The sequence below is a fragment of the Rhodamnia argentea genome, chromosome 8 (genome assembly GCF_020921035.1).
Source record: "Rhodamnia argentea isolate NSW1041297 chromosome 8, ASM2092103v1, whole genome shotgun sequence".
NCBI lineage: Eukaryota > Viridiplantae > Streptophyta > Magnoliopsida > Myrtales > Myrtaceae > Rhodamnia > Rhodamnia argentea.
The window spans coordinates 1,357,557-1,428,236 of record NC_063157.1 but is presented as its reverse complement, the minus strand read 5'-3'; the positions used below and the strand labels follow the sequence as shown (position 1 = coordinate 1,428,236).

Here is a 70,680-nt window from a genome sequence, read left to right as displayed (position 1 = left end):
GGTGCTGATGATATTGATCCACAATGAGAATTTCACTGTCCAAATTTGACTTTGACCAGTTGTAGACCGCCCTCTGAATCTTCTTTATGATAGACTGCGTTGACGTAATTCGTTTTGACCGTACAACCTTTGGACTTTGATGTCCACCGTGTATTGTAACACGACACTGGAGATCAACGGTTGAGGAGTCGCGGATGACAGCATAGGAGAGAGGAGCTTTCTTGGCTAAGGAGAGAGTAGAATGGAGTAAACGCGTTCACGTCATTCCCTTGATTAACAATCATTGGACTATGATCACAGCGTCTATTTCGACACGTCAGCTGAATGGACGGCTGTGGAGGCATGGGATGACAACGGCATGCAGAAGAATTTTCTTGGCTACAGAGAGAGGGAGTAAAGTTGCAGGAACATCCTTCATCGACAAGCAACTCTTGGATATAAATATGTCCCAACACACATTAGTTTACATCCAAGATTGCAGCAACACACTTCTAACAATATATCCATTTTGATCATTACACAAGAAAAGAAAATGGTGAGTTATCTATGACCATCATTTTTTTTCCACTCTCGATTTAATAAGAAAAGAAACTTACATCGAAACACAGATTATTGTGTTTATATTTGCGCCCGGATTTTTCATTGTACTGACTTGGCTTTTGTTGTTTGGCATGTATCAGTCTACCGCGTTCAAGTTTGAGGTACACAATCCCTGATCCTCAGTTCTTCTACTTTTCATTTCCCTTTCTGCATTTGCGGATTTGTTTAGCTTTATTACATTACGTGACCATAATAATTGATATCATGTGCACTTCACTGTCTGAGAAACTAATTAATGTCACTCCTGCACCAGAATGAGATCGTTCAACGGTCGGAGCGAGCTAAATCTGTCGAGTTCCATCCGACAGAACCATGGTAATGAGAATTTAGTTGTGCTTCTTTTGTGGATATATTTCATTGCTCTAGTATGGTTATACAGAAAGCTTTAACCATATGTCTATTTTCACAAAACCAAGCTTAAGGATTTTGATTATGAGTGCCTTACCAGAACGTTACTTGTTGCCATGCAGGATTCTTGTAAGCTTGCATTCAGGAACTGTCTACATTTGGAACTACCAATCCCAGGTATATAACAGCCTTCTCTGCTTTTGCAATCTCCGACATTATTTGATGTTTTGTTGACAAGAAGTAATTATCTTCATCTTGTGTTCCTCATTGACATCAACATTGTCTGGTGGAATTTCAGACTACTGAGAAAACATTCAAGGTGGCAGAGTCGCCAGGTAAATATCAGAACACGCCAGATTAAATTGAGACGTGCTCCAATTTCTTTGACAATTCATGATGCCAGACCAGATAATTTTCCATCCTAATCTGTAATACCAATCATATTTGCAGTGAGGTCAGCCAAATTTATCCCGAGCAAGCGCTGGGTAATTGTTGGATCGGATGACGCGTTTATTCGCGTGTACGACTATGGCACGATGGAGAAGATCAAAGAATTCCAAGCGCATAAAGATTACATCAGATGCGTGGGCGTCCACCCTACACTTCCCTATGTGCTATCAGCGTCGGACGATGCGGTTATAAAGCTCTGGGACTGGGAAAAGGACTGGGAGTGTACTCAGACATTTGAAGGACATTCACATTATGTGATGCGAGTTGCGTTTGATCCTCAAGATCCTAATGCTTTTGCGAGTGCATCACTCGATGGAACTATAAAGGTACTCTCTTTGTCGGTCTCGCTCTTCATTGAAAACATATTTCAATTTCCCAGCATGCTGTTTATACTCTTGATACGATTCCCATTTGCTGCAGATTTGGAATGTTCACTCCTCTGCAGCTAAGTTCACTTTGGATGCACATGAGAAAGGGCTGAACTTTGTTGATTACTTCTCTAGGGATGACATGCACTATTTACTGAGCGGTTCTGATGATTACACTGCTAAGGTTCGCAAACTTTATCGTTCTTAATTTAATGCATGGGTGCATTATTAGGAAGAGATCGATCGATATATGATTTGCTAAATAACATGTCCAGGTTTGGGATGATAAAGGCAAAAGCTGTGTACAAACACTTGAGGGACATGAGCACAATGTTACTGCTGTGTGCGTGCATCCTGAGCTGCCTATAGTAATCACTGGTTCAGAGGATGAGACTCTTCGCATCTGGGACGCGAGTAGCTTCGGGTATGCATTGTGGGAGTTTGTACAGTTATAGCATGCTCTAGAATGCATCTTCGATTACAGAAGCCGATTGAAAAATACCACCTCTTATTTTTTTCAGATTTTCCAAGAGTCACCATAGGATATGAATGTTTACTTCCGTGTATGAATGTTTACTTCCCTGGACTCTTTGTTGTTTTGTAAATGACTCTGATGTTATGTCACGTACAGGCTTAAGCATGTACTGAAGTTCGGTCATGGAAGGATTTGGGAAATTGCATATCAGAAAGGATCGCGCCGGTAATATTCATACCTGCTCTAAATGCTTCATTTCCTCGTTATATCCAAGCTGATACAATGATAAGCTATTTTGATGGTCCAAGGTTTTCCACTGCCACTAAAAAGACATTCATGTTGGCTCTGTGGTTTCAGTACAAAGATAAAATCCTCCATATGTATCATCTCACTTTCTATTGTCTTTCGCTCTTCAGGGTTGCAGTTGCTTGCGACGAGGGAATAGCCGTGGTCGAGATAGTCTGCTGAGAGTGAGGAGCCTTAAGCCAAATTCTATGTCGAATGAAATGGATACCGACCTCTACAACTGTTACTTTGAATATGAAGTTCAAATAAAAGTGCATACCCTTCTTCTGTCAAAGGAAGAAAGTGTGGCTTTGTACTAGTTTATGTGTATGCTCTCTGCGCCCTGCCAGTGGCAGGATTTTCCAGTGTAACCCGGTGAAAGTTCGTTGGCGATCTTTGGTGTATTATGCTCCTAGTGGAATAAATGTGTCTCGAAGATTGCTAACATCGCCCAAAAAGAACAAAAGAAAAAAGGAAAATAATGGCAGCTTCAGAACATGAAGCCGAAGATCCAGGAGTCTACATTAGTCATTTATGCTAAGTCAGATCCAAAGTGCAGTGCCATTCTCCCTTCAGATAAAACAAGGAAGATTCATATCAAACAAGTTGATGCTTGTAATCTCTAATGACTTTGAATGCTCTGGCCTAACTCATGTGAACAACCAGGTGATACTTCTAAGACTTTAAGCTATCAGGGATTTGAGGTGTATTACTAACCTTCACAACATTATGTAAACTCATCCAAACCTTTTCCTTTTTGCCTCCGGGTTCTCTGCCTTTGCCTAGAAAGCTTCTTCCCAAACCAATGTAGGGCTCTCGAGGTTGGTCGTGTCCTATAACCACTCCGATGACCAGTCCAATTCCGCAAGCTATCGACACAACTTTTCCAGTCTAGTTCTTTGATCCAGATCCTCAGGTACAATGTTCAGTTGTGACCAAACAAGATATTCTTGTGCCCTTTTGACTTGAACTTAAAAGGGAAACTGAAAAAATTAAAAAACACGGCCTGTCATGCTGATTCCTCCAACACAACTCATTACCTAGTTTGATCGAGATTGGAGAAATGAGGCGAGGGAAACTTCTGCATAATGCTTTATCAGCAATGAACTAAGCTGAGAACTGTTTTTGGCCAACAATAGAAATTGTATCCGCCATAGCTATCAGAAGAGTACATCGAGTTAATTTCATAGGAACTATCGCACATATATTGTTTGCTTGATGAAACGGGAGACACTTCATTCGAAATCTCATATCTAGACCGTAGAGAGTCGGTTGCTATCGCGAAGCACAGAACACATCGAAAAGGTATGCCATGACACGCACCTAGCAATGAGCCATCCAGTCATTGAACTTTCACAGCAGATTGTAAATCACACAAACTGTTACAGAAAAGCCAGCAAAAGCTACCTGTGCTTTGCAAGCACTAAAAGCGCAAGAAAGAGAGTGCACAAAAGTGGAAAATGCTTACTGCATTCATATTTTTTTTGAACTAACAACTTAGCCTCTTTAATTAGGCCATACACCAACTGACAATCCAGAAAAATAGAAACAACTACTGACCCGCTATGCTGAACGTGTGTGCAGCAACATGCTGCAACAGATCCCTATAAACTAGGACAACTAACTAGGCTTTATTGGAAAAATCAAACAAATGCTTTTTGACTAATCCAACACAAACCTTATTTGGTGCATCCGCCTTTGTTGCCTTCCTCTATAGAACCTCAGGAACCAACGCTCGATTCTAGAAGTCGTGTTTAGCCCCATAACGACGCCGATGACCAGCCCGCCTCCAAAACCCATCAAGACAACGTACCAGTTTTCTTCAAACCACGTCCCAAAGTCCTTTTCGGTGAATGCACCAGATGGTGGTGTAGGGGGCGCTTCAACAGGATTTCCGCATTCCAGTGTCAGAGGAACTCCGCACAGTCCTAAGTTCCCTCCATAAGAGTCGTTCGGGAATATAGAGAACTGTCCCGCTTGAGGTATGGGCCCAGAAAGATGGTTGTCCGACACATTGAATAGAGAAAGGAAACTGAGTTGTGTTAGTGCTGGAGGGATCATTCCGGAGAGCTCATTGCTTGAAAGGTCAAGAGATTCTAGTACGGTCAAATTCGCCAGGGACGAAGGAATGGAGCCGGTGAGAGCATTGTTGGAGAGATTGAGCAGATGAAGTTCAGTTAAACTTCCAACTGAATTCGGGATTTCCCCGATAAAGCTGTTGCTCGAAAGATCAATCATGGTGAGGTATGACAATATCATTTGGTACTCCGTTGCAATGCCTTTGTTCATTATTGTCATCGAGTAGTCATACTCCTCTTCAAAATCATAAATTGGGAGGTAGGAGGTAGAATTCCCATAGTAGCGTGCATCATATGCATCATGGACTTTCATGGCACTCCAGATACCAAAGTATTCAGATGGGAGGCTACCCGAGAAGTTGTTCATGGATACATCAACAATTCGTAAGTCAGGAAACTGGTCACGAGCTTCAGGTTCCCGTATGGCTCCATGAAATCTATTGGAACGCAAAATGAGCACCTTCAATTCAGAGAGCGAGCCCATCCATGAGGGAAATGTGTCGAGGATTTGATTATTTCCGAAATTGACAAACTCCAGACTGCTGCAGTTGGTTAATCCCCTTGGCAGTGACCCTTGTAGTTGGTTATCACTCACATCTATCATCTTCAATGCACATACATCATTCTCCAATTGAGGAAATCTTCCATATAAATCATTGCCATCCAAACTCAAGACGGAAAGGGTCTTGCTCAAATTGCTCAGACATGGCGGAATAACACCGGTCAACTTGTTCGTGGACAAATCAAGCATTTTAATAGAGCTTAGCTGGCACATCTCCGACGATATTTCTCCAGATAGCTTGTTATCTGAGACAAGGTAGACTTCAATGGTCTTCGGGGGAAGCGGAAGTAATCCTTGTATATCGTTATACCTTAGGTCTAGTGTCACTAGATCTAGCCATTTAATAGCTGCAAAACTGGTAATTAAGTTTCTGGAAAGATTCAGATATCCCAGTCGCGTCGTACTCACATTTAAGAACCATGAAGGTGTCGGCCCATAAATGCTATTTTGGGATAGGTCCAGCCATTCGAGCCTACTTTGGTATGATAGGAAGATGGGGAGCTCACTCAAGTTGCTAGAAGCCAAGCCGAAAGCGAACAGGTTTGGAAGGCTAGTGCTCATGTGGGGTTCGATAATCGACGAAAATTCGTTGAAGGAGAGCAGCAACAAATTTAAATTTTGAAGTTTGAGTGCCACATCCAGCCGCAAAGTGCCATTTAGGTTGTTTGATTGCAAGTTCAGGACAAAAAGATTCTCCAGGTTAGAGATGTCTTGAGGAATTGGGCCAGTTAATCTGTTGAAGGATAGGTCGAGATAAGTCAACCGGGTGAGGCCAGTGATTCCAGCTGGAATTTGACCGGTTAATTGATTGTGATTGAGGTCTAAGTAAAAGAGGTTGGTGAGGTTGATCAAAGAAGCTGGAATTTCCCCAGAGAGTTGATTCATGCTAAGAATCAAAAGGGGGAGTTGGACGAGCTTCCCAATGGAAGATGGGATTTCGCCTAAGAATTTACTGCCTTGCAAAACCAAAGTGGTAAGTTGAGTCAGGTTACCTATTGAAGATGGAATGTTCCCCGAACAATTGGTCCGCCCAAGAGACAACGACTTCATGGGACTGTGCAAGTGGAACTCTGGCAAATGACCAGACAGCTCTGGATTATAACCCAAATCAAGAAGTTGCAGCCTCGGCAGTTCGAAGATGGTTGTTGGGAATGTCCCTCGCAAATCGCAGTCTCGGAGTACAAGTGATGTTAAGGAAGATAAATTTGCGACGATATCAGGAAACGGAGCCGACACATTCACCGAGCTAAGATCGAGGTGCTCCAATTTGGTCAACCTCTGGACCAGCGTCTCCATGCTGGGATTCCTCAGCTCCAGTGCTGCGTTCTCAGAGAGATCGAGGGAGGACAAGTTAGTCAACTTTAGGACTTGAGACGGGATTTGACCTCCGAAACCGGACATAGAGAGGTTCAGGCTCGTCAACTCCACAAGATCACCTATGGCGGAAGGTATTTGAGAGCGTTCGAAGGAGTTCCAGGCGAGGTTGAGGCTTCGCAGGCGAGTGAGGCGGAAGAGGCTGGCGTTCGAGTCGATAGGACCGGAGAGACAACTCAGGCTGAGGTCGAGGCCGGTCACGTAGCCCGTCCCTACATCACACTCCACGCCTTTCCAGCTACAGCAATCCGCATCTTCCGGCTTCCATGATTCTAGCTTTGACGGGTCCGACCGAGCCCACGACGGACGATTCTCCGGCTCTGGATGGAAGAGAGATTGCTTGAATTCTAACAAGGCAGACCGCTCCTGCTCATGGCACTTGGTTGAAGGCAATGCCTCGGAGGAAGCAAAGTGGAGTGGAATTATTGCGAGGAAAACCCCCGAGAGATCAAATGGTGTTCGTTTCATGATATGTTTACATTGTTCAACGCTCTTCTCTGGGTTTTGGTTTTGCTGGACAGGGGAGGTGAAGGTGGACAAGTGCTGAAATTGCGTTGTCATTTTATAATATGCTTATCCCTCGTGGGCGTTGATCACGGCCGTTGACTTAAAATTTTCAATTCAGATCATTGAATAATCTGCTTGTGGTCTCTTCATTACAGTTAAATACATAGGATTACAAATAATCGGCCGCGCACTTTCTTTTTTCGCCAAGTAATACTTGCATTACAGTAAAATAGAGATTACAAATCATGCTCAGGTAGTTCAATTATTTGACTTGACGACTTTGTGTTTCCAGCCGTACAGGTCAATGATAAATAATATCTCGAGCTATATGACTCGAGCTGCTGGATAGACTTCCCTCTGAACACGGCTACATTTCGACTTTCCCTTACATGGCGACAAGCGATGGCTATTTTCCTTAATAGTCCTGTTTGTTCCCCGTTTTATTAAAGACTTTGCAGTGATCAAGTCTAAATGGTATTAAAGTTAGTGTTGTCTCTTTCGCAATTGTGCGTCCAACCCTCATCAGTCAAATTTCACGTACTGTTTGTAATCCGATTTGCATGTGAGATGAAATGTTTAAGTTGTCCCACATCACTTGACAACGGGCCCTATATACTTTTTATATTCATGTGGTCTTCCTTTACCTATCAGATTAAGTTTTTAGATTGAACTTTCTAATAAAAACCTTCCGCTCATGTAGGCTACAACACCCTTTTTTTTTTTCTTTTCCGCCCGTTACGATGGCTTTGGGTATACCATCGGGGTTAGTCTCGTTGATATGAGAATTTTGGTAGGTCGATCCTCACTGAAGGAAGCCGGACGGAGGTGCACGCTTTCGCCATGCGCCAGAGGAGCCTGGTGCACCTGGGAGTCATACGCCACGTGCATGGCTTGTGCCAGTACCAAGCCAAGCCAAGGGCTCTTGTGGCATCGTCCATCGCCAATTCTTCTTTTTTCCGATGTTGTGGCGTGGAGGGTCAACTGTCATTATAAATGCGTGACAGTTTACTTGAGTGGGTGACTGACCACTTCACGACCAAATCGTCATGCGTGCACATGCGATAGGGCGAAATGAAGAGGAGGACATGGACTCGTATCTACCACTGGTGATGGCCCTTCCCCTACTCGGTTTTCTACCCAATCCACGACCTGACCCATCAATGCTCAATAGTTGACCGTTGACCGGTCAACGAGTAACGGCAAGTCAACATTGACCGGTCAACGATCAAACAATTAACTGTTGCAAAAAAAAAAAAAAAAGAGGCTGCATCTTGTCGGACTCGTTCGGGCGCGTGTGATCTCCGTTTAGGGCGTGGAAGTTACTGTTGTGTCGTGTTCGAATTATCTTCATTTTGATATATGGTTTGTACATGTTTGGAAATCCCCTTCTTCCTTCATGCTTTTCCATTTTTCAGCTTTGGAGTAAAAGAAGGGCACCTTACATTTTCCGTTCTATTTCACTAGAGCCACTTCCCATCATTGGGTTGCCAAAAGGAGTCAAAATGCAGGCCAATGGAAGAGATGTGAGGAAAGCCTTTTGATTCAGTGATCCTGACCCTCACCACACTGCCTTGGACCACACCTCCTTTGAGCCTGTGAAGCCTCTTGTGCCCCACCGCCTCTTGGATCCTGACCACGTTGAATCTGAGCCCTCCGTCCTTCTCCTTCATCTCAATCCAGGGGTCCACCATCGTCTAGTCAACAGTTGACCGTTGAAAAAAAAAAGAGGCTGAATCTTGTCGAGGCTCGTTCGGGCGCATGTGACTAAGTTTGGGGCGTGCGAGGTACGGTTGTGTTCATCTTGAAATTATCTTCATTTTGATATAAGGCAGAAGCTGTGTACAAACACTCGAGGGACACAAGCACAATGTTACCACCGTGTGCCCGCATCCTCAGCGGCCTATGGTAACCACCGGTTTAGAGGATGAGACTCTTCGCATATGGGATGCGAATAGCTTCGGGCATGCATTGTGGGAGTTTGTACTGTTATAGCATGCTCTAGAGTGCAGCTTCAATTGCAGCAGCCGATTGAAAAATACCACCGTTTCCAGATTTTCTAAAAGTTACCATAGGATAAGATTGTTTATGTCCCTGGAATCTTTGTGGGGTAACCACCGGTTTAGAGGATGAGACTCTTCACATATGGGATGCGAATAGCTTCGGGCATGCATTGTGGGAGTTTGTACTATTATAGCATGCTCTAGAGTGCAGCTTCAATTGCAGCAGCCGATTGAAAAATACCACCGTTTCCAGATTTTCTAAAAGTTACCATAGGATAAGATTGTTTATGTCCCTGGAATCTTTGTGGTTTTGTGAAAGACTCCGACATTATGTCACGTACAGGTTTAAGCACGCACTGAAATTCAGTCATGGAAGGGTTAGGGATATTGCATATCAGATAGGATCGCGCCGGTAACATTCATACCTGCTCTAAATGATTCATTTCCTTGTTATATCCATACTTTGACATTAGTAAACTATTATGATGGTCCGAGGTTTTCCATTGCCACTATAAGGACATTCATTCAGGCAGACCGCTCCTGGATGGAAGAGAGATTGCTTGAATTCTAACAACGCAGACCGCTCCTGGCCATGGCACTTCGTTGGCCTCGTTGAAGCCAATGTCTCGGAGGAAGCAAAGTGGAGTGGAATTATCGTGAGGAAAACCACCAAGATATCAAATGGTGTTCGTTTCATGATATGATCAAATTGTTCAACACCCTTCTTTGGGTTTTGGTTTTGGTTTTGGTTTTGCTGGGTAGGGGAGGTGAAGATGGACGAGTGCTGAAATTGCGTCGTCATTGTATAGTTTGCTTATCCCTCGTTGGCGGTGATCATGGCCGGCACAATTGAACAGGATGCATTCCCACTAATACGAGATTTAAAAATTTCAATTCCGTTCAATATATGAACTGCTTGTGTGTTCTATTCAATACATTTGGATACATATTGATGGTTGTCGCCAACTCATTAAAATAGTTCGGGATAAGTTTACTAAAAGTGCCATAACTTTTGTACGACGCTCACTTGACAACAGCCCACGCCCCTACGGTCATCGGTGACCCTCGCCGGCCAAGGAGGAAAAACCAAAAGAGAAAGAAAATTTGCAAAATAAATAAAAAGAAAATTATAACAAAATTCCACGTGTACATTAAAATCTTTAAAAAAAATCGTTTAGGCGATGCCATGTAAGCTTTTTCGGGTCCACATAGGATTTCTGGCTGGTTAAATTGCTAATGGCACTTAGATGATCGATTTTTCAAATTTGTGACATTCAAGTGAGCGGAAAAAAAAATTTATGATGCACAAATGAACGCCTAACAAAAATTACGGTACTTCCGGTATATTTATCCCAAAATCGATATGTTGGTATGACCACGGCAGTACCATGCTTAAGTGGTTTATTTGACTTGAAACCACTGTTGCCGGCCGAACTGGTCAATCATAAAGAACCGGCCGTCCACTTTCCTTTTTGTTTTTTTGCCAAATAGTACTTGCACTATAGTAAAAAAGAGATTACAAAGTCGTGCTTAAGTAATTTATTAGACTTGACTGGTGTCGCCAGCCGGACAGGTCAATGATAAATAGTATCTCAGGCTATGACCTACGTTGCTGCATAGACTTCCCTACAAACAATGTCCACTCTTCTTGACGGATCCTTTTGTTCCCCTTTTTATCGAAGACCTTCTCCTTATTCCAACACCAAGCAAAAAAAAAAAAATCCATATACAGCGGCACCATTCACGATTGAGTATCCAATGCTCAACACATTCAATCTCGAAGCTGACCACACGAGCAGGAGAAACCTGAACTTTTCAGTTTGGACAAACTAGCAGGAGCAGGCACAGCATTTGAGCAAAGTCGCTAGACGAAGTGTCTTTATCTTGGGATAGTCGAACACGTCACACCAACTCCCAAACTTTACCATCAATTGTATGAGAGCTTGAGGGTCTAGGCTTTAGTAAATGTTAGGGGTTATCGCCCCAGTATAGGTGATTCCCAACTTAGAACCGAGAACTGCCAGCTAGGGATGGATTTCGGAAAATGGACATCGTGAACCACTCGCTTGTTTCACGGACCCACACGAAAACTAAATCACCGGTCTGATCTGGTTCCTGGGTGAGTCTATAGAACCGGTCCTACTGAGCACCAACGTCGATTAAAAAAGATTATGTGCGAGTAAACCAATAAAGCCATTCTCAATTCCCACGGGGTAAAGAGACAGACACGGGCGTTGGTGGTGCACTTGATGATTTCTTTAAAAATTCATAGAAAAAAATCAGCGAGTGCACCACTAACGAAGATCAGAGACAGCTTTAACGAGTAATGAGTTTGCTACAAAGTTCCAAAGCTTCATCCATAGTCTTACATCACATATCTCACATGAAAATAAGTTTGCCACAAATTTGCAGGAGTAAGCAAGCAAATGACCGTTCTTGAGTCATGAAAATAAACCAGCTTCTCAAGCTTTGGGGTGAGCTGGGCCTGAGAGTCACGTGTTTGAGAATTTGAGGGAGATAGCTTGAATTAAAAAAAATATTATATATCTATATTATATAAATAGGTTTGGTCTGATTGGTTTGGGTGGGCGGTTCTCACTTGAGACCAGGAACCGGACTGGTAGCCGCCAATTCTAGCAAATTGAAATCGGGAACTGGACCGGTACCTAGTGGGAACCACTCAAAACCAGCCGATTAGGTATGGTCCGGTCCGGTTCCGGTGAATCTCGGTTTTTTTCCTCACCTCTAGTGGACGTTTCTTTCTTTTTTGCATGGTAAAAGACAGACTTTGCTAAGTCTTAACTCTCCTTCACCCATCTATCCTCCCAAACTTTGACTGATTTCCGAAACACTACTCGATCCCCAAGACATTCTGCCATATCCTCCAATTTCCATGAAGCTACGACGGGGAAAGTAGAGTCCTTTAACAATTATTGCTCTTAATTTGGTTCTCTTCTCTTGGTGTTTTCCTTCTTGTTCTGATGTGAGCTTCCAACGGGCTCCTCTATCTATACTCAATCATATTGCTACAAGGAGATGCTCTTAACTAACAGTTTGAATGACCAAAAAACTAATGGATCAATAAAAAATATTTTTTTATGGATAGAAAAACAATAAGCTTAGATTGGAGGAAAACGATTGTCCCTTCTGATTAGAACAAAACCATTTTCCTGAAACCATCAAATTAATGAAAACTTTGTTATTTTCGTCAAAAATGATTTTCATGAAAAATATTTGCATTTGTCATGAAGGTTTCGCACCTAAGTTGTGTTTCTCTCTCATCTATGAGCCCTTCGCTCTCTCTTTCCTGGTGACTTTCTTTTCTAATAGAGTTTCTCCGTGCATCAACACCCTACCAATTTGATGAAGCATCAAAATACACTATCATTGCTTTAGAAACTGTTGAAGGTGTTGTTTCACATCGTTTGATAATGGGTCTGATATACTTTTTATATTTATGTAGTCTTCCTCCACCTATCAGCTTAAGCTTTTGGGTTGGATTTTCTAACATGGTATCAGAGCTAGTGTTATCCCTTTCACGATTATGTCTCCACCCCTTATTAGTCAAATTCTACGTGCCACTTGTAACCGACTTGCACGTGAGAGACGGTGTTGAAGTTGAACTAAACAGATAATTAACAATAGTCACATAAATTCCACAGTACCCACGAATTGGATAGCCTCTTATGGTTTTAATTACTTAGAGTTGATGTGTGAAGGGATGAAACTTTTGTTACTGACCAATAGATACCGCAAAACAGAAATAAGGTTATCCGAGCTAAAGAATCCTAAGAAAATTACAAAGAAGGGAATGACGTGAAAAAATTAAAAATTTGTGGAGATTCAACTAATATAATACTAGTACCGACTAAAATAAAGCGAAGGCTTTTAAGAGTTATTTAAATTTCGTAAAATTGTAAATACTTCTATTAGGGAATAGTAGTTTAGAGGGGATAAATAATAAGGTATGGGCTAACTTATTTTTGGTGTAGTCGTTGATGAAACATTGAAAGAGAAATTGGAAGAAGCTCAACCAATGACATTCTCAAGAGAAGAGGGAAAATGAAAATATAAAGGAGATAAATACAGTGTGATAGAATATCACAAGAAAAAAAGATGAGAAAAATAAAACAATCACACCTTCCTTAATGGGGGTTGAGTTCCAAGTCCTTATCTGACTGAGTCAGATTAGTGGGATGCAGCATCAAGTCTCCAACTCTCCTTCACCCATCTATCCTCTCAAACTTTGGCTGATTTCCATTTAGCAATTTCCAAAACACTACTCCATCCCCATGACATTCTGCCACATCTTCTAATTTCCATGAAGCTCAATGGGGGAAGTAGAGGCCTTTAAGTTTTTGCACCTAGAATTCCGAGGGGATTGCTTTGAATTCTCTAGATAAGCTTGGCAAGGAGGGCTAGTTAAACTGTGACAAACTTCCAAAACCCGAGCCTCATTCTAATTTTTGCTTTAGTAAAGCTTTCCCAATGCTTCCGATGCACTTTCCATTCATTATTCTGCTGACCCACCCAAAAATTGGCTATGCCTGCATCCCTTTCCTCACACCACTTCTTTGGAAACTTGAAACAAGACCTGGAATAAGTTGGTATTGCATGAAAAAATATAATAATTCAGGGTACATTTGTTTGAAGGATAATTGTTTCCAAGAATTTATTTTCTAACTTTTCGGAGTTTATTGTTAAAACGGACCGGATCTTTGCAAATATATCGAGACACGAGAAAATGAAATAATTAGAAAAAATAAAACGATGAACAATAAAGGACATGAAAAACTTAGCGGTTCGGTATGGATGATGGTACCTACGTCCACGGGGGCTATAGATAATCCACTAATCAACTGGAGAATTACATGATCGCAATCCCTCATATACTTGAGTGTTTGTCATCGCTAGATTATACCCAATATCCACAATGTTTACAACACAAATCTCACAATATTCATAGTTCGATCTATCATGTGTCGAACAAAGAGACCCTTCCTAATAGAAGAAAGTATAAAAGGAGACCTATGGATAACTGAATGACACAATGATTGCTCTTAATTCGGCTCTCTTCTCTTGGTGTTTTCCTTCTGGTTCTGATGTGAGCTTCCAACGAGCTCCTCTACCTATGCGCAATCCTGAGCCCCTTCTTTATTATTATTTGGCTAGAAGGAGAGGCTCTTAGCTAACAGTTTGAATGACAGAAAACTATGGATCAATAAAAACTATCTTTCAAGTATCGAGAATAATGAACTTAGATAGGGAGAAAATGACTTGTCCTTCTGATTAAAAGGAAATCGTTTTTCTTAAACCACCAAATTAGTGAAAAATTTATTATTTTCATTGAAAATGATTTCTATGAAAAACGTTTTCATTTATCACAAAGTTTTCGCACCGTAACTTGTGTTTCTCTCTCATCTATGAACCCTTCGCACTCTCTTTCCTTGTGACTTTCTTTTCTCTTAGAGTTTCTGTTGTAATATTTGTTCTAGAATTAGATCCACAATTAGTGGGCTAATTGATGGAATATCATAAATTCCATGATTAGTGGGCTAGTTAATGGGATTTCATATTTTGAGGGATTTGATTGTCACATTGTTACGGATTTTATTGTACGTGATTGATTCTCCTATTAATATAAATACGGGATGATGCTCTAAAAAAGATCATCAATCCATTCCAGAAACTTCTTTCTTTTTGCATAAAATTCTACATGGTATCGTAGCTAGTTTTCTGGTTCCCATCTTAAACTTCTCCGTTGTTGTACCATCACTACCACCACATCTTCCACCACATCTCTTTGCCGAAGCCTACAACTCTCTTAGTTGATCTCGCTTTCTTTTATTTTTTGGCCTAACCTCGGCCTATAGAGGTCACTTTTATGATCTAATCAGATCATAATCTTTTTTTTTTCTTCCATCTCGAGTTATTGTCATTTAGCAGTGATGTCGGAAAATTCTGGTGATAAGGTCGATTCTCTTACTTCTGAAACCGGGCGGAAATATGAAAAAATTCTCTTCCCCGCCGGTTCGGTTCGGTTTGATGGCCTTAATTACCTACTTTGGTCACAATCTATGATGATCAATATTGCATCGGGAGAATGTACTGGTTTTCTCACTGGGGAGAAACCAAGACCTACTACTCCTCCGACGGCCCTCTCGAGATAGTTGGCTGAAGATGCCTCCGTAAAGGCATTTCTTTTGAATCATATGATTGATGGAATTCGTAAACAATATGTTTTTATGCAGACAGCACGGGATATTTGGGTATCGGTTAAGGATACCTATTCCGAGACAGGAAATGATGTTCTGATTTATGAATTGATGAAGAAGATCCAGGAACTTCGACAAGGAGGTATGTCCGTTAGTGTTTATTTTTCAGAACTACGTACTTTGTGTCGGGAGCTGGAGGTTTGTGATGACACTTATGAGGGACTTGCTGCGGACGTCGTTGTTCGACTTCAACAAAAAGAAGATAAGAAACGTGTATATCAATTTCTTATGGGTTTGAATCCGGAATTTGATATCGTGCGTCAAAACATTTTGCAAAAAGATCCTCTTCCTACCCTTCAGCAGGCCTATGCCTTGGTCCATAAGGAAGATAATCGGCAGCGCTTATATTCTATAACTCCTACTCCCGCTCCCGACCATTCGGCTCTTATCATGTCTTCCACGTTGAGATCCTCTCAAGTTCATATCCCAAGATCAACAGATAAGTCTTCTATTCACTGTGATTATTGTTGTAAACCTTATCATATCGTAGAGCAGTGCTGGAAACTTCATGGAAAACCACCAGGAATTGGCAAGAGCAAAGGTGTGAATAAGGGTCGTTCACAAGCTCATGAAGCCGATGTGGTTGGGCCAGCTAGTTCCGAGTCCGCAAGTCCTAGTGATATTGGGAATTTTGTCACCAAAGAGGAGATACATCAAATTATCAAGGATATGATTAATCTGAAGGGTCCTAATTCCTCTCATGTGGCATCTAGTGCATCTGCCATTTTTTCTACTATTCATCCTTTTTCAGGTATATCTTCCCATTCATCTCCTTGGATCATAGATTCGGGAGCTTCTGATCACATGACAGGATGTTCGAGTCGGTTTGAATCATATAAACCATGTCCCGGACGTGACAAAGTTAGGATAGCCAATGGATCTTTTTCTCCTATATCAGGAAAGGGATCAATTTCTTGCACTCCATCCTTGATATTATCTTCGGTTCTTCATGTTCCTAAATTTCCAAATCAATTACTTTCAATTAGTAGTCTTACTCGAGATCTCAATTGCAAAGTAATCTTTTATCCTACATATTGTGTCTTTCAGGACTTGGTGACGGAGGTGAAGATTGGCAGTGGTAGTGTACGTGATGGACTTTACTGGCTAGATGGATCACAAGCAGCACCTATCCAGGCTAGCACCGCAGATTCCAATTCGGCTGCTATTTCTTCTTTGCGACAATGGCATCGACGTTTGGGGCATCCACCACTTCATACTCTCTATTCATGTTTTCCTAGTTTAAAGTATCAAGTTAAAGATCATCGGTTTTTCTGTGATACTTGTGCTTATTCTAAGCGGACTAGAACTATTTATCCAGAGTCAAATAATAGAAGTCTCGTTTCATTTGATTTGGTTCATTCCGATATTTGGGGTCCTTCCCCTGTTAAATCTATTACTGGGTATGATTGGTTTGTGACCTTTATTGATGATTATAGTAGAACAACTTGGATTTTTTTTACTTAGACATAAAAATGATGTTTTCGAGGCCTTCAAAACCTTTTTCAAAATAATTCAAACCCAGTTTAATGCTACCATTAAGGCTCTTCGAACGGATAATGGTAGAGAATATTGTGCCTCTTCCTTTCAATTTTTTTTACGAGAGCATGGTATTCTCCACCAAACTAGTTGTGTGGATACCCCCGCACAAAATGGTGTGGCAGAGCGAAAAAATAGACATCTTCTTGAAGTTGCACGTTCTCTTTTATTTCAAATGCATGTCCCACCATCCTACCGGAGTGAAGTCGTTCTTACAAATGCCTACTTAATTAATCGTATGCCATCCAGGGTTCTGCAAAATAAAAGCCCAATTTATGTGTTGACTGGGAAAAATACATTTATCCTCCCACCAAAAATCTTTGGGTCTGTTTGTTTTGTTAGAGATCATCGGGTGAAGAGTAAATTGTCTCCTAGGAGTCTTAAGTGCATTTTCTTAGGTTATTCCTCTTCCCAAAAAGGCTATAGGTGTTATCATCCATCCACTCGCAAGTTTTATGTCTCCAAAGATGTTATTTTTAATGAGTCTCAAGCTTTTTTCGATAATCCACTCTCCGAGATATCTAGTTCGACATTTATTGAACCATTCCCCGAGCTCTCGGTGCCATTATCAACAAAGCGGACAGAGGAGCCTATTGTGAATCAAAGTGTAACCCCGTAAGAGGTTTCACCTGTTCAAAGAGATTATTCACATGTTTATTCTCGTAAACAGGCTGCTATGCCCGGTAATCCTCCCGGTGAGTCTTCACAGGCAATACCGGAATCCAATACAACACCGCTGGAGCCTAGTCCTATCGATGACAACAATATTGAGGATGAAACAACTCCAATTGCTCTCCGTAAAGGTAAACGGTCTTGTGTTGGTAAGCTTCGGTATCCTATCAATGAATATACTTCCTATTCTGTTCTTTCTCCATCATATTCATCGTTCCTTCTTTAGACTCTGTGTCTATTCCTAATACTTGGCAGATTGCTATTCAACAAAAAAAATGGAAAGATGCCATGTTAGAGGAAATGGAGGCTTTGAAGAAAAATCAAACTTGGAATTTGGTGCCCCTCCCTCTTGGGAAGAAAACAGTGGGGTGCAAATGGGTCTATGCGCTTAAGCAAAATGCTGATGGAACTGTGGATAGGTATAAGGCTCAACTAGTGGCCCGGGGATTCACTCAAACTGCAGGTGTTGATTATCAAGAAACGTTTGCCCCCGTAGCAAAGATGAATACGATAAGGATTCTTATATCATGTGCCGCAAGTTATGGATGGGACCTTCAACAATTAGACGTGAAGAATGCATTTCTTCACGGAGAACTTGATGAGGAGGTGTACATGGACATTCCACCACGTTTTGTAGATAGCACTACCATTGGAAAGGTTTGTCATCTCAAACGTTCTTTATATGGGCTTAAACAATCACCTCGGGCTTGGTTTGGCGGGTTCACCAAAGCTATGCGAGCTCAAGGATACACTCGGAGTAATGCTGATCACACCTTGTTCATTCGTCGTAGTGGTTCTCTCTCAACTTTCTTAATTGTGTATGTGGATGACATTGTGGTGACTGGAAATGATGGTAGTGAAATCATTAGATTGAAGAATGCATTGGGAAAGGAATTTGAGATTAAAGATCTTGGAAAACTGCGATATTTTCTTGGAATTGAAGTAGATCGCTCCTCACATGGGATCTTCCTATGTCGGCGTAAGTACATACTTGATCTTCTATCTCAGACAGGAATGCTTGGATGTAAACCTATAGATACTCCACTTGATTCAAACGCGAAGATTCGGGCCAAGACAGGGGAGCCGATAGATCGCGAAAGATATCAAAGACTTGTTGGAAAGCTCATCTACCTTTCTCATACACATCCCGATATTGCCTATGCGATCGGTCTTGTAAGTCAATTCATGCATGATCCGTATACTACTCATATGGATGTTGTGACTCGAATTCTTCGTTACTTGAAAGGCACACCGGGTAAAGGTATATTGTTTCGGAACCATGGTCATTTGAAGGTTGAGGCATTTACCGATGCAACCTGGGCTAGTAGTGTGGATGACAAGCGATCTACTTCAGGTTATTGTTCTTATGTTGGAGGTAACCTAGTTACTTGGCGAAGCAAAAAGCAAGACGTTGTTGCTAGATCAAGCGTAGAGGCTGAATTCCGCTCTATGGCTCGGGGCATGTGTGAATTATTATGGGTTCAAAAACTTTTGGATGATTTGGGATTCCAATTTCAGAAACCATTAATGATTTACTCCGATAGTAAATCTGCTATCAGTATTTCACATAATCCTATCCAGCATGATAGGACTAAGCATGTGGAAATTGACCGACACTTCATCAAGGAAAAGCTTGATACAGGAGAATTTTGTACTCCATTTGTTCAATCCTCGTAACGGACCGCAGATATATTCACTAAGGCAATGAGCAAGCGAGTATTTGATTATCATGTGTCCAAGTTGGGCATGTGCGACATCCATGCGCCAACTTGAGGGGGGGTGTTGTAATATTTGTTCTAGAATTAGATCCACAATTAGTGGGCTAATTGATGGAATATCATAAATTCCATGATTAGTGGGCTAGTTAATGGGATTTCATATTTTGAGGGATTTGATTGTCACATTGTTAGGGATTTTATTGTATGTGATTGATTCTCCTATTAATATAAATACGGGATGATGCTCTAAAAAAGATCATCAATCCATTCCAAAAACTTCTTTCTTTTTGCATAAAATTCTACGGTTTCTCTGTGCGCCAACACCATGCCAATTTGGTGTGGGATCAAAAGACACTATCATCGCTTTAGAAACAATTTGAGGTAAATCGAACATTAACAAAGCCACATAAATTCCACAGTACACACTAATTGGATTGTGTCATATGGTTTTAATTACTTAGAGTTGATGTGTGAAGGGATGAAACTTTTGTTACTGACCAATAGATACCACAAATCAGAAATAAGGTTATCCGAGCTAAAGAATCCTAAGAAAATGATAAAGAAGGAAATGACATTTGTAAAAGTAAAATTTGTAGAGATTCAGCTTATATAATACTAGTACCAAGTAAAATAAGCGAAGGCTTTTGAGAGTTATTTAAATTTCATAAAATTGTAAGTACTTCTATTAGGGAATAGTAGTTTAGAGGGGATAAATAATACGGTATGGCATAACTTGGGTTAAACTCCGTGAAAAAGGAAAATGCTTTCCGAGAAATCATTCCAGAAAAATTGTTAATTTTTCTATATTTGGTGATATGTGACCAAAGACATTTTCTAATGTTTTGATCTCATTTGCAAAATAATTTCAATCCCATGACTTTATCCCATGCTTAAAAAAAATCAAAATTTTAAATAATTTTTCGTTCTTTTTTTATTTTTTTATTTTTCTTTCTTCGTCCATTGTGACCTACCGGCTGCAGCCACAAGTGAGCTTGAGCTTGCCAGCCTGTACCGGGTCTTGGCCATCGCCGAGGTCCAACGATCGGCGGTGGAAGAAAAAAAAAGGAAAAATAGAGAAAAATTAAAGAAAAATAGGAAATAGAAAATGTAGAATATAAAATATAAAATTAAAAATTAAAAAGAGGTGAGCAATTCCGGATATTTTTTTTGCCTCTTTAGATTTAGGATTTTACTTTCGTAGTTTTACGCATTAATTTACCATTGATCAGAAAGTGTTTTCGGTTCACCGAGTCTTTTGGGGAATCATGCGATTGAAAGTCTAGAAAATCATTTCTTGGAAATGCACTGCTATCTTTATATGCTACATTTCATTGTTATTTCGGTGCTTTGACAATAATAAGGTATTAACTATTAGACCCCTATCTTTATCCATTTGATCTCATTTGCAAAATAATTTCAATCCCATGACTTTATCCCATGCTTAAAAAAAAATCAAAATTTTAAATAATTTTTCGTTCTTTTTTATTTTTTTATTTTTCTTTCTTCGTCCATTGTGACCTCATCGCGGCAGCCACAAGTGAGCTTGAGCTTGCCGGCCTATACCCGGTTGCTGGCCATCGCCGAGGTCCAACAACCGGCAGAGGAAGAAAAAAAAAAAGGAAAAATAGAGAAAAATTAAAGAAAAATAGGAAATAGAAAATGTAGAATATAAAATATAAAATTAAAAATTAAAAAGAGGTGAGCAATTCCGGAAACTTTTTTTGCCTCTTTAGATTTAGGATTTTACTTTCGTAATTTTACACATTAATTTACCATTGATCGGAAAGTGTTTTCAGTTGACCGAGTCTTTTGGGGAATCAAGCGACTGAAAGTCCAGAAAATCATTTCTTGGAAATGCACCGCTATCTTTATAAGCTACATTTCATTGTTATTTCGGTGCTTTGACAATAATAAGGTATTATCAATAAAAACTATCTTTCGAGTATTGAAAATAATAAACTTAGATCGGGAGAAAACGACTTTTCCTTCTGATTAAAAAGAAATTGTTTTGCCTAAACCACCAAATTACTGAAAAATTTATTATTTTCCTTGAAAATGATTTCTATGAAAAATGTTTTCATTTATCATGAAGTTTTCGCACCCTAACTTGTGTTTCTCTCTCATCTGTGAGCCCTTCGCACTCTCTTTCCTTGTGACTTTCTTTTCTCTTAGAGTTTCTCTGTGCGTCAACACCATACCAAATTGGTGTAGCATCAAAAGACACTATCATCACTTTAGAAACAATTTGAGGTAAATCGAACATTAACAAAGTCACATAAAATTCCACAGTAGACACTAATTGGATTGTGTCATATGGTTTTAATTAGTTAGAGTTGATGTGTGAAGGGATGAAACTTTTATTACTGACCAATAGATATCACAAATCAGAAATAAGGTTATCCGAGCTAAAGAATCCAAAGAAAATTATAAAGAAGGAAATGACATCTGTAAAAAGTAAAATTTGCAGAGATTCAGCTAATACAATACTAGTACCAAGTAAAATAAGCGAAGGCTTTTAAGAGTTATTTAAATTTCGTAAAATTGTAAGTACTTCTATTAGGGAATAGTAGTTTAGAGGGGATAAATAATAGGGTATGGCCTAGCTTGGGTATGTTTGTTTGGGGGAAAACTCCGTGAAAAAGGAAAATGCTTTCCGGGAAATCATTCGAGGAAGATTGTTACTTTTTCTATATTTGTTGATATGCGACCAAAAACATTTTCTAATATTTGGATCTCATTTGCAAAATAATTTCAATCTCATGACTTTATCCCATGCTTAAAAAAAATCAAAATTTTAAATAATTTTTCATTCTTTTTTTATTTTTTTATTTTTCTTTCTCCGTCCACTGCCACCGGCCAGCCGTAGCCATGGGCGTGCTTGAGCTCGCCAGCCTGTAGTCGATAGCTGGCTATTGCCTAGGTCCGATGACCGACGGAGGAAGAAAAAAAAATAGAAAAATAGAAAAAAATTAAGGAAAACTAGGAAATAGAAAATGCAGAATATAAAAAATTAAAAATTAAAAATTAAAAATTAAAAAGAGGAGAGCAATTCCGGAAAATGTTTTTGTCTTGTTAGATTTAGGATTTTTACTTTCCTTTTACGCATGAATTTACCATTGATTAGAAAGTGTTTTTAGTTGTCTGAGTCTTGGGAGTCAAACTATTGAAAGTCCGGAAAATCATTTCTCGGAAATGCACCGTTATCTTTATATGCTCCATTTAGTTGTTATTTCGGTGCTTTGACAATAATAAGGTATTATGATGGTCCGAGGTTTTCCATTGCCACTATAAAAGACATTCATGTAGGCTTGGCGGTTTCAATACAAAGATAAAATCTTCCTTGTCTCCCTTTTTCTTGGCTTTCGCTCTGCAGGGTTGCAGTGCAAAGATAAAATCTTCCTTGTCTAAGGATATGAAAGTGGTTCACATCAGGCTAATATTATTGAAAAATCAGATTCATCTTGGTCGCTAACAAAAGCACGGATGGGATTTCGGATAGCATCGGGAACAACTCAAAAGAGTTACTTGACATGTTTGAGGCCATTTAGCTAGATTAATACTGAGATGAAAAGCCTTTTAACAAACTTCATATTCCGTGCCCTATTGATACAATTTTCCAGTCAAGTTCTTTGATCCAAATCTTCTTGTACGATGTACAGTAGTGACCAAACACAATTTTGATTTGAAATTGAAAGGAAACCTGAAAAAACTAATTGCCATGTTTGATCGAGATTGGTGAAATGAGGCGAAGGAAACTTCTGCATGACGGTTTATCACGAATAAATTAAGCAGAGAACCGTTAGAGAAATTCTATTCATAGCTATCAAAGGAACTATCACGCTGTTGATACAAAAATTTTGATTTTCAGATAATCATTTATATGAGCATAAAATGAGGATTAACCATAATTCTCACAAAAATTAAATCTTCATGCATTGCATATTTATTTTCTGTCCTGCAATTAGGTCAGAGGCGAGTGTAGCTCGGCATCAATATCAATTTTTTGACCACCAAGGGGGATTTTTGAATTTTTAATGGATTTGGGCTTAATTCAAAGCTAAATCAGCCCATTTTAGCTCTTTAAACGAAGGGTACTTTAATTAATTACCTGTTTAATTAATTAAAGCCTGATTGGGCCTCAAATTCGTGCATATAAGTCCATTAAATTGAAGAATTCGGCCAAGCCCTATTACCCCCATTAAATTTCGAAATTCTGAAGAATAAGCCCATCAAGGATAGAAATTTCAATCCAACGACCATTATTTCTCAAATCCGACGGTAAAAAATAAACCCTACAACTCAAAGCTCTAATTTTCTCTATAAATACATCTTTATGCCTAGGGTTGAGAGGGGGGAAAATTTTGATTCAGAAAATTCAGATTCATGTGAGATTGAGGGGAGAGAAAAAAAAAGCACCCACAAATGAGAAAGGCAGGCGCGAGAAGAAGAGAGCGAGGCGTGTTCGAAGCTGCTGTCCATAGGTGTTTTTACATCGAATCGGTCCGAGTTTTGTCTCGTGAACTAAGGTAATCCTCGTATACTTTCAACTTTGATTCAAGCATGTTTTTTAAATCTTTTTTTTTGCTGCTGTTTCACACTAAAAACCGTCATTGTTTCATGCTGTTTAATGCTAAATTCGCCATGGTTTGGTGTCCGATTTTTACTGCCATTAATGATACGAAATTGCTGCTGTTTTCGCCTCTGTTCAATGTTGCTATTCGCTTTATTCTCATGCTGGTTCGCTGCTATTTTCCTGCTGAAATCACTGTTGTTTTCATGTTGAAATCACCATTGTTTTAGGACGTTTTTTGCTACTGTTTTAGGGAGGAAATTCCTGTTGTTTAGAATGTTTTTGCATGCTGTTAAGTATCGGAACTTGCTCCAGTTTAATGACGAAAGCTACTACTGTTAAATGTAAAAACTTGTTGCTATTCATGGTCAAAATCAGCCGCTGTTTAGGGTTAAGGTTCGCTGCTGTTTAGCGTTCAATCTGGGCTGTCCCTCATGTCGTTTATTTGCTGATGATCATGCTTTTTTTTGGCACTTGATTTTCTGATGATAGGCGACTTTTTGCTTAATCCGTCAATATGCTGAAGATTGCTTGTTTGATTTGTTTATTTGGCGGGTCTTATCCCTTAACCCTTTTTTTTTGGAAATTGAGAATATATTGAGCATGTTATCTTCGATTGATATATATTTTTGGATTTTGATTATCTTGCGGTTCGAATTTCAAAGGATCTAAACCACGATCTTTATCCTAGGCGTTTGTGCATAATCCGACGATCCTTGTAAAATTCGAAAATTAGAGCATTTAGGGACAAGATCACACTGGATTTTGAGGCAATCATATCTTGTAGAATATTGATATATTTTCGAAATATTCAAATAACTCAAGATTCAATCAGATTTTTTTTTTTAGAGATATTGAATGCATCTTTAAAATTCGAAAAGTTATGTAATATACTTTGAAAAATTTCAGAAGATAGTCTTTCCAATTTTTAAAAGATATTCATCCTTTGTGGATAGGAGCCTATCTTCTTGAAAATTTCGAAATCCCCCAAGGATTTTCAAAAATTCAATAATTATTTGCACATTTTTAAAACAAAACTGCCTATAATGTATTCTCCTGGTGTCTAATCCCGTCGGAAAATTAAATCACACACCACGCCCATGATCTTATGCGATGGGATGGTAATTTAAATATAGAAATTCGTATTCCGCCCTTTGGCGAGAAGGGACGTTGTATTTCTATATATTTATCCTCGTCTTGGCTCGAATTCTCGAGGATTTAGCGGATAAAATTTCGCTCCGGCCCGGATCTTCGGGAATGAGAAGATTTATTGGAAAATTCGGAATTAAAGGTATGTTATGGGCATCTTTGTTTAATTTTGTTCAAATTCATTAAAAAAAATTCGAAAATAAAAAAAGAAAAAGGAAAAAAAAACATCCAATTCATATAAACCAGTTAAAAAGACATTTTTATGAAATTGGTACCGAAAGGCGCTTAATTCTTAATTAACGTAACCAAGTCCCCGAACTCAATTTCTCCGGTTCGTAGAGATAAAATAGTTCTCCCGCTATTTTATATATGTTTCTAATCAATCTACCTTAAATGATTAGTGGCGGCTTCTAAATTGAAAATCAAACCCAAGTTGCGAATTGGTAAGGCTTGGGAGAGTCCGTATTAGGTTAATTAATTCATTTAATTAACTTAATAATCCATTACCTGATTTTTTTAGATCGCGACACACGCGTATGTTGTTTGCTTGATGAAACTGGAGACACTTTACTAGAAATCTCATGTCTACACGGTGGATACTTAAACGCTATCGCGAAGCACAGAACACATGGAAAAGGTATGCCCTGATGCGCACCTGGCAATGAGCAATCCAATCATTGAACTTTCACAACAAACCGTAAATCACGCAAACCTTACTTGGTGCATCTGTCTTCGTGGCTCTCCTCTATAGAGCCTCAGGAACCAACGCTCAATTCCGGAAGTCGTGTTTAGCCCCACAAGCACTCCGACGACCAGCCCGCTTCCCAAACCCATCAGGACGATTTTCCAGTCAAGTCCTTCGAACCACGTCCCCAAGTCCTCTTTGGCAAATGCACCAGATGGTGGTGCCGGGGGTGCTTCAGCAGGATTCCCGCATTTCTTTGTCAGAGGAACTCCGCACAGTCCTAAGTTCCCTCCATAAGAGTCATTCTCGAATGTAGCGAACTGATTCGCCTGAGGTATGGGCCCGGAAAGATGGTTGTCCGACACATTGAAGAAAGCAAGGAAATTGAGTTGGGTTAGTGCTGGAGGGATCATTCCCGAGAGATTATTGCTTGAAAGGTCAAGAGATTCTAGCTCGGTCAAATTCGCTAGGGACAAAGGGATGGAGCCGGTAAGAGCGTTGTTGGAGAGATTGAGCAGATGAAGTTCAGCTAAACTTCCAACAGAATTCGGGATTTCCCCGATAAAGCCGTTGCTCGAAAGATCAATCACGGTGAGGTATGACAATACCCTTTCGTACTCCGTTGCAATGCCTCTGTTCATTATTGTCATTGAGTAGTCGTACTTTCCCTCATTCAGATACAGGAAGTAAAAGGGCAGATAATTCCCATAGTAGTTTTCATCATCTGCATAGTGGACTTTCATGGCACTCCAGATATTAAAGTATTCAGATGGAAGGCAACTCGAGAAGTTGTTCATCGATAGATCAACAATTCGTAGGTTAGGAAACTGGTCACGAGCTTTGGGTTCCCCTATGGCTCCATGAAATCTATTGGAATGCAAAATAAGCACCTTCAAATTGGAAAGTGAGCCCATCCATGAAGGAAAGGTGTCGATGATATGATTATTTCCGAAATTGAGAAACTCCAGATTGGTACAGTTAGCTAATCCCTTTGGCAGCGACCCTTGTAGTTGGTTATCACTCAAATCTATCATATTCAAAGCACATACGTCCTTCAATTCAGGAAATCTTCCATGTAAACCATTGCCATGCAAACTCAAGACTTGAAGGGTCTCGCTCAAATTGCTCAGGCATGGCGGAATATCACCAATCAACTTGTTCTTGGACAAATCAAGGATCATAATAGAGCTTAGCTCACACATTCCCGGTGAAATTTCTCCAGATAGATTGTTATTTGAGACAAAATAGCCCTGAATGGCCTTCGGAGGAATTGGAAGTAATCCTTGTAGATTGTTGTACCTGAGGTCCAATGCCAAAAGATTTGGCCATCTAAAAGCTGCGAAACTGGTAATGAAGTTTCCGGAAAGATTCAAAAACACCAATTGTGCCATACTCACGTTTAAAAACCATGGAGGTGTCGGCCCATAAATGCTATTTTGGGATAGGTCCAACCCTTGCAACCTACTTTGGTATGCTAGGAAGATGGGGAACTCACTCAAGTTGCTAGAAGCCAAGCCAACAATGGACAGGTTTGAAAGGCCAGCGTGCACGTCAGGTTCAATAATCGACGAGAACTTATTGAATGAGAGTAGCAATCTCGTTAAATATTGAAGTTTGAGTACCACATCCAGCCGCAAAGTGCCATTCAGTTTGTTTGATTGCAAGTTCAGGACAGTAAGATTCTCGAGGTTAGAGATGTCTTCTGGAATTGAGCCGATTAATCTGTTGAAGGATAGGTCGAGATAAGTCAACCGGGTGAGGCCAGTGATCTCAGCTGGAATATGACCTGTTAATTGATTGTCCTGGAGGTTTAAAAAAGCGAGGTTGGTGAGGTTGATCAAGGAAGCAGGAATTTCACCAGAGAGCTGATTCATGCTAAGATCCAAAGAGGACAGTTGAATGAGCTTCCCAAGGGAAGATGGGATTTCACCTGAGAGTTTGTTATCTCTAAAGTGTAACGTGGTAAGTTGAGTCAGGTTACCTATAGAAGATGGAATGTTCCCTGAACAATTGGTCCGCCCAAGAAACAACGACTTGATGGGACTGTGCAAGTGGAACTCTGGCAAATGACCTGACAACTCTGGATTGTAACCCAAATCAAGAAGTTGCAGCCTTGGCAGTTCGAAGATGGCTGCTGGGAATGTCCCTCGCAAGTCGCAGCCTGGGAGTACTAGCGATGTCAAGAAAGATAAATTTGCGACAGAATCAGGAATCAGGGCCGACACATTCACTGAGCTAAGATCGAGGTGTTCCAATTTGGTTAAGCTCTGAACCACGGTCTCCATGCTGGGATTCCTCAGCTCCAGTCCTCTGTTCGATGAGAGATCGAGGAAGGACAAGTCAGTCAACTTTAGGACTTGTGACGGGATTTGACCTGCGAAGCTGGTGAAAGAGAGGTCCAGGCTCGTCAACTCCACAAGATCACCTATGGCGGATGGTATTTGAGAGTTATCGAAGTTGTTGATGGCGAGGTTGAGGCTTTGCAAGTGAGTGAGCCGGAAGAGGCTGGTGTTTGAGTTGATAGGACCGAAGAGACAGCTTCGGCTGAGGTCGAGGCCTGTCACGTAGCCCGTCCCTTCATCACACTCCACGCCTTCCCAGCTACAGCAATCCCCATCTTCCAGCTTCCATGATTCTAGCTTCGATGGGTCGGACCAACCCCACAACAGACAATTCTCCGCCTCTGGATGGAAGAGAGATTGCTTGAATTCTAACAAGGCAGACCGCTCCTGCTCATGGCACTTGGTTGGCCTCGTTGAGGGCAATGTCTCGGAGGAAGCAAAGTGGAGTGGAATTATCGCGAGGAAAACCAACAAGAGATCAAATGGCGTTCGTTTCATGATTACTAAACTGCTCAACGCTTCTCTTGGGTTTTGGTTTTGCCGGGTAGGCGAGGTGAAGATGGACAAGTACTGCAATTGCGTCATCCTTATATAATTTGCCGTTCCCTCGTGGTCGTGGATCATGGCCGTCGCACTTGAACAAGATGCATTGCCTCTAATACAAGATTTTAAAATTTTCAATTCCGTTCATTATGTAATATCATTGTCTGTTCTATTCAATAAATTTAGATACGTATGATCCTCCAATTGGCATGTCCACAGCAGAACCATGCTTAAGTAGCTTATTTGGCTTGAAGACTTTGCGTTGCCGGCCGGATTGGTCAATCATAAAAAAAACCGGCTGTCCACTTTCTTGTTTTGGCCAAATAGTTCTCGCATTATACTAAAAGAGAGATTACGAATCATGCCTAAGTAGTTTTATTAGACTTGAAGACTTGTGTCGCCGCTCGCTGGCCGGACAATAGTATCTCCAGTTATTAACAGGTCTGTTTGTTCCCCTTTTGTTAAAAGCTTTGCAGTGATTAAAGTCTATAAGCCATTGATCAAACGTGGAAACCTTCGCCTTATTTCAACCCCAAGCAACAAAAACTAGTAGTAATAATAATAATAAACCATATACATCGACATCATTCCCGATTAAGCTTCAAAGGCTCAACACATTCAATCTCTTCAAAGAGAACGCACGAGCAGGAGAAGTGATGAGCCTTTCCGATCGTTTCAATGATTCGATCGATGTTCACGTTCTTGGGAGAATGCCTTTGTTGAAAATTCATACAAACCTTCTTCTTTGATTGTCTCCGGCCACTCTGCCTTCGCCCAAAAAGGTTCTTCACTAACCAATGTTGAAATCCCGTGCTTGTGTTGGGTCCCAGAACCACTCCGGTGACCAGTCCGATTCCGTGACCCATCGACCCAATGTTCCAGTCTAGTTCTTTGATCCACATCCTTGAGTACAACGTTCAGTTGTGACCATACACAATTTTGGCATGCGCTTTTGATTCGAATTTGACCAGAAAAACTAGAAAATTGATAACAAACAGCGCCTTGTTATGCCGATTCCTCTGAAACATGGAGGCCATGACTCATTACCTTTTGTTTGGTCGAGATTGGAGAAACATGGGGAAGGAAACTTCTGCATAATGGTTTCTCAGAAATGATTTAAGCTGAGAACCTTTTTTGGCCGATACGAGAAATTGTAATCACAGCTATCGAAAGAGCACATCGAGTCAATTTCATGGGAAAGATCGCACATTTATTGTTTTTGCTTGATGAAACTGGAGACACCTTATTCTAAATCTCATATCCAGACGGTAGATAGTTGGATGCTATCGGCAAGCACAGACCACATCGAAAAGGTATGCTGCGGCGTGCACCTAGCAATGAGCAATCCAGTCATTGACCTTTCACAACAGACTGTAAATCACACAAATCTAATTTGGTGCAGTCGTCTTTGTTGCCATCCTCTATACGACCTCAGGAACCAACGCTCAATTTTGGAAGTTGTGTTCATCCCCATAACCACGCCAATGACCAGCCCGCTTCCGAAACCCATCAAGACAATTTTCCAGTCGAGTTCTTTGAACCGTGTCCCCGAATCCTCTTCGGCGAATGCACCAGATGGTGGTGTTGGGGGCGCTTCAGCAGGATTTCCGCATTTGTTTGTCAAAGGAACTCCGCATAGTCCTAAGTTCCCTCCATAAGAGCCATTTTGAAATGTACTGAACTGCTTCGCTTGAGGTATGAGCCCAGAAAGATGGTTGTCCGACACATAGAAGAAAGCAAGGAAATTGAGTTGGGTTAGTGCTGGAGTGATCTTTCCAGAGAGCTTATTGCTTGAAAAGTCAAGAGATTCTAGCTCGGTCATATTCGCTAGGGACGAAGGGACGGAGCCGGAAGAGCATTGTTGGAGAGATTGAGCTGACGAAGTTCAGTTAAACTTCTAACAGAATTCGAGATTCGCCCAGTAAAGTTGTTGCCCGAAAGATCAATCATAGTGAGGTAATCCAATATTTTTTCGTACTCCCTTGCAATGCCTTTGTTCATCATTGTCATTGAGTAGTCATACTTTGCACTACTCTGGGGAGGGAGGTAATAGAACACACAATTCCCATAGTAGTCTGCCCTATCTGCATAATGGACTTTCATAGATCTCCAGGTATCAAAGTATTTAGATTGCAAGCTACCCGAGAAATGGTTCGTGGATAGATCAACAATTCGCAGGTTTGAAAACTGGAACGGATCTTCAGGTTCCCCTATGGCTCCGTGAAATCTATTGGAATGCAAAATGAGCACCTTTGAATAAGAAAGCGAGCCCATCCACGAAGGAAAAGTGTCCATGATTTGATTATTTCCGAAATTGAGAAACTCCAGACTGCTGCAATCAGCTAATCCCATTGGCAGTGACCCTTGTAGTCGGTTATTACTCACATCTATCATATTGAACATGCATATGCCATTCCGCAATTGAAGAAATCTTCCATATAAATTATTGCCATGCAATCGCAAGACAAAAAGGGTCTCGGTCAAATTGCTCAGACATGGTGGGACAGCAGCAGTCAACTTGTTCTTGGACAAATCATGCAAGCTAATAGAGCTTAGTTGGCACATCTCCGGTGAAATTTCTCCTGATAGCTTGTTATTTGAGACAAGATAGGCTTTAATGGCCTTCGGGGGAATCATAAAGAATCCTTGGATATCGTTGTGATTGATGTCCAATGTCAGATGATTTGGCCATTTAAAAGCTGTGAAACTGGTAATGAAATTACTAGAAAGATTCAAAAACTCCAATTGTGTCGAATTCACATTAAAGAGCGACGGAGGTGTCGGCCCATAAATGCAATTCTGGGATAGGTCCAACCATTGCAACCTACTTTCATTTGATAGGAAGATGGGGAGCTCACTTATGTTGCTAGAAGCCAAGCCAAGAGTGGACAGGTTTGAAAGGCTAGCGTTCATGTCAGGTTCGATAACCGACGAGAATTCATTGAATGAGAGTAGCAAAATAGTCGAATGTCGAAGTTTGAGTACCAAATCTAGCCGCAAAGTGCCATTCAGGTTGTTTGATTGCAAGTCCAGGGTAGTAAGATTCTCGAGGTTAGAGATGTCTTCAGAAATTGGGCCAGTTAATCTATTAAAAGATAGGTCGAGATAAGCCAAGTGGGTGAGGCTAGTGATCTCAGCTGGAATTTGACCTGTTAATTGATTGTCATGGAGGTCTAAGAAAGTGAGGTCAGCGAGGTTGATCAGCGAAGTAGGGTTTTCCCCAGAGACTTGATTTACGCTAAGATCCAAAGAAGAGAGATGGACGAGCTTCCGCAGGGAAGATGGGATTTCACCTGGGAGTTTGTTACTATTGAAATTCAACATGATAATTTGAGTCAGGTTTGCCTATTGAAGATGGAATGTTCCCTGAGAAATTGGGGGGACTGATATCGAACTTGCTGAGGAAAGCCAAGTTCCCGAGCGAAGCTGGTACTGGGCCCGAAAAATTTGTCTGCCCAGGAAACAACGACTTGATGGGACTGGGCAAGGGGAAACTCTGGCAAATGACCAGACAGCTCTAGATTGGAACACAAATCAAGAAGTTGTAGCCTCGGCAAGCTCGAAGATGATCGTCGGGAATGTCCCTTGCGAGTCGCAGTCTCGGAGCACAAGACATGTCAAGGAAGACAAATTAGGGACGGCATCAAGAAAGGGAGCCGACCAGTACAAACTGCTAAGATCGAGATGTTGACAACCAAATTTTGGTTAAAAAATAAAAACTAGAGACTAACCTTATTCCCTAGCAAAAATATTTAAATCATTCTCATATAATTTTGATAAAGAATAATGTATAATTTTCCTCATGCATCATTCATTGCTCTTTTCTTCTTGTTCTCGTGTTTGTGGTGCAAGAAGGAAACGAGTATTATATCCCACAAATACAAGGCATGGGAGCATGATTTGCGGATATACAGATGATCTCTCCAAATTAAGAAGGGGAAGAGTATGGATATGATTAGGAGGAATCACCGGACTATTGGCGTGAGATCAATGGTCATTGAACGAGCTGGTTGATGGTGAATGAAAGTGGACAAGATCAAGGCAAAAGGGCAAATTGCAAGATTGCAAAGAAAGATCAATGTTGCAAAGAAAGAGCAATGATCCGTTTGAGTGTCATCAATCATCTACCATGAATCCCGAACTTCCAAAGAGATATGAGAGACTTTCGTTATAAAAGACGGATGACTTTCATTCACCAAAAAAAAAAATAATAATAATAATAAAGGGAGGGAAGCTCAGAAACTCTGAAAATTTTCCAGATCGTATGTGAGAAAAATAAAGTTACAGCCACGTGCTCTTGAGAAGAGAATTTCAATCAAAAGAGACGAGCAAAAGGGATTCTTCTATTTGCTGCCCAACGTCCTTACGAGACCGGCCAACCTCACCATCGTCGCACGTCGACCCCGAGCTGATCACCCATCCGGAAAGTTCGATCTGCAAGCCATCCGGTGTTTGTTCAAACTCCGAAAATTTATCTTCGGATAAGGTAAAATTTCCTATCTCGAACTTTAATATATTCACTTACCTATTTTGTTATATTTTGGATACACTCTGTCATATTGCATAAAAGTAGATATCTTTTCGAAATATAGGTTGATTAGGGAATTTTTCCTTCCTAATCCGTAACTTGCCATATAATCGAGAACGTCCATCTTTAGGTTTATTGATGGAATATTCGATTAGGCAAGGATTTGGGTTCAATCATTAATCGTAGGATTATGAATTACAGATTGACTTAAGTATTCGCGAAATATTTCAAAAAATTGATTGATATATCCACTTTCTTGATTGGCATTGATTGGCATATTCACTTTGAATTGCTTGATTGTGATATTTTTTAGAACATATCCGTCGTATGATATAATCTCGAAAATTCTAAAAAAGATTTGCATTCATTCACTTTCCATATTTGAAAATTACATATTTTTTAAAAATAGCATCATGTAGATAATTGCATATCTAATATTTTTTGTAAAATAGTTAGGTTAGATGGCATTTTATGATAGAAATTGCATGTTTAAATAGAATTTTATGCTTAAAACAACATATCTTTAATATATTAGGGTTTAGGTTAATTTAAACTCTAAAATATGTAAGATAAACATTATTTTGGCTTAGTTCTATTTAAGGGAATAAATTCATCCAAAAAATATGTAATTCTTAATTAATTGATTGTGTATCCGCATGATAACCTTTGTTAGTGACTTAGGTCAAAATCAATTAATGTTGCCCGACGAACATTTTTTCACGAAATAAAATGGTACCGAAAGGGCGTTAGAGTAATCTAGCGTAATCAAGTCCCCGAAATCCTAATCTTTGGTTTGTAGAAGTAATTTAGTTTTCATACTAATTTACTTAGGTTTCTAATCAGACGTACCAAAAACGATTCGTAGCGACTTCAATTTAAAAATCTTTGCTCGTTAACTAATTTGAACCATGAGCTGCAATTTGGTATGTAGTTGGGAGAGTCTGAGTTTGGTTAATTAAATAATTAATCTATAATCCATCAGTTTGGAATTTCTTAATTTTAGGTCGCGACAACCACAACCGCCAATATTCCACGTCTCGATCTCCACGGAAGAGAGATCCCTTTGAACTCTAACAAGACAGACCGCTCCTGCTCATGGCATTTGGTTGGTCTCGTTGAAGGCAATGTCCCGGAGGAAGCAATGTGAAGTGGAGTCATTGCGAGGCAAACCACCAAGAGATCCAAGGCGGTTCATTTCATGATGATTAGATCGTTCAACACTCTTCTTGGGTTTTGGTTTTGCTGGTTTGGCGAGGTGAACATGGACAAAGTACTGAAACTGCTTCGTCGTCTTTATAAAATTTGCCGTCGACTTGTGTTTTGTACTCGTCACATTGAGATAATAACGATCATTGTCACCAATTCAATTAAATAATTGAGTAGCTTATTCTTCCATTTTCTTTTTGTGGCCAAATAGTACTTGCCAAACAGAGATTACAAATCATGCTGAAGTAGTTTATTATATTTGAAGACTTGCGTTGCTGAATAGACTTCCCTATTAAGTATCAAAATGCTCGGCACAATCAATCTCGAAACAGAACACACGAGCAAGAGAAACCTCAATTTTTTAATGTTGGACGAGCTAGCAGCCGCAGGCACGACATTTGAGCAAAGTCGCTAGAGGGAATGAGGCAAACAAAGAAGAAGAGAGAAACATATAGAAGACCTGGAATAAATCGGTGCTGCTGAATGAGAAATGAAATTCAGGGTCCGTTTGTTTGAAGAAAAACTGCTCTCAATTTTTTTTTTTTTTTTGGAATTTCAGTGTTTGTGTTGTAAAACACACCGCGTCTTTGCAATTATATCACGAGAAAATGAAAGTATTATAGAGAATAAAACGAGAAACACAAAGAATGCAAGGGTTTACGTAGTTCGGTCTGAATGTCGAGACTTACATCCACGTAGAGAACCGGCCATAAATAATTCACTAATCAACCAGAGAATCACACAATTAAAATCGCACATCTACTTGAGTATTTCGCAGCGTTTGATTACATTTGATACCCACGGTATCTACCGCGCAAATCTCGCTGTATTGAAAGCTCTATCAAAGAGACCCTCCCAAATGGGAGAAATAGCGTAAAAGGAGACCAATGATTGCTCTTAATTTGGGTCTGTTCTCTTGGTGTTTACCTTCTTGTTCTGATGAGAGCTTCCAACGAGTTCCTCTATTTATTGTAGGTTCAAACGAAAAATCAAATGAGGCGCTTGAATTTTGTTTATTCGGTCGAACTCGCTTTGGACAGTGTTTAATCAACGGGCGGAAAATTCGAGACATAGATTTAACAGATTAAATAACAAAAAACTAATCGATCAACAGATAATATTTATCATGGATTGAAAACAATAAGTTTAGATCGACAGAGAACGACTTTCCCTTCTGGCAAGAAAGAAATCATTTTCTCCTATCCACCAGATGAATAATGTTGGTACTTTTTAAAAAGTGTCGGTAGATTACTAACCTATGACAAGTCAAACAAGTTATCAATTAACTTTTTTGTTATCAACTGAATTTGTCGGTCACCAACGTTTCCACGAATTTATGGTCGCGTAAAAATTTTCCGATTTTATTCACGTGGAACGCCAAAATATATGTCCCTCAAATGTCCCCAGCTAAGCAACATTGCTTATGCAAGGTCCCAATCTCTTTCTCTTTAATGGACAAGAATAAATTTGACTCTAATCCAAGGGAGGCTGCAGAGGACCGCTTTTTCTTTAGAAATTAACTTTTAGAGCAGAAGTTGATTTTCCTACTTCCGCTCCAGAAGTAAATTTCTAACTAGAGAAAAACGTTTGATAATAGGACAAAATTGATACTTCCGGAACCGAAATTCGTTTGGTAACGGTTGAAAATTTCTAATTCCGAAACATTATTAATGCAGAATTTTCTACGTAAAATTATTCCCGATGGCCGAAAAATTTCTACTTCATTTTTAATTTTTTTTAAAAACAATTTTTATTATTAAAAAATATTATTTACTTTTTAAAAATAAAAATAATTATTTATATTTTACTCCGGCGGCCGGAGATGGCGACCTAGTGGAGACGGGTGGCAACGGTGGTGGGTGGCAGTGGGTGGCGGCAAGTGGCGGTGGTCGGCAGGCCGGCGATGGTTGTAGTGGCGGTTGGTAGGTGCCGGTGGTGGGCGGCACGGCCGGTGATTAGAGGTGGCGACCGGTGGAAGTCGATATTGGATGGCGGCAGCCGGCAATGGTGCAAAATTACACAGGAAATGGGATATAAGCTTAGTTTGTCCACGTCAAGTTATTCAGAAAATCATGCAAACTACATCGAAAATTACTAGACACGGCTGATACCAACTACTATGGGACTTAGGATGTCGCGGTCATAGTGCCACTTAAATTTTTCACTTCTTTATGCACACCTTCGTAGTGAAGTTATTGAAGATGTTTAGAGTCAGAGAGAAATAACGCCAGAGTGTTTATGGTGGCTCAACCCAAACTAGGGTTGTATAACATGTATTTATATGAGTGACTAATTACAATAAGGGTATAAATAAACACAATTACAGAAATACCCCAATATACATATAATTACACGATAATACTCCCCCTCAATCCGAAGTAGGTGTAACAACCGAGAGATTGGATCTCAATAGCGCATGACGCAGACTAGGTAACCCCTTTGTAAATATGTCGGCCAGCTGATCCGCAGTAGGCACGTAGCGAACACGTAGATCACCGGAAGCAACCCGTTCTCGAACAAAGTGAAAATCCAACTCAATGTGTTTGGTGCGAGCGTGAAATACGGGATTGAGGGCAAGATATGTGGCGCAGATGTTGTCACAAAAAACAGTGAGAGGAGTAGAAAGTGGTACTTCTAGCTCACGAAGTAAATGCCGAATCCAAATAATCTCCGCAACACAATGAGCGACAGCACGATACTCAGCCTCCGTGCTAGAACGAGCCACAATGGGCTGCTTCTTGGCACTCCATGAAACAAGATTAGTGCCTAGAAATACACAAAAACCTGATGTGGAACGTCGAGTATCGTAACACCCACCTGGCCCCCGCATCCGCATAAGCTGTTAATGAAGTGGGAGAACACCGCTCAATGAGTAATCCATGTGTAGATGTGCCAGCTAAATACCGGTATATACGCTTGACGGCTTGCAGATGAGGTAATCCGGGTTGATGCATGAATTGGCTAACCAAGTTCACAGCAAAACTAATATCGGGTCTAGTCATGGACACATACCGTAAAGCACCAACCATCTGTCGATATAGCGTTGGAGACGCGAGAAGCTCACCATCATCAATAGACAACAGAGTTTTCGATGCCAAGGGAGTAGATACGGGTTTTACCTTAACAAGGTCAAACTTGCGCAAAAGGCTATCAACATACTTAGCTTGAGATAGAAGCATACCGTTAGATCGATGATGAGCCTCAATGCCAAGAAAATAGTGAAGTGGTCCAAGATCCTTCATAGCAAATTCTTGTGAGAGTCGAGTAATCAAAGACCGTAATAAATGAGCAAGATCACCAATAATAATGATATCATCAACATACAACTGAAGATATAGACGACCCCGAGAAGAAGTATAGACAAATAACGAGGGATCGGCCTTGCTCGCCATGAAACCCAATGATAATAAAAAACTGCTGAAGCGAAGAAACCATGCACGTGGAGCTTGCTTCAAACCATAAATGGCTTTCCGGAGACGGCACACATGATTCGGATATTCAGTATTAGAGAAACCAGGAGGTTGGCGCATGTAAACTTTCTCGCAAAGAATGCCGTGCAAGAAGGCATTCTTAACATCAAGTTGACGTATAGCCCATCCCGATGAAATAGCAATAGAGAGAACAACCCGAATTGTAGCTGGTTTAATGACAGGGCTAAAAGTCTCGTCATAATCCAATCCTCGCTGTTGCTTAAATCCTTGTGCAACTAGACGAGCTTTGAAGCGTTCGATAGTTCCATCGGATTTTTCCTTAATCTTAAAAACCCATTTACAACCGACTAAGTTCTTAGAAGGGTCGGGTGGTACAAGATCCCACGTGTGATTAGTGACCAAGGCATTAAATTCATCTGCCATGGCTGCTTTCCAACGTGAGTCAATAATTGCCTTAGAATAGCAAGTCGGTGTCTCTTCATGAAAAGAATTAGAGAGATTAAAAATTTTTCTGGGTTTAGATATTCCAGATTTAGCACGAGTTTGCATAGGATGAGTGGGAAGAGAAGATACAGAAGTAGAGGAGTTAGCTAGAGATGTAGAAAGGATTTGTGAATCCGATGTAGGAGGAATCTCGTCAGAAGTAGAGTTAGGCTGGGACACAGAGAGTGGGTTAGAAAGGAGGGTTGGTGGAGGTGAAAAACAATTTGAACTAGATTGGGTAGGTTGAGAGGAGGAGAGAGATGTATTTAGAGGTTGGGCTAGAGAAGTTGAGAGAGTCGGAGGAACAACTTGATGCTCAAAGGAGGTAGAAGGAAGAATAGATTGATTGGAGGAAAAAATAAGTGAAGGAATTGAATTGGAAGAATTATTTATGGAACTAAGAGTTGAAGAACTTTGTGAAAAGGGAAAATTCTCCTCATCAAACCGAACATGACGACCGATAAAGACACGACCACTTGACCAATCAAGGCAACGATAGCCTTTGTGATTCGACGCATAACCAAGAAATACACATGGCATAGAATGAGGTGCAAGTTTATGGGAGACACGGGACGGAAGAAAAGGATAACAAGCACTACCAAAAATTCAAAAGAATGAATAATCAAACTGGAACCCAAATAAACAATGAAAGGGGGAAATATCAGATAAGATGGGAGTAGGAAGTCGATTAATAGTGTAAACTGCAGTGAGAAGAGCATCGACCCAATATGAAGGAGGCATATGAGCATGGATTAATAAGGTTCGAGACATTTCAACTAAATGTCTGATTTTGCGTTCTGACAAACCATTTTGAGATGGGGTGTCCGGACAAGAAAAGCGCTAAATAATACCATTTTCACGTAAATATTTTTTGAATGAATTACTGGTATATTCACCTCCCCCATCGGTTTGTAGGAATTTAATCTTGCTATTGCACAGATTTTCGACAAAGGAACGGAAGCGATGAAAGTGAGTAGGCACTTCAGATTTATTTTTCATCGGAAAAATCCAAGTGAACCGAGAGTAATCATCAACGAATAACACAAAATATTTAAAACCAGAATTGGATAAAATGGGACTCGTCCATACATCGAAATGAATGACAACTAAAGGAAAAGAAGCACGATGATTAACGGACTCAAAAGGCAATCGATGAGATTTGCCTACAAGACATGACTCACATGATACCGACCTAGAACTAGAATTGCAAATACGACTCAAAACTTGTTTATTTGGATGACCAAGACGAGCATGCCAGCGACGGAGTGAAGTAGAAGAAGCCACTATAGGATGCAAGTGAGACGACACCAAGGAATTGGAAATCGGATAAAGACCATGAGAAGAATCAGCTTGGAGGAGAACTTTCCCGGTTCGTTGGTCCTTCAAAGAAAAGGATGAACCATTAAAATCAATAGTACAAGAATTTTTACGACAAAGTTGAGTGACTGAGATAAGATCACGAGCAAGATTAGGGACATGATAGACAGGTGATAACAGCAAAGATCGAGAATCAGCATGTAAAAAGGCTTTACCGACTTGCGTAATAGGCAATAAACGACCATCACCAACTGAAACTTTTGTCGAATCATAAAAGGGTCTAGGATTTAGAATTTTACCAATGTCACTAGTCATGTGTGCCGACGCTCCACTGTCAATATACCACATTTGATTAGAGGTATCACCAACCGAGAGAGCTGAGAAAGAATCCGATAGATCGGTTGTAGTGAATGCGTGATTAAATCTTTGCCGACATTGTAGAGCAGTGTGCCCGGCTCCATTACAGATCCGACAAGAAAGATTAGGCCTAGATCCAAGAATGCCTCCCTGGGTGAATGGGGGAACATATGGCTTCGAACCTCCACGAGGTCGACTAGAGGAAGAGGAGGACCGATCAACATAAGGGACAGAGAATGACTGTAAATCAAATCGATCATTGGACGCTTTCCAAACCGGTTGATCACGTGAGAATCGTCCACCTTGTCCTCGACCAAATCTTCGGCCCCTAAAATTACGTCCACCACGATTCCCTCGAAACGGTGGATTTGATGAAGGGGCATGACCGATCAAAGCATGATGAATATCAGGTGAGGATGAAACATTCGATTTTCGGAGAAATCGTTCTTCTTGTATGAGAAGGCGTGACCGCAGATCGCCGAACGAAAGAATAGTAGGGCCATTGGTGATCATTGTGACAAAAGGATCATACTCTGATGGGAGCCCATTGAGGGCTTGAATCACCAAGTCCTTATCGTAGACGGAGCAATTGATTGCGGTGAGAGAATCCGCAATTGACTTCGGATGCTGAAGATAATCAGATATTGACTGATTAGTTTTCTTAACGGCGTTCCGAAAATCAAGCTTTAATCCAATTTCTTTGGCGGCGCATCGATCGGTAAAACGTCGCCCTAGAGCGAGCCAAATCTCTCGAGATGTTCGAAGATCATGAACTTCACGGAAAATCTCAACCGTGAGGGTTGAGTTAATCAAACCGCGAACGCATTGATCCGTCTTGAACCAAATCGAATAAGAGGGATTGGACACCACAGTACCATTTTGATCATTGATAAGCCTCTGCGGACACGGAAAGGATCCATCCACATATCCCAGCAGATCGTTGCAAATCAAAATCGGTTCAAACCGAGATTTCCACAAAAGATAATTGTCTGCATCAAGCTTGATGGAGACGAGATTAGTGATGTTGGGAAGAACAAGAGATGGTGAGGCTGATTGCACGGCTGTAATTTGAGTTGCGGGAGAGATCGGAGCAGTAGAGAAAGGAGAAGAAAAGGTGAAAGTGGGTGGCATATTATTGAGAGGTGAAGAGAAATTGGGATTAACAGAAAGAGAAGATGATGGCAAAAAAGATGGCAGAGAAGAAGAAAAATTTCTAGACGTATTTAACATTGTTGAGGCAGAAATTGGAGCAAAAGAAGTGTTGATTTGGGGCAAAGATGTTGAAGAACGTGATGCGTTTTCCTGCTCCGATACCATGGAGATGTTTAGAGTCAGAGAGAAATAACGCCAGAGTGTTTATGGTGGCTCAACCCAAACTAGGGTTGTATAACATGTATTTATATGAGTGACTAATTACAATAAGGGTATAAATAAACACAATTACAGAAATACCCCAATATACATATAATTACACGATAATAGTTATCACACTTTAGATTTAAGAAATATGGAAATTTCCATATCAAAAGAAAAACTCACATTCTTCCACAATGGTAGGAGAATCTTTAACCGGTATGGAAATACCATAGAGAAGAACCAAATCCACACTTAGTTCTTCTTAAACAAAATGACGTCCTTAGAATTGTTAGCTAGGTTGGACTTCTTGGGTACATTTGGACAGACGGGAACTGTTATCAAATGATAAATATAATCGACCGACCAAAAGATTATAAAAAATTTCACAGCATATAATTGGTAAATATTAGCCACCTATTCAATGTAAATAATTCATCACATGTACTTGTTTGAAATCATGAGAATTCCGAATAACTTTGGAATAAACGGGGTGGTCTACTAAACGAGAAGTGCTAAGGTTACTAATCGTGCACCCCGAAGGAGGTAAACATACATTTAACGTGGATCAGTCCGTTCCCCGATTTTCCTAGACATTTCTTTAATCGGGTTTCTTCTTCTTTTGTGTTCATATTGGAAATTTATAGAGTCGTCCTTTCTTTTTATTACAAAAATCATGTAATATTCATGTATTTTAATAAATTTATGATCTGAGTTCTACTTTAAAACAACATTAATGGAGCGATGATGTTTAGAACATTCTTTTACCAGCTCTCTCTAAAGTTCAATCTCTAATAACTCCCAGTCAAATACAGATCTTTGGTTCGAGTTCTTCTTTTGTGTGGAATCCTTTGGTTAGAGTTGTGCACTCAATATGATTGTAACTTAGATTTGAGATGTGTTAATCAGTAAAGATCACCAATAAGGTTCAAACTCATTACAAACAATCTCATAGAGAATTCAACTTAAGCACATTAGTAAGTATAAGAGAGGAAATGAAGTTTGCACAAAGAAAAAACAAACGGAAAATATCATTAAGTGGTGAAGTAAAACAACGTTGTTTTGACTAATACGGACAACATCTTGTACTTTCATGAAAATGTACAAATCAACTCAATAAGTTATGGTGTGTTATAACTAATTAGAATGTGGAAATAGAGCGAGCCAATTATAGATACGGCTTTTAGGAAATCGTAGTTTAAGGGGACAGATAAGCATGTATGGCTTAACTTATATTTGGTTGAGATCATCAGAATAGAAATGATAAAAAAAAAAAAGGATTTTCTTCTAAACTTATTCTCCATTGTAGTAATCTGGGCGAGCATTAATCATATATCTGAATAAGAAAATGTTAGTTTTATTAGTAGATCATTTACTTTATTTCCCTATGTTAATTTCATGATCATGAATTTTTTGACTTCTGACTTTTTTATACACATTTATGAGAATTTACTCAAAGATTGAATATCGTGGTTGATGTGTGCATTATTCATCATTTACTCATCTTTCTTTATATTGTTTTTGTAGAGTATTCACTATGGATGGCAAAATTGAAGAGGACCCAAATTACTTAACTGTATCTATTAATGATGCAACTGCAAATAAAGAACAACAAATCAATTACGTCAACAAATTTATTTGAAACTTTACTAGGCAATTTCCTAATGTGACGACACACCTTCTTGCTTAAGGTTATGTTGTCTCTATATAAAGCGAGACAAGTATGTTCTTCTTGGTTGCGACATGGGAGGTAATTATCGCGATCAACATTATGTTTCTATTGCAAGTCATAGAAGCTTCGCATGTGACAGGGATGTCTAAAGCCAATATACCTCCTTGAAAAATCTTTCTTCCTTGAGACAAAGTAAGCTCAATGTTTAAGCTATTGCTACAATTGTTTTATCCCAACGTAACGATACATATTAAATTTATTACTAAGCGAAATACGTACTAAACTTGGTAGTTAGTTCTATTCACTCTTACTTGTGCTTAGGTTTTTGGAACAGTAGTTTCCTAGTATAAAAACAAAGAGTAACATACAACTAATTAACACAATAAGTTAAGCTATCTACCAAGTAATTTTTTTTTTCGGAAAAGACAAACACCGATTTCATTCCAAAATGAGAAAAGAAAGGAAAACAAATCAAAAAGGAAGTCAAGAAACAATCTTAAATCAAGAGAGGAGCATGGATAGTTTCGTTCTAATAACAATGAAACAAAAGAAAAGTAAGAAAAACGGTAAGAATTAATTTTAAATCAAGTGCGGGACTCGTACTGTTGAGGTTAATGTATTCAATTTACTATGATAGGGGGTGTCGGGAGCCATTAAAGAGGTGGAAGTAGCGTGACCCAAAAAAGAAAAATTAAACTATACCAATGTGAAATTTGATGAACGAAAATCGGTAAACGGAATTCCTTTTCAATTAATACACGTGAAGGTACATGAACGGGCTTGGACCATGGGACAAGGCCCGTTGACCGGCTTATGCCTTTTGGGTCGGAGCCAACCCGGCCCGATTGAATCGAGCCCGTCTCCAGCGCGCTTCCCGCTGAGCTGAAACGTCTGACAAGCCCCGGGGGGATTCATGTTGGTTCTAAGATTCTAACCGCAAAGCGCGAGTCTGGATTCCAATACTACAGACGAAGAAGCTGAGCTCCCTCCCTCCCTCCTTCAGGTGATTCTGTGGCATCAAGATCACCATTGGTCGTAGCTAGATCTCTGGTGCTTGCTGACAGTGGTTTAGCGGCGATCTCCACCAGAAGAAAATGGTACGTGCTTCGGTTTCACGTGATCTCGAAACTCGATTCTTCCACTGTTGAATGCGTCGAAGGATCTGGTCGAATGTGTGTCTTCGTCTGATTTTGACGTGTCGCCTCGCGTCTAGCTTTCTGGACTTCGTTTTTACTGATTTGAGCCCGCAAATGATAGCCTCAGGATTACTGTCCGTTTGTTTGCTTTTTCCTTTTTGGGTGCCGAGAACATGACGTGATGGATTCAAACTTTGAAATAGGTAGTTGTAATAACTTTAGACATTGGCTTTTGATTTTTGAACCTATTTGAGATGTTCTATGTGAAGGAAGGCCGAGGCTTTGGGTTTGTTGTGTTCAATAGATTAGATTCTGTTCAATTGCTAGAATTAAGTTAGAACTCCTTTTTTTTTTTTTTCCTTCTGTGAAGTAAATGGAGTTCGCTAATCCTTGGCTTTGTATAGTTTTAGTTGACAATGAGCTGAAGAAAGAGGATTGCATGTGTATTCTATTCTCCGGGATTTGATTCGGGACTGATTTTTATTTTGTTTGTTAATTTGTTCGACAGCCGCTCAGATTGGAAATTAAGGTTTGTTTCTGGACCAGTGGATTTACATTTTTTTTTTTTAACATGCATTACGTATCGATTGCTTCAATTAACTGTATCATTGCCAGAAGAAATTTGCTCAACGATCAGAGAGAGTGAAGTCTGTAGATCTGCATCCAACAGAACCATGGTCGGCATGAATGTTCTTTCAACTCTTTCAACTTTTGTGTAAATTATATTCTGTGTTGGAAATCAAATTGCATAATTAGATGAACAACGCTATTTGCTTAACTCTAATTGTTGTTGATGCAGGATCCTAGCAAGTCTGTATGCAGGAACTGTTTGTATATGGAATTACCAGTCGCAGGTACGGATCATGAATGGAGATTCAATAGAATGAATACAACAGTACTATCTTGTTAACATGGGCTATTTGGTAGCATCTTTAACTGATTCAGACATTTCTAATATTACTGCAGACGATGGTTAAGTCTTTTGAAGTCACTGATCTGCCGGGTACTTTACTGCGCATAAATCAGTGTGTGCGTGCATTCTGCTTGCTTGGGCTCTAAAACAGTTAGTGGCCTGCATAATAGTTTCATCTTTGTTTCCTCTCCTCATGTTAAATTTAAATCATGTCTGGCAGTTAGGTCAGCAAAATTTATTGCGCGCAAGCAATGGGTTGTCGCTGGAGCTGATGACATGTTCGTTCGTGTATACAACTACAACACCATGGATAAAGTGAAAGTTTTTGAGGCCCACACAGACTACATCCGATCCGTGGCTGTCCATCCCACACTCCCGTATTTGCTTTCATCATCTGATGACATGCTAATTAAACTTTGGGATTGGGAGAAGGGTTGGGTTTGTACCCAGATATTTGAGGGACACTCACATTATGTGATGCAAGTGACTTTTAATCCAAAAGACACAAATACGTTTGCAAGTGCATCACTTGATCGCACGATAAAGGTGTAGTTGGGCTTCTTTTGTGTGGCTTTTGTTGTTCCACTGCCTTCTCGCTAATCCTTTTCTTCTCGTTGTTACATTACAGATTTGGAATCTTGGCTCTCCTGATCCAAATTTCACATTAGATGCCCATCAAAAAGGAGTTAATTGCGTAGATTACTTCACAGGTGGTGATAAACCATTTCTTATCACTGGTGCTGATGATCATACCGCTAAGGTCCGTCAAGATGTTGCATTGCATAGGCCTATCAACTTGGATTTATCTAATCAATCCTATGAATACAGGTGTGGGACTATCAAACCAAGAGCTGTGTCCAGACATTGGAAGGTCACACACACAATGTCTCAGCTGTCTGTTTTCATCCGGATCTGCCCATCATAATTACTGGCTCAGAGGATGGCACAGTGCGGATATGGCATTCTACTACTTATAGGTTTTGTAGTTCTATGATGTTTTACTGATATTCTGTGGCACATTCACGTTCCCTTTCTGGCATCTGGTATTGCCTAGACACCTTGAGTTCTTGTATGGGATGATAATTAAGCATATGAGCTTGTGTTATGTTTCCAAAGATGTCTATGATATGTTCAGTGGTATTCCCTACGTCCGTATCTTGGCAATTATATGGTTTTGCTGGTGGTTTGCTTGATTGAACATGTCTCCATTAGACTGGTCTGTTGCAGAACAAGCCATGATTGTATGCCGGTATAGTAAAGCACAGTAAAGAAAAAATGAGCTTCAGTTTTCATGCCATTAGACGCTCAGCCTGGGGGCAGGGAGTTGATGTTAACATATGTAAAACCTCAAAAGTTTGCTGAGAAGGATGAAAACAATTTACATGAGACCATTTCATTGTCCCCAACGAATCAGTGCTTTTGTGTCTTACTTTTGAATAGGTTATCATTGATGATCCAGTCTGCGTGTACTTCACCAATGGTTTATGTCTTACAAACATCATACAAGGTCACGGTCCAAATTATGGCATATCTGACTGTGACCATGTTGAATATGAGGTGAATTATGAAATTGATTTGTATTGTCTGCTTAGGGACAAAGTGGACTGTGCATCGATTAGTTATATATTTATTACATTCCAGCGTTCAGACAGATGCTTATAGAAATCTCATGTAGTTTATCTGAATCAGTTAAACATATCTAATGTAGTAGTCAGTGGGATTTTGTTGATTTCATGTGAATGTGCAGTATATGAATCAATTTATCTTGTATTTCCCATTTTTTCTAGCTTAAATTTTTCTAACACATTACATTTGAAGAATCCTCCTAATAGTTTTCCAATTCAAACCAGGCTGGAAAATACATTGAATTATGGTCTTGAAAGAGTCTGGGCTATTGGCAACGTGAAAAGTTCACGAAGGTTTGTTCTTAAACATATTTTCTTACTATCTTGTTCATATTTCGATTTCCTCTACTGGAAGATATTTCGATAATACTTCCTGGTACTTTTCTTGTTTTAATCTGTAATCTTCATGTTGCAACTTCCAGACTATAATTGCAACCTTGTGTAACTTCTTTCTCATATTAGTGAATGATTGGACTGGTCATGGTTGGTATTCTCTGTACAGAGTTGTGATCGGTTATGATGAAGGAACCGTTATGGTTAAACTTGGTCGTGAAGTGCCTGTAGCTAGCATGGACAGTAGTGGAAAAATCATCTGGGCTAAGCATAATGAGATTCAAACCGTAAACGTTAAGAGCGTCGGAGCAGGTTTTGAGGTTTGAAACTAACTAGACTCATTTATTGTTGTAAAATGTAAAATGACAACTTAATTATGAAGGTTCCTTACCGATTACATCTTGCTTTCTTTTTGTAGGCTACCGATGGAGAAAGGTTGCCATTGGCTGTTAAGGAGCTGGGAACCTGTGATCTTTACCCCCAAGTGAGTTTTCATCTCCTTGGTCTCTTGTTTTGCCTGGATTAGTTTCTTGAATATACGACTAAGATTTGAGACATATGTTCATAAGGAATACTTGTCACGAACTTCTCATTGTTGTGCTAGCTGTGCGTTAGAACATGCTTCTTGTTTTGGCAAGCTATCTTTTATAATGGACATTTGAGGATAAATGGGGCCTGAGCTCCTATTTCCACATCACTTTGGTCCATATTATGGTGAGGAGATCTTGCTGCCCGTTTTCCTTTTTACCTTCTTTCCTTAAACTTGAATCTGTGGAGTATTTCTTTTTGGATTTGAATGTGGTGGTTTTGCTGCTTGCTAGAAGAGTTGACATGCTCCATGCAGTGATTCTGCCTATATTTGTGATCACATGTTCGTGGAGGTTCTCTTCTTGGAATTATAATTTTCGCATTTAGTTTTAGACATAGTTAAGGATGCCTCCGAAAGGGAGTGGACAAGTTTGTTTATATTGGTAGATGTTTCGATAGGGTACTAGGATTTAACAAATTCGTCTGAGGACTTTGATTGGGACATCAACAGGGAAGATCTGCCTGGATAACATCTTTTTGATTATGCTAGTATTATTTTTTTGTCAGAGATTATGCTACTATTAAAGCAATTGACTTTGAGGAGTCTTAAACTCTTGTCACATATGAAGTTATCCACAAACCTCCAATTTGTGTTGTTGAATTTTCTTCAGAGCTTAAAGCACAATCCAAATGGGAGGTTTGTTGTAGTCTGTGGAGATGGTGAGTACATTACCTATACTGCATTGGCATGGAGGAATCGCTCTTTCGGTTCAGCACTTGAATTTGTTTGGTCTTCTGATGGGGAATATGCTGTTAAAGAAAGTACCTCGAAGATCAAAATCTTCAGTAAAAATTTCCAGGTTGGTCTATTTACACTGTACATTCCATAAGTTTCAGTTTCTGTGGTTTACAAAAGTGCTTGCTGTAGTTTTCTGTCGTCCTACGGATGTTTTCTTATAAGGTAAAGGAAGCCTGCATATTCCTTTTGCTCTCAAATGATTAGGTGGTGTTGGCTAATCTACTTGCCTTTGCATTTACAGTTTTGCATCTCCAATAGATGTAGATTGCTTTTTGTTTTTTGTTTTTTATTTGTGTATGTGTATGAAAATTAAAGACAAACCAGTATAGCCTAAGGATATCACTTTCCTCATCTGTCATTCTCTCTACAATTGATGCTCCATAGACTGATGAGTATTTTCTTTGCACTTTGGAGCTATATTACATGGCCACAGCTGCCATGGCTCTTCTACATCCAGAAGTTTCTTACAAGGCCACAGTTTTTCTTTTTTCTTTTTGGTAATGGGTTTGCACCATCTTGATGCCATATATATGATCTGTTTTTTACCTTTCAAAATAGACACGCGCCCATATGTTTAAAGATTTTTAGCTAGTTGGGTGCATTTTTTAGTACCCTTGGTCGACATCAATACTAGAGGTGAAAACCCTGTGACATGGTTCAGAGGATGTGGCAAGTTTAATTGTGGTGGTATTTTTCAGGAGAAAAAGAGTATTCGACCAACCTATTCAGCTGAACATATCTATGGTGGCACTCTGTTGGCCATGTGCTCAAATGACTTCATTTGCTTCTATGATTGGGCTGAATGCAGGTTGATTCGAAGAATTGATGTTAGTGTGAAGGTAAGTTTGTGTTACGATACATATGCAGAGTAAGCTTATTTTCAGTGAATGCACTTTTGATGGCATATTTATTTTCTATCGTGTCAGAACGTATACTGGGCTGATAGTGGTGATTTAGTGGCAATTGCTAGTGATGCATCTTTCTACATCCTCAAGTATGATGTGAGTATCATTTTCATCTCATATCTCAGACTTGACTACTTTCAATTCTTTAGAATTTTCTTGTTATGCCACTGATGACATAACCGGTGAGCTGACATGGTCATCTGGGATTTTGTATTCAGCGAGATGTAGTTGCTTCTTATTTGGAGAGTGGAAAACCAGAAGATGAACAAGGAGTAGAGGATGCTTTTGAACTTCTCCATGAAACCAATGAGCGTGTTAGGACTGGTACTTGGGTTGGTGATTGTTTCATTTACAACAACTCTTCTTGGAGGCTCAATTACTGTGTAGGTGGAGAGGTATGATTCTCAATTTTTTCCTTTTCATCTTCTTTTTTATTTCTCCATGTACTGTTATGTGCTCTATGGGAAATCGCTCGAGTAATAACTTCACAACTTCAGGTGACAACAATGTTCCATTTGGACCGGCCAATGTACTTGTTGGGATATCTTGCCAGTCAAAGCCGGGTATACCTAATTGATAAAGAATTCAAGTGAGTAAGGTTTTAGCATTTGGTATTTGACAACAGGTCATTATGTTGCAGCTTAAATATTCATGTTTACTTGAATCTTATTTGCGTGACTTTAAATGCAGTGTTATGGGGTATACATTACTTCTCAGCTTGATTGAATACAAAACTCTGGTTATGCGTGGAGATCTGGAAAGGGCCAATGCACTTTTACCTTCAATTCCCAGAGAGCATCATAATAGGTATATAACATCCCAAGATTGCCAAATGATCAGGATTCTCCACTAAGGCAAATGGTTATTTTTTATTTCTTATTTTTTTGGGTAATGTTGAGGTTTTAGAAAAGGATGGCTAGCAGAGTAATATTTTGCAGAGGAAGAACTTCAGTGATGGACGTGAAGCTTATTTTTTTAGTTGGACTTTATTAAATAGGAGAAGAAATTGTGGAATGCAACTATTGTTGGAACAACTAAAATCAAACTGACAATAGCATAGTTTTTGAAATGCTTTATCCTTCTCTCTGGTGGCTACTGCAATTATTATTCCTTCTACAGTATTCATTAACCATCTTTTCTGGTAATTTGATCTTTTCTCTTACAATGAATGTGAAATCAGCATCAGTCTGCTTGTGGATCTGGCTATTTGGTAGATTAGAATTTTGTTGCCATTTGGTGTCATGATTATAGCTTTGGCTTGAATCTGTTGTTTTCCTGGTGAAACTTTTGTTTTAGTTATCTTTCATAAATTTAACAGACAACTTCTTCTTAGTGCTTGTCGTTGAATTTTGGATATTAAGGGTTGCAGGTACCCCGTGCCGTCAAGTTCTCTTTAAGTAAACTCTGGTAAATCTGTTAAAATGCTGCACCACTTGATTGTTGTAAATTTGACAGTGTAATTTATTTTGAGAAGTTTTAACTTATCTCCAATCATTAGTGTGGCTCGTTTCTTGGAAGCACGAGGTATGATAGAGGATGCACTTGAAGTGGCTACGGACCCGGATTACAGGTTTGAATTAGCCATACAGCTGGGGAGGTTGGGGATTGCAAAGGTGATTTGTGTTGGTTTTTAGCCAAATACGGTACATGTCTAGTTGTTTCTTTTGGTTGGAGAGTCAGTGATGGTTATTGAATATCAAGAATAACCTGAATCTTTTTATGGCAGGAAATTGCAATTGAAGCGCAGAGCGAGTCGAAATGGAAGCAGTTGGGAGAATTAGCTATGTCAAATGGAAAGGTGTTCCATCTACTCAACTCGATAGTCATGACTTTCTAGGTTAAAAATATCGGGTTTTCTTGCGAAAGTTGTAATAATATCATTTTTTTGGATTTTAACTTAGAACAGTTTGCTAGGGTCAACATATTAGCAAATGCATCTTAATTTCATATATTCTCAAATCAGTGCTTGTATGACGTCCTTATCATTTGCATATTTGGTTTAATGCAGTTGGAAATGGCTGAAGAATTTATGAAACAGGCTATGGATTTGAGTGGCTTGTTACTGCTTTATTCTTCCTTAGGTGATGCTGAAGGAATCTCGACACTTGCATCCCTTGCTAAAGAGCAAGGAAAGAACAATGTTGCATTCCTCTGTTTATTTACGTTGGGTAAATTAGAAGACTGTCTCCAGCTGTTGCTGGATAGGTAAGTTAGCTATAACTTTGTTTTCCTATGGAATAAAAGAACATTACATCATGCTGTACTAAATACCTCTCTCTGTCTCTGTATCTGTCTCTCTGTCTCTCTGTCTCTCTGTCTCTCTGTCTCTCTCTCTCTCTCTCTCTCATCTTTATGTTTTCCAGCAACCGCATACCCGAGGCTGCTTTGATGGCGCGATCTTATCTACCAAGCAAAGTTTCAGAGATTACTGCAATCTGGAGAAAGGACCTCCACAAGGCAAATCATATTCCCTTGTCATGTTTTGTTCTTGAAATAGTAAATGGAGCCTCATTCTGATTACATTCATTTCGTTGTTTGTATCCTTAATGATGCTTTTCTCTTGCAACCTTATTGTACCGGTGCTGTGAGGGATGGTTCTTGCTTATTTCCTGCTTTTTAATGAATTGCTTGTGGAACTGTACAGTAAGTTCTCGGTTATTAGCTATAAAAAATGGCTATTTGGATACTTTTTTCCGAAGAATTCAAATGTGACTTATTAACCCAATCTATTCAAGTTTCACTTTCATTCTTCCTTTGCTATTATCAGATTATGTTGGGCAACTTCCACTTCGTGAAACTGATTTTCTTGATGTTAAGTATGTTCCCACCTGAAATAGGTTACTTCTCTACTTTCAGGACCATTCAAGTCCTCTTGTACCTTCTATATTTTCACGCTTATACTTTAAATATCATATGTTAATGGACAAAATCAAGTCCTTTTCTAGTTGTGTCATCTCTCAATCATTTTCCCAGATATTTAAAAGGTTCATAAAAAAATGGGTAGTCCCATAAGCACCTCTATATTTATGCAGGTAAATCCAAAAGCCGCAGATTCTTTGGCTGACCCTGAAGAATATCCAAATTTATTTGACGATTGGCAAGTGGCTCTTTCTGTCGAATCTAAGGTTGCTGGGACAAGGTACTGGAAGACAATTTCTTAGTTCATCTATGCTTTAAAATGATACTGTCTTTTCCACTGTTTTATGCTCTCTCATTGATTATATTGCTTCTGAATTAAAACAGTTTCTATCACTACTGTTGGCGTGTCATGCCTATGCTTTTTGGCGTTTCTTTTAAAGAGCTCGAGTTGTTGATGCTTATTTGAGAGGTTCTCTAGTACATCATTTGTTATAGTTTGCTAACTCTGAACTTCTAATTGTTCCCTAGGGGTGTTTATCCTCCTGCAGAAGAATACACAAAGTACTCTGATAGATCGCAAAATAATCTTGTTGAGGCTTTTAGAATGCAAGTTGAGGAAGAAAGTGTAACTCTTGAAAATGGTGACCAGAGTCACGAGGTAATGTTCTTAGCCAAATTCATTGTGAGTCATCTCTTCCCACTTTTTCTTCCATTAAGCAATAAGGACCAGTTTGCAGTACCATGCATAGAGCAAAGGAGATTACAGTTACGCAATAAAATACCAATAGGAAACCACGTGACCCATTTGCTTTCTCTTTCCAAGTGATAGTCATGAATGGCCAGGAACTTCCATTTCGTGTTATATTTTCTTTTCATCTCCACGTAGGCTGATGAACACAATGGAGAGGAAGAGGACACAGAAGATGAAAGCCAGGAAGTGGGTGGAGTAGTGCTGGAAGCTGCTTCTACTGATGGTGCCATACTCATTAATGGTAATGAAGTGGAAGAAGAGTTGGGTGTGAATGATGAATGAACCCCATCAGCCTGAAAGACAATTGTGGGGCCAGTGTGAATATCCAAATTTTGTCTGATGGTGATTACTTGATTCTAAGAATCTCTTACTCTCATTTCCATGAGATGTTACCATAGATTTCACTTTTATTGAACTTAGTAGAGCCAATGTACTGTGATGCTTCAAAATTCGGTTAAGCTGTTTTCTTAAAACTAGCAAACAAATACAATTATAGTAACCATTTCCTGTTATGGAAACATTTCATTCATATGGGCCTCTTATAATATCTCATGAACTTATTTCCTGTTCACTTTTTAAAACCCAAAATGCGATGGCAGATTTACAATGTTCTCTTTTACTTAGCAAAGTGGCACTTATATACAAATACATAGTGGGAGACATGTATATAATGTTTCTAAATTCTAATCAAATGGGTATCAAGGAAAAGTTCACTAAATTGCGAGAATGAGAAGTACAGACTGCATCCCTATAGCAATGGTAAATAATGGCACATGGTTGATTCTAACAAAGAAAGCTGGATCTGATTTATTCTCTAAAAAATGAGCCATTTTGCTTCTTGACCTTCATGGCCAAGTATATGGCATGCTATATATGTGCTATTCCATCTCATAAAGCTATATAAATTCTGTTTGATCATTTGAGTTTGAAATAAGAACTTAAAGTGGATCTTGTTTTCAGTATCTTTCTTGGTCTTCCTACATATTTCAACATAACCATGTAGAATGTACTGGTCATGTTGACTGAACTGGTTGCAGGGTCCACTTTTACAGTTTATCATTCCAGGTCAACACCGTGTCCTCAATTATGGAAGTCGATTTCTTTTCTCATAGCCTCTTGCACTTGATTTCAATTTTTGATTACAGCCCACGCATTGTTTGTTATATGTTGTGTTATTAACATCTTTTGCTCCATTTATTCTAATTACCAGTGCTGTTCACTTTTTCTTTGCTCTTATGCTGCTTAAAAAGTGAATCCCTGTTCATTATTTGTTTTTAAAGTTCACATTTTCTGTGTTGACAGTTCATAAGCAATACCTCCAAGAGTGACTCAAGAGAAACAAGTCAGATTTTTGTTAATTCTCTTTCAAGGTGAGACAAAAATTTAACAGAGCAGTTTTTTTTCGGTTGGATAACAGAGCAGTTGATATGTGTGGATCGAGTGTATCTTTGGAAGGAAATGTATCTTTAGAGTGTCACAGTCAAACTTTTTGCTCGTCTAAAAATTTAATCGAGTGTATCTTTGGAAGGAAATGTATCTTTAGAGTGTCACGGTTAAACTTTTTGCTCGTCTAAAACTTTATTCAAGCACAGGCCGGAATGGGAAAGAATGACAATATTTCTTAAAATCTTCCGAGACATTGAGAAGTAACAATTAGGATGTGGATGGGGACATGATGAACCACATTTCTATTTCAATCCACTATCACTTTATATCTCCTTCAAGTGCGTGACTTCTGCATAAGTCTAGAATCCTATTTCCGGTAAACCAGTAGAACTCTTTGTGAACCAGTAAAGGTAGCTTCACAATATAATCGTGGTAATCTGGAGAAGGTAGCCCTTTGTCAGGGTACCCGCAAATACTGGTCATTCGTGAAACCAAAGCGGTGGTGAATCTGGTTATTCATCTTTGGCTGTCTTTGTTATAAGCTCCTGCAAATACTTGTCTTGTTTGTCCTACATGCAGGAAGCTGGAGCAGTGAATGTGCTCAGACTGCATCTTCTTTTATTAGGATCCAAGTGAAAATAGTTGGCTCGGCACGATGTAGGACTCCTTCAAAAATTGCAGAAACCTTTTAGGACTTAAAAGCATTGTTGTACAAGTTATAATCTTATAGGTTGAGTGATGTTGCAGAGGAAAATGGTTAAAACACTTAATGTGTCATTGAATACTTCCAGTGCCCAGTGAGGGGATTTCGGCTGACCAAGCAAGCTTAATTATAATGACAGCTACTGCTTTTAGACATCACTTTGCTTTTGAATTCTTACTCCACATGCGGAGATGACTCTGAAATTTTGCTTTACTTCCATGCCTTATCAATTTGAGCTCTTTTCCACTATCTTTCCTGATTTTCGCTAGTTTTCCAGCAGGTAGCTCAAGAGATCACCGGGATCCATCGCCTCCATTTCTGGTGTTTGCCAATGCAGTGAGTTGATTTTTTTCCATTATTTTGGAAAATATATAATGTAATAATTGCCATTGAGAAAGTAGTACAAAACCTCCTTTCTTTGGTTGTTCTTTCGCCTTTCTTCGGCTATGTTTTCGACGCCTTCCACCTTTGTTCCATAAGCTTGAGCCATTAAGAATATTGCTCCGTTGTAAGTAGAGAGTTTGAGCCTTACATGCACCAATTCCCCAGGTTTCTGGAGGGGATGAGAAGTATTGTCATCATGCAGACTTCTACTCGATTTTGTGGACTGCGGTAGCTTCTTTTTTATATGCTTTGAGCATTTTATGATCCGGTGTGAAACCTGTTCGGGAGATGGCTTCCGAGGTGTTGCTGACCTTTGCGCAGACGCAATGACGTGGGCACAGGTTAATTAGTCTGTAATTAACGGGTCTTCTGAATCTGCATTCTCTCCTTTTCAGTATTCTAATCTGGAGAAAGAGGGGGAAAGATCATTTTTTGCACTATTTCATGGGATTTTGCCTTCGACTTTCCTCTCCACCAGTCTATTGAATGGCCGCGAATGAAATAGACTTTGATCGTGGGATTAGTCAGTGGACATAACGTCGACGAATATGATGTGATCTACTCTTACATGATCGTTTATTGGCCTTGTTGGTCTCAATGAGACAGTCAGCTCGGCTCGAAGGCCATGTTGGCCAATTGGCAGCTGGCTTTTTATGGAGTTGGCGGAGTAATCAGCATGGTCGGCTTCGGCAAAGTGGCAATCGTGAGAAACAGGTGTGGTAGGATAACATGCTATCTGCAAGTGATCCATGTGAAGAAGCCATTGAAGCTGTTTGTAATTTAAGGGCGTGTTTGTTTGAGCGAAATAATTTTTCCCGAATTAATTTTTTTGGACTTTCACGTGTTTGTTTTGGGGAAAATTTTCAGTCAATAGAAAGCCATTTATGGTGAAAAAATATGAAATGTTTAGAGTTTGGAAAATGAATTTCCTAATATGAAAAGCAAAAAATATTTTCTTGAAAAATGATTTTTCGAAAAGCATTTTTCTTTATCATGAAGTGTTCCCCTAAACAAACACATCCTCAATGCATTCTTGCTTTCCTTTTTTCTCAATTTGAAAACACAAAAACACGCTTTTAAAAAGAAGGGAAAAAATTATCAAAAATCTCAAACTATGTCAATTGTGACACATTTGTCCTAAACTATTTTTTGTAACACTAAAATCATAAACTTTTACTCATGTGACACATTTATCCTAAACTTTTTCTTATGATACCGAAAACCATAAACTTATACCCATGTGACATATTTATCTTAAGCTATTTTTTTGTAACATAAAAAATCCTAAACTTTTATCCGTATGATTCATTTACCTCAAGTTTGGGATTTTTAGTGTCACAATAGAATGTTTTAGGTAAATATGTCGCACGGTCATAAGTTTGGGATAAATGTGTCATATGGGTGCAAGTTTAGGATTTTTTGTGTTATAAAGAAAAGTTTGGGTTAAATGCGTCACAACGGGCATAGTTTAGGGTTTTTGGTGGCTTTTTCCCTAAAAACAAAGAAGGAATTATATGCATTAAAGGGGCAACTCGCTCATCTATGAATGCTTTTGAAATTTCGAACCAAATGATCTAACTAGAAGTGGCCTAATTTTTTGTTTGCCTTAAAAAGCATAAGAATTTTGTCTTCGTATTTAGAGCGCTAAAAGGATTGATTGGTCCCATCAAATCCATTTTTCTCTCGCGATATGTAATTCAGCTACTCTTAACTAATCTTCACGAAGACATTATGATTCGTTTCTGGGCATAAATGACAATGTTTCACTATGCAGGCCGACTTTCCTCGACCTGACACTTTCTTGTCCAAGCCTTGTTACACGATCACGGGTCTGAAACTGTAAATAGGAAGGTGACATTTTTATCGGTAAGTCGCGACCATTGCTGGCCACCAGTTCAATTCTTTTCTATCAAAGACAAGTTGGCTGATTAGGAAAAAGACATTCTGATATGTATATGGTTTCACCCACTTGAGCACTACCTTCCAGTGCTTCTGTGAACCCGTGAACCTTTTTGTCAATAATATGACACTTCCTAGTGCGCAATCCATGAATAGGCATCTTGAGATAAATATTGAATCCGAATAAAATGACATTCACCATAACACACCACATAAGAAACTTTGCCGGAACTGAAAATGGCTCAAGACTCTAGACGTTTCATTCAATTCATTGATGTATTACTTGACTTCAGGATCCAAAATTTGTTCATAGATTCTCAGAGGGCAAGCTACACATGATGGGCACATGTCTCCGAGCAAGAATCCACACAACCTGCAACTCTTTTCTCGCCTGAGCAACATAAACATGAGCAGAAATGTGACCTTCCAGAGAGAGAGAGAGAGAGAGAGAGAGAGAGAGGGAGATTTATTACCAGGGTTATCCTTTGAACTGAGGTTGGTACACAAGGAGGAGGCGCACCCGAGCTTGCAGAAGTACTGCGTATCTCCGAGGCTGTCTGAAGGAGGAATTACACAGTCCTTCAAGCACTTGACAGAGCAGGAGAAGAGAGAGTTACCTGGCGTGATGGCGCACAGGATGAAGCAGCTCGCGTAGCAATCCTCAAAGTTGGCTCTGGACTGCCCAAGAAACAACCCCAACACCAGACAAACCACAAATGCAGACTTCACTTTGTCCATGTTGTTCTCTTACGACGAGGGAGAATCAGAAGGAGCGCTGACAATTTGACAAAATTTGGCTGAGCGACGGTCCTTTTATGCTCCAACCAGGAGCGCATATATATGGGCCTTCTTTGAGGGCCAGTACCTAATTTCAGTGGTTTACCAATTTGAGTTGGATTGCTAGTGCGAGTAAGTTTCATATTTTAATCTAGATATTTTCGGAAAAGTAACCAATTCAATCCCAAATCTATTGTGCGAATTTTGATGTAATTCTGTATCTTTTAAACACAATGTAACGAAACATTCCCATCAATTTTCGCTTGAGAGGTAGGGTTCTAACATGATGAAACTAGGTAATTTTGCCTGATTTTGTGAATTTTCTGACTTTTCCTTTTTCTTTTCTTTTGTTTCATTTTTGTTCTTTTGTGGTTATTGTTCATCTTAATCCTTTTCCTTCTTTCCTTTTTTATTCTTTCCCTTGCTTCAAATAAGGTTTCTCTTTTCTAGAATATATAAATATCGGAATCATCTCTCTCTTGATGGAGTTTGAAAAGAATAAGGAAAACATGAATAATTATTACTCCAACAATTCACTGTTTCCCATTTCTTAAATTCCACAAATTCTATCGCCAAAATTTCACTATATGCCCAGTTAAATTGAGTTATTATCACGAAAACTCAAAACAAATACACCAGTAACAAACGGAGGGTAAAAAATCATAAATTGGTACATCCATCAACCGTCACGTGTCATCCAACTCAGCAATTTGAAAGTAAAAGTTTAATAGAAACTAACGAACGATGAATTTGTCATGGGTGTACCCGTTTGATATTTTTTATGCTAAAAAAATTAGTTTAGGGTAAATTTATCATAAGTGTACCAGTTTTGAGTTTTTCGTGGTGTTAACCAGGAGTGAGTAAGACAGACCAACCGAACCAGTAATTTTCGGTCCGATTCTAGGTTCCAGGGGGAGAGAAGCGGACCACCCAGTGCATATATATTAATTTTATTTTTTAGATGTCAGCCTAAACCAAATAATCGATCTCGATCGCTCAAAACCTCAGCCTCACTTGCACGCCTCCTCTTCCCTTCTCCTCTCTCATGCCTCGGTGCATGATTTTCCTCTGCCATGTGAATTTAGATGCGAACAAAGTACCATCTTGATGATGGATCATCTCTCTTTATTGTTGTTGATGTATCATTTGCGCTCTTAATTGCTCTTTCGGAAGAAATGGGAAGCCCATTCCCAACCCTAATTATTCAATATCTTCCCTCTCTTCCACCGGTTTCATTGGACCACCCAAGAATCGGACCAGACAGGTTAGTCCCAGGAAGAGGTGGTCCAAGTCCCGATCCCAAAAATTGGGAATCGGCCTTACAGGTCCATTCTTCGATTCCTGGGTGGGAGCGGACCAAATCGAGAACCGACCATCCCTAGTATTAACCCAATTAAAAAGATAAAGGTTTCTCCAGCTCGTGTGTTTTGTTTTGAGATTGAATGTGTTGAGCATTTGATACTTAATAGTGAATTGTGCCAATTATAGAGCGCGAATTATTTGTCGGCATATACGGGAAGGCTTTTGATAATTAGAGCGGGAAGATCCGTTGAGAAAAATAAGCCATTGTCTGTCGGCATATACTGGAAGGTACTGGAAGGTCGAAATGAAGCTGTGTTAGAAAGGAAGTCTATTCAGCAGTTTGGGCCATCGCTCGAGACACTATTTATCATTGCCTTGGCCGGCGACACGAGCCTTCAAGTCTAATAAATTACTTAAAAATAATTTGTAATCTCTGTTATATTATCATGTAAAGTACCATTTGAATTCTAATAAAACTACTTCGACGGGAAAAAAAAAAAAAGGCTAATAAACAACTTAAGCATGATTTGAAATCTTTGTTTGGCAAGTACTGTTTGGCCAAAAACAGGGAAATGGACAATCGGTTATTCATGATTGAACAATCCGGCCAGCAATACAAATATTCAAGTCAGATAAGCTGTTTAACTATTTAATTGAGTTGGTGACAAAGGTCGTATGTATCTCTAAATGTATTGACTACAACACCCAAGCAGATTAAAAAATTTAATATCATGTACTAGTGGGAATGCATCCTGTTCAAGGGTGAGCAAATTATATAACGACGACGCTGTTTCAGTACTTGTCTTAAGCTGCAAAACCAAAACCCAAGAGGAGCGTTGAGCAGTTTAGTAATCATGAAACGAACGCCATTTGCTCTCTTGTTGGTTTTCCTCGCAATAATTCCACTCCACTTTGCTTCCCCCGAGACATTGCCTTCAACCAAGTGCCATGAGCAGGAGCGGTCTGCCTTGTTAGAATTCAAGCAATTTCTCTTCCGTGCAGCGTCGGAAATTTGCCTGTTTTCGGGCCACTCGTCAAAGCTAGAATCGTGGAAGCTGGAAGACGGGGATTGCTGTAGCTGGGAAGGGGTGGAGTGTGATGAAGGGATGGGCTACGTGACCGGCCTCGACCTCAGCCAAAGTTGTCTCTGGGGTTCTATCAACTCGAACGCCGGCCTCTTTCGGCTCATTCATTTGCAAAGCCTCAACCTCGCCCTCAACGACTTCAATAACTCTCAAATACCATCCTCCATAGGTGATCTAGTGGAGTTGGCGAGCCTGGACCTCTCTAGATCCAGCTTCGGTGGTCAAATCCCGTCACAACTCCTAGAGCTAACTAACTTGTCCTCCCTCGATCTTTCTGGGAACAGCAGACTGGAGCTGAGGAATCCCAGCGTGGAGATCGTCGTTCAGAGCTTGACCAAATTGGGACACCTCGATCTTAGCTGGTTGAATGCACCGGCTTTGATTCTTGATGCCGTCGCAAATTTATCTTCCTTGACATCACTTGTGCTCCGATTCTGCAACTTGCCAGGGACACTCCCAACAACCATCTTCGAGCTGCCAAGGCTACAACTTCTTAATTTGGAGGACAATCCACAGCTGTCAGGCCATTTGCCAGATTTTCACTTGGACAGTCCCATTAAGTCATTGTTTCTTTGGTGGACCAATTTTTCAGGTCCGCTACCGGCTTCCCTCGGGAACTTGGCTTTACTCCTCGAATTCGATGTCGGTCATCCAATTTATCAAGGAACATTCCATCTTCAATAGGTAACCTGACTGAACTTACCATGTTGAATTTCAAAGATAACATGCTTTCAGGTGAAATCCCATCTTCCCTGGGGAAGCTCGTCCAACTCCCCTCTTTGGATCTTAGCATGAATCAACTCTCTGGGAAAATTCTTGGTTCCCCGATCAACCTCACCAACCTCACTTTCTTAGACCTCCATCACAATCAACTAACCGGTCAAATTCCAGCTGAGATCATTGGCCTCACCCGATTGACTTATCTCAACCTATCCTTTTAACAGATTAACTGGCCCAATTCCTGAAGATATCTCTAACCTCGAGAATCTTACTATCCTGGACTTGCAATCAAACAACCTGAATGGCACTTTGCTGTTAGATGTGGTACTCAAGCTTCAACATTTAACAATGTTACTACTCTCATTCAATGAATTCTCTCATCCACTATCAAACCCGACATGAACGGTAGCCTTTCAAACCTGTCCACTCTTGGCTTGGCTTCTAGCAACTTAAGTGAGCTCCCCATCTTCCTATCATACCAAAATAGGTTGCAATGGTTGGACCTATCCCAAAATAGCATTTATGGTCCGACACCTCCGTGGTTCTTAAATGTGAGTTCGACACAACTGCTGTCTTTGAATCTTTCCAGAAACTTAATTGCTAGTTTCACAGCCATTAAATGGTCAAATCTTATGACATTGGACCTTAGGTACAATGATATACAAGGATTACTTCCCACTCCCCCGAAAGTCATTAAAGGCTATCTTGTCTCAAATAACCAGCTATCTGGAGAAATTTCACTGGAGATGTGCCAGCTAAGCTCTATCAGCATGCTTGATCTGTCCAAGAGCAAGTTGACTAGTATTATTCCGCCATGTCTAAGCAATTTGAGCGAGACCCTTTCGACCTTGAGTCTGCATGGCAATGATTTATATGGAAGATTTCCTGTATTGCAAAATGACGTTTGTACGTTCAATATGATTGATGTGAGGCATAACCGACTACAAGGGTCACTGCCAAGGGGATTAGTTAACTGTAGCCGTCTGGAGTTTCTCAATTTCCGAAATAATCAAATCATCGACACTTTTCCTTCGTTAATGGGCTCACTTTCTGATTTGAAGGAGCTCATTTTGAGTTCCAATAGATTTCACGGGGCCATAGGGGAACCTGAAGCTCCTGACCAGTTTCCTAACCTTCGAACTGTTGATCTGTCCCTTAACAACTTCTCAAGTAGCCTTCCATTTGAATACTTTGGTATTTGGAGATCCATGAAAGTCCACTATGCATATGATGCATGCTACTATGAGAATTATGTGCCCTCTTACCTCCCTCTCCCCCAGAACGGGGGAGAGTACGACTTCCCAATGACAATAATGAACAAAGGCATTGCAATGGAGTACGAAAAAATATCGGGATACCTCACTGCTATTGATCTTTCGAGCAACAACTTCATCGGGGAAATCCCGAATTCTGTTGGAAGTTTAACTGAACTTCATATGCTCAATCTCTCCAACAACGCTCTCACCGGCTCCATCCCTACGTCCCTAGCGAAAATGACCGAACTAGAATCTCTTGACCTTTCAAGCAATAAGCTATCGGGAATGATCCCTCCAGAATTAAACAAGTCAATTTCCTTGCTTTCTTCAATGTGTCGAACAACCATCTTTCTGGGCCCATACCTCGAGCAAACCAGTTCACTACATTCGACAATGACTCTTATGGAGGGAACTTAGGATTGTGCGGAGTTTCTCTGACACAGAAATGTAGAAATCCTGTCGAAGCGCCACCGGCACCACCATCTGGTGCATTGGCCAAAGAGGATCCAGGGACCTGGTTCGAAGAACTTGACTGGAAAATTGTCTTGGTGGGTTTTGGAAGCGGGCTGGTGATCGGCGTGGTGATGGGACACAACACAACCCCGAGAGTTCAACATTGGTTCGTGAAGAAGCTTTTTGGGCAAAGGCAGAGGACCAGAGCCACAAAAGGAGAAGGCAAAATGTTGCAACAGCATGACATTCCACATTAATCTTTTGATTGGTTTGGAAGTACGCGAAAAGGCTTTCATCCTACTTGTTCAATATTGTTATATTTGCACGATGGGAACCACTGTCATATCCCATTTGCTGCAGATTTAGTAAAACTTGTGTTATGAAATAGAAGAAAGATCGAGTCAAATCCCTGAGAGATTAAAGTCTTAGAAGTATCACCTCATTGTTGACATGACTTAGGCAAAGTAGACATGGCAAAATGGATCTACAGTCCACATTTAATGGTGCAAGTTATAAAACGGTTGCTTTAAATTTTAAAAACAGACTTAAGTGAATCATAAATAGGTTGCCTAACAACTTAATGAGTTTTGAATGGATTGATAACTAACCTATTTCTAATCCAATATGAACAACAAAGAACTTTTTTCCACCCGTATCTAGACTAGTAGTAAATAAAATGTCGTGGAGTTGGAGATGTCAACACAGTATTTATAATTTTTTTAAATTCTTTAATTTTGCTTACTTTTGTAATTTTTAATTTTTTTTTTTTTTCCATTTTATTTCTCTACGAAGCCTGGCGAGGATCGGGTGAAAAACACATTTTTTCTACGAAGTCCACCGGCGAGGGTCCGGGCTCTCACTTAGATCCGGTGAGTGCCGCGAAGCCTTGGCCGCCAGCGGGCGAGCGTCGCGGCCCTTGCCCAAACGACCACTAGGCGAGATGGCCAACGAGGATCTACCGGCCCTCATCGGACTTAGACAAAGAAATAAGGAAAAACATTAAAAAAAAAAGTACATATTTTTTTCCGATAATTATCAAAGTTATCCACTAAATTTGTATTGCATGTAAATGTTTTAGCAATATAATTAAGAAACAAGTTTTCCTAGATTGTGAAAACTATAAAAATGTTTTAGCAATGTGAGTCGTGTCGGACATAGATTAGGTCTAGTATAAGTTGCTAGACTTGTATTGCATGGAAATGGGCCAAAACGAGTTAAATACATCCTTTTGAGCCGGATCATTTTTGACCCGAACTAAATCCACCTGTTAGACGAGTCTAGTTTGAGGGAGCTACTCGCACTATCTCAGAAAATTTTCTTCTGGTAAAATACTCCAAACGGTCGAACTAGAAGTGGCCGAATTTTTTTGTATGCCTTAAAGAGATTAAGAATTTTGCACTCATGTAAGAGCGCTAAACATCGTAAAAGCATTAGTATGATCAAATCCTTTTCTCTCCCCCAGTATGTAACTCAGAAACATGTATATGGTTCACCCCTGAACCTTTTGTCAATAGTAAGGTTTCATCTTTTCCCTCTTCTTTCCCTTTTAAATTCTTTCCCTTACTTCAAACAAGGTTTCTCTTTTCTAGAACATCTAAATACCAAAATCATTTCTAGCCCGACGGAGTTTGAAAAGAATAAGGAAAACATGAGCAATTACTTCAAAAATCATCCGTTTCCCATTTTCTTGAATCCCGCAAATCCTATCCCCAAACTCATTCTTGGATGCACTATGCCCTGCTCAAGTCATCCTTGCACCTATCAATTTGACGTGGCGAAACGGAACTAATTGATGTACTTTTGCATGATTTTCTGAATGTTCTGATTTTTTTTCCTTTTCTTTTCTTTCCTTGCTTCGAATAAGGTTTCTCTTTTTCTAATACAGCCAGTAGTGGAAATTTCTCGAAATTGTCAGATGGTTGGTTGAAAAGATTGAAAAAAAAAAAAATCAGTCATTTCTTTTTATAGGACCAAAAATTCTTTCACAAAACAATCCGTCCTTTTCCGGTTTGTTGGTTTTGTGTACATGTCTCCGAGCAAGAATCCACACGACCTGCAACTTATCTTCACCTGACTAACTGAGCATCTGCATGCCATTTCAGACCTTTGTGAGTAAATTACTTATTAATATAGGCCTCTGAGGAGCGCCTTCTATGGTTCCTCGAGAGATGTCTATTCCATCTTTTAGGCGTCATATTTAAGAGCCTCTTCTTTCCCCCGTAATTCCTTCAGAACTCATCCCCAACTTAAATTTAAAAAATGTTCAACCAACAATTATTGTCTATCTCTTTATGACCTAACTATAAAACCAAAATATGAACACCTTGAGGTCCAAGAACTGCAAGGGCCTGATCACTTTTTGGGCAGGCTTGGGTAAGGGCATTTATGGAGAAAGTCCTGTTGGGCCCTAAGTTAGCCCGGCCCAGCCAAAGATTTATACATGAGAATTTCATGCTAAGCAAGCTTGGACAAGAATAAATTTGACTCGAATATGCCCAATGATCACCTACTGACACTAATCAATGGGAGGCTGTCGAGAAGAGCTTATTTAGCGTCAGTTCGATGCGACAAAAGATAGATCTTTTATTCTTCTTTTTATCGTATGATATTCTAAATTTAGTTTGGCTCCGATTGGTTCGCAGAAAACGGATGATTTAGAAAATTATTTTTAGAAAAATAATTTCCTGAAAATGATCGCTTGTATCTCAAATCCTACATTGGTTGGGTCCCCCCCCCCCCCCAATCCTAAAAACCTTCATCTCATATGACTCGTTCAATCCCTATGTGCTAAGGAGTATTTAAAATAACTACAAAAGGTTACAATCATTTAGGGCGGACATTGACTTATAAATTACTAGACACGGCTTGTCCCCAACGACGTGGGACTTGGGATGTCATAGCCATAGTCATAGTCATAGTCATAGTGCCAAGTTAGATCTTTGCTTCTTTACACACTTCATATTGAGGTTATTACATTTTAGCAATTGTAAAATAGGGATTTGAAAATTTCCTTATCAAAGGAAAAATCCACATTCATACCCAATAGTTGGGCAATGCATACCGGTATGGAAATACCATAGAGGAAACCAAATCCGGTAGTAGGTCTCGTTAAATAAAATGATCGTCCTGTTGAAGATGAAAGATATGCAGTCCTATTCGGGTGGTAGATGAAATAAGATGCAATAGGAAAAAAAGAAACGATGGGTACAAAGGAAGGAAAATTCGTTCCTGTTTGACAATTGGAATATACTCCCAATCGCCCATCTTTGCAGAAAGAAATATTATTGCACTTTGTACAAACATCAGGAACCAAAATTCTCCAATGGCTACCTACCCATCGTGATGCTTGGTACATCTCTCCGAGCAAGAATCCACGCAACCTGCAACTTCTTTTTCACCTGGCAAAACAGACATGGGAATTATCGGATCATCCTCTGAGCCGAAAGTCGTGCACGAGGAGTAGGCACATCCGAGCTTGCAAAAGTACTGGGTATCTTTGAGGTTGTCTGATGAAGGAGGTAGACAGTGCTTCATGCACTTGTCATGGCAATAGTGCCGACTGCGGCGAGGATCAATAACACAATGAAAGTAGCAGTGCTTATAGCAAGGCTTAATGCCGCTGGCACTGGGCTGCACTACGAACAACCCCAACACAAGACAAACCACAAAAGCAAACTTCACTTTGTCCATGTTGCTGTCTTCGATGGAGGAAGAAGTTGAAGCAGCACCGACGGGATTGAGCTGCAGCTGCCGAGGGAGACGGTCCCTTCCTTTATGCGCCAACAAGGGATCTTGTATTGGCATTTCCTTTGGAAAGTTGTATGTTTGTGTAACCAACTGGTTACCCGTGGAAATCATGCATGTCGGAGCAAAAGACAAATTTTAAATTCTGAAACCTATATTTGGTTGGCGGGCAATGGTATTAGTAATGCGGTTCATCTATTACATCATATTGTGTAATCTATACACAAAATACTTTTTCTCTCCATAGAGTTAGCCCCGACAATTTTTTCAGAAAGTTACACTATGCATTGGCCTGCCTTTTGATGAAGTTTAAGGGTAACAACCGATTGTTCAAATTCAACATAACCAAAAAATGACATGCAAAGTTTACAGGAACTTATCATTTCTTATGCATCTCTTGAAAGAAAAGCCTAGGCATCTTTCCTTTTATTCACTCCTGCCACAACCAGCACATGAATTTAGAGAAATTGTTAAGTGACTGTCCTAAATCCACCGACATGACAAAATAACAAATAATAATAATAATAATTAAAAATTATTGTGGAGTGTACTCCCTTAAGAATTTATGGCCCACAGTAGGGCATTACTCTCAAGTGGATTAAGGACTGTTATACTAGCCAGACTTATGAATTAGATGGCATCAAATTTGCTCTCTAATTGTCCAAATTTTAAGACTTCAAATATTGTAATAATGGGTTTTTTTTTTCAGTGAATAAGAGAGTTTGTTGAGTGCCCTCACTCAATGTGGGTTGAAGACAAAACTCATTGATGTGGGCATTCAATTTTCTGTTGAGAACATATGTCACTCTGATAAATGATGCCATAACTTCAGAAAATGGATGCCTACATAAATTAAGCAAGTACTATAAATTAACTTATTGAGGACCACGTAAAATGTGATCCAAAACTCAACAAAATGGCCTAAGCATATGAGATTGTTTGAGAAGGATTACCAAAAAAGTCCTAAACTTACTGCAATTATGCTAATTCATCCTTAAACTTTTTTTTTTTGGTCAATTCAGTATTAAATAAATTGCAATTGCGGCCCTCTCCTGGTTCTAGAGAGGGCCTGTTGGCCCTCACCTCTGGTTGGAGGGGTTGCGGGCCCTCATTGAGACACCAGCGACCCCATTGACCATCGTCGATGCCCCTCCGCTTGCATTTTTTTATTTTATCTTTTTTAATTAAAAATAAAAAGGAAAAAACAAAGAAAGAAAGACAAAAAAAATTAAAAAGTAAATGACAAAAATTTCTTTCAGGTGGGGCCCTTTTTTGAAGACTAAATGGCTACTTCAACCCTTATTTGAAATAATGTTCACTTTATACCCTTATTTTTGAATATAATAGTACTTCACGCCATTATTTGAAACAATATTCATTTTAGGCTTTTATTTGAGAAAATAATAACATATCATACCCTTGTTTAAAATTTTCTTTTATTCATTTTAACAAATATTTTAGATGTTGAATAAATTGCAAATTCTTCATATTAAATGAAATATTAATTATGTAATAGAGGAAGAATTAATCAAGGGTGTGGAAGTATCGTATCGCATAGAAAAAAAAAATCCAGAATCAGGCCTTATTAAATAAAGCAATCTCCCTGGATTAACGACCCACATGAAGTTGACATTTGTGCACAGGTGGACAGTCATGAACTGTTACGAAAAAAAAAAAAAAAAAACTAAAAAAACCACCAATAATAGAAACAAGAGAAAATTCCAAATCAAAACCCTAAGTGCTTTGATTTTCTCAAATAAGAGCATGAAGTAAACTTGTTTCAAATAAGAGTATGAAGTTTTATTTTTATTTCAAATAAAGATTTGAAGTGATCATTGTTGTTTCAAGTAAGGGCCTGGCGTGGTTGGAAAAGCCGACCGACCAAGAGTATTTTGGTCAAAATATGATTTTAACATAATTTTTAGTTAAGTTAAATAAGAAATAAAAATACTAAGAGTAAAAAACAAAAACATAGAGGAATACAAGCGGCAAGAGCCTCCTGCTCGTGGAAGCTGCCCCACCGTTTGTGGGGAGGCATTGGTGGCCATTGGGGTCACCAGTGCCTCAACGGGGCCTGACGACCCTCTCAAATCCGGGTGAGGGCCGCCACCCTCGGTCGAACCTAGGCAACGGTCCACGGCCCCGGCGCTGGTCCCGCCGAGGGCCGCAGCCCTCCCTCGGACATCTATGAGGGCCGGCCCTCCCCTAGATTTGGGAGATGGTCTCAGCCCTCTACTAGCTTAGCAAGGCTTGTTGTCCCTCGCCGTTGGTCGGCGAGATCGTCCGGCCTCTGTCGAGGCGCCGGCTACCTTGACGGCCACCAACACCGCCCCACTAGCGATGGGGATGCTTCCACAGGCGGGAGGCCAGCCTCCCGCCTATTGTTCTTTCTTTCTTAGTTTTTTTTTTAATTTTTTTTTTTAAAAGAGGACAAAAAAACAAAGAAAAAGGAGAAAAATAATAATAAATGATAACTGACGAAAATGTTTGTAAATAATTAATGAGAGGTTCTTTTTTTATACTTATATGGTGACCATGCCCTTATTTGAACTAATATTCACTTCAGGTCCTTATTTGAAACAAGATTCACTTCAAGCCTTTATTTAAAATAATGAGCGCACTTCAGACCCTTATTTGAAACAAGATCCACTTTAGGCCCTTATCTAAGAAAATCAGGGTACTTTGGGCTCTTGTTTGAAATTTTCCCTAGAAACAATGGGTTGCGTTGATTCAAAGTTTCGATTATTTGACATTTCGGGTCTCAAATCGTTATGGGACCATTGCTAACTATTTTATAAATTTAAGTTATCAGATAATGTCGTGATTTTAATTTTTAATTATAACAATTCCTCTCATTAGAAGGCTGAAATTTGACCTAAGACTAAAGCATGAAAATATATAATAAACAAGGCAAATAGGAATGTGGAAAGATTTGAATTCAGAATCTTCTGCTTTGATTTCATAGAATCATTATTACCTATTCTAAAAGTTTAAACCATTGGATAAGTATGTGATATATATATACACATGACATTTACATCTCTATACAGGGTCAAGTCTATTTATATACTTCTCTCGATTAAAAGCACTCAAAGTTTTAAATAAGGATAATGATATAAATGATCCCCGAACTTTAGCATAATGTGCAAAGTCATCCCTAACGTTCAATGTGCAATGCTAAGCACATGTGCCTTCTTCACATTTTGTGTAACTAGGGAAGTTTTCTTTCTCAATTATGTTTTGCTAATTATTGTTCCGTTCTGTCAAGAGTCCTTGCCGCAAAAATGATGAGTTTCTCCTAACATTAGTAAAATCAATTAGGTTTTCAAAAACTAAATACACCTAAATGTACATATATTTATCCATATGTCTTTAATGATAAAAACCAATTGATGCTATCCAACTGACACAAATATTGGTGAGACTCCAGTGCCTCAAAAACCTATGGAAAGGACATCAGAAGTGTCCAAAATTGTGTACAATATTCACTTTAGTGCCAAAATTCTTTTCAGGGCACTTAAGTGCATTTAAAAAAAATAATCAATTAAGTATCAACTCCAATCTGGGTCGCCGTAAATTGGACGTGGGAATATGTTCTCATTTTTTCGGATCGGCATGGCGCGCTGGTAACCTAACTCAGCATCTATACTATACCCCAAATGTCGTCGTTTAGCATGATTTTCTCCGATTTAAAACCCTAATTTGGCCAAATCTACCAAATACCTAATTGAAACCCTAATTTGACCAAATCGATCAAATCCCGAACTCAAAGAACAAGCACGCAGAAGTATTCCCATGTTAATGAATCTAATGAAAAACCTCTGTTTGGTGATTAGAGTCTCCAGGAAGCGATGATGAGTAGAAACGACAATGGTGGAAGAACCCGTGAGCGAGATTCGACCACGTTGACGGTCTCGAACGACCACCAACAATGATTAGGATGATCCGAATAAGAGTGTATATGTGATATTCATCAGAGACTCAAGCTTTTCAAAGCTTTGTGCGCCCGGGAAGCTTCCCAACCAGAAAGCATAAGAATTGGCGAAGACGAGCGACCACCTCCAAAGCTCTAATGCATGCACATGGACGAAATGAGTGAAGTTCGAAAAACCAGTCCAATGGAGAACGACGTTGGCAAGTAGGTGTGAGCGAGGTTCCACACAGCTTCCACCTGAAACTTGGAACTTACCCATCTATATAGGCTCCTCATTTTTTGGAACCTAGAACCTACTCTGCAT

At 39.6% G+C, this 70,680-nt stretch overlaps 7 protein-coding genes across 13 annotated transcripts in view; 3 read left to right on the top strand and 4 right to left on the bottom strand.

Moving 5' to 3' along the window:
* LOC115737892 (coatomer subunit beta'-3-like) overlaps positions 1–2,951 on the top strand; it is a 14,004-nt gene extending 11,053 nt beyond the window's left edge. The window contains exons 9-11 of one of the 4 annotated variants that reach the window (XR_007199641.1): positions 2,398–2,466; positions 2,658–2,787; positions 2,847–2,951. Coding sequence is in view for 2 of the 4 variants with exons in the window: in XM_030670302.2 (XP_030526162.1) it covers positions 2,398–2,466; positions 2,658–2,709 (121 nt within the window). In the remaining 2 variants the exon portion in view is untranslated. Of the gene's footprint in view, positions 1–2,397; positions 2,467–2,654 lie in introns of all 4 variants that reach the window. The other 3 variants (XR_007199642.1, XM_030670302.2, XM_048284733.1) reach the window with 3 other exon arrangements.
* A 1,397-nt stretch (positions 2,952–4,348) lies between these two features.
* Positions 4,349–7,101, bottom strand: LOC115738012 (receptor-like protein 6). The gene is made up of 2 exons (XM_048283607.1): positions 4,451–7,101; positions 4,349–4,406 (listed from the first exon to the last, which is right to left on the bottom strand). The coding sequence occupies exons 1-2, from the start codon at positions 7,099–7,101 to the stop codon at positions 4,349–4,351; spliced, it is 2,709 nt and encodes a 902-aa protein (XP_048139564.1).
* Positions 7,102–25,669: 18,568 nt separating this feature from the next.
* On the bottom strand, positions 25,670–28,579 carry LOC115738013 (receptor-like protein 7). Its single transcript, XM_030670490.1, has one exon. The coding sequence runs from the start codon at positions 28,577–28,579 to the stop codon at positions 25,670–25,672; it is 2,910 nt and encodes a 969-aa protein (XP_030526350.1).
* Positions 28,580–30,364: 1,785 nt separating this feature from the next.
* Positions 30,365–31,861, bottom strand: LOC115738014 (receptor-like protein 47). Its single transcript, XM_030670491.1, has one exon. The coding sequence runs from the start codon at positions 31,859–31,861 to the stop codon at positions 30,365–30,367; it is 1,497 nt and encodes a 498-aa protein (XP_030526351.1).
* An 11,828-nt stretch (positions 31,862–43,689) lies between these two features.
* Positions 43,690–55,449, top strand: LOC115737880 (coatomer subunit beta'-3-like). 4 transcript variants are annotated; one of them, XM_048284729.1, is made up of 26 exons: positions 43,690–43,981; positions 44,529–44,549; positions 44,636–44,697; positions 44,820–44,874; positions 44,987–45,023; positions 45,154–45,479; positions 45,562–45,693; positions 45,762–45,910; positions 46,784–46,852; positions 47,061–47,211; positions 47,310–47,375; positions 48,091–48,279; positions 48,917–49,057; positions 49,145–49,219; positions 49,342–49,518; positions 49,621–49,712; positions 49,814–49,930; positions 50,622–50,736; positions 50,850–50,921; positions 51,132–51,328; positions 51,487–51,580; positions 52,156–52,262; positions 52,511–52,640; positions 52,869–52,974; positions 54,036–54,103; positions 55,103–55,449. In XM_048284729.1, exons 1-25 carry the CDS (start codon positions 43,979–43,981, stop codon positions 54,059–54,061), a joined length of 2,709 nt encoding a protein of 902 aa, XP_048140686.1. In that variant the 5' UTR covers positions 43,690–43,978; the 3' UTR covers positions 54,062–54,103; positions 55,103–55,449. The 4 variants fall into 4 exon arrangements, 2 of the variants coding, with proteins under 2 accessions (XP_048140686.1, XP_048140687.1); XM_048284730.1 differs by having other exon boundaries at positions 55,100–55,449; XR_007199639.1 differs by having other exon boundaries at positions 43,691–43,981; positions 52,869–53,075.
* A 1,808-nt stretch (positions 55,450–57,257) lies between these two features.
* LOC115737898 (thionin-like protein 2) lies at positions 57,258–57,918 on the bottom strand. The gene is made up of 2 exons (XM_030670308.2): positions 57,579–57,918; positions 57,258–57,496 (listed from the first exon to the last, which is right to left on the bottom strand). Exons 1-2 carry the CDS (start codon positions 57,841–57,843, stop codon positions 57,435–57,437), a joined length of 327 nt encoding a protein of 108 aa, XP_030526168.1. The 5' UTR covers positions 57,844–57,918; the 3' UTR covers positions 57,258–57,434.
* A 2,120-nt stretch (positions 57,919–60,038) lies between these two features.
* LOC115738015 (receptor-like protein 43) lies at positions 60,039–62,955 on the top strand. Its single transcript, XM_030670492.1, has 3 exons — positions 60,039–60,787; positions 61,579–62,469; positions 62,544–62,955. Exons 1-3 carry the CDS (start codon positions 60,039–60,041, stop codon positions 62,953–62,955), a joined length of 2,052 nt encoding a protein of 683 aa, XP_030526352.1.
* The last annotated feature ends 7,725 nt before the right edge of the window (positions 62,956–70,680 follow it).

Coding starts and splice junctions, on each gene's coding strand:
- LOC115738014 (XM_030670491.1), bottom strand. CDS start 31,861: ATGTTGAATTTCAATAGTAACAAACTCCCAGGTGAAATCCCATCTTCC.
- LOC115738015 (XM_030670492.1), top strand. CDS start 60,039: ATGAAACGAACGCCATTTGCTCTCTTGTTGGTTTTCCTCGCAATAATT. Junction 60,788..61,578: donor TTGGAGGACAATCCACAGCT/GTCAGGCCATTT, acceptor GAATCTTTCCAG/AAACTTAATTGCTAGTTTCA. Junction 62,470..62,543: donor CTCACCGGCTCCATCCCTAC/GTCCCTAGCGAA, acceptor TGATCCCTCCAG/AATTAAACAAGTCAATTTCC.
- LOC115738012 (XM_048283607.1), bottom strand. CDS start 7,101: ATGACAACGCAATTTCAGCACTTGTCCACCTTCACCTCCCCTGTCCAG. Junction 4,407..4,450: donor TATGGAGGGAACTTAGGACT/GTGCGGAGTTCC, acceptor ATCCTGTTGAAG/CGCCCCCTACACCACCATCT.
- LOC115737898 (XM_030670308.2), bottom strand. CDS start 57,843: ATGGACAAAGTGAAGTCTGCATTTGTGGTTTGTCTGGTGTTGGGGTTG. Junction 57,497..57,578: donor CAGTTCAAAGGATAACCCTG/GTAATAAATCTC, acceptor TATGTTGCTCAG/GCGAGAAAAGAGTTGCAGGT.
- LOC115737880 (XM_048284729.1), top strand. Junction 47,212..47,309: donor GCGTCGGAGCAGGTTTTGAG/GTTTGAAACTAA, acceptor TTCTTTTTGTAG/GCTACCGATGGAGAAAGGTT. Junction 49,058..49,144: donor GAATTGATGTTAGTGTGAAG/GTAAGTTTGTGT, acceptor CTATCGTGTCAG/AACGTATACTGGGCTGATAG.
- LOC115738013 (XM_030670490.1), bottom strand. CDS start 28,579: ATGACGCAATTGCAGTACTTGTCCATCTTCACCTCGCCTACCCGGCAA.